The sequence below is a fragment of the Microcaecilia unicolor genome, unplaced genomic scaffold (assembly GCF_901765095.1).
Source record: "Microcaecilia unicolor unplaced genomic scaffold, aMicUni1.1, whole genome shotgun sequence".
In the NCBI taxonomy this organism is placed as follows: Eukaryota; Metazoa; Chordata; class Amphibia; order Gymnophiona; family Siphonopidae; genus Microcaecilia; species Microcaecilia unicolor.
Window position 1 is genome coordinate 395,408 of NW_021963882.1, and position 72,089 is coordinate 467,496.

Sequence of the window (72,089 nt, forward strand, 5' to 3'; positions counted from 1 at the left end):
CCACAGTCAGGCAGCCACAATACCAGCATTCGGGCTAGGCTGCTTGAAGCAAGATTGAACGTCAGTGGCCTTAAGTTGCAACATAGCCCACTAATGTTAGTTACTTTTTGTTCGAAATACATACCTAATTGATTAGCAGAGAGAATGGCTATAGTTACTGATGTTAAGTTTTCAATCGATACAAGCTTATTAATAAGGTTTAAAAAATTATAGGTGTTTAAGTGGTTGTGACCAATTTGCTTTTTATAGTAGAGGGTTTTAGCTTCTACAATCTTTTTCTTATAATCTCTGATAGCTTTCCTCCAAAGCATTTTATTCTCATCAGATTTGTGTCTGGACCACTTCCTCTCTAATTTTCTACACTACCTCTTCAGGAGGAGAATATTCTGATCGTAGCAGGGAGACAACCTATGGGTGAGTTTGGGCAAAACTTTGATGGGAGCTATACTATCCAGGGTAGAACTATATAACTCATCCCACTTACACAAGAAATCCTTGCTATCCGCTTCTGGAAGGTTTGAGCTATCAAAGATTCCAGACCAGAATTTTACAGGATCAATTCTGCATGTAACTAGACAATGGACCATACAAATTTGGTAAACAAGTACACAAAGCTTAAAGGTGATCCAAGAATTTATTGGAAGCCAATGCATTTTAACCAGGAGAGGAGTTGCCCTAGAATAGCGGGGAGCTCCATACACAAGACAGACAATGGTATTGTGTGTTTATTGTAATTTCCTGACTAAGGAGCATTTCAAATTTGAGTAAACAGCATTACAATAATCACATTTTGAAAGGACTAATGTTTGGACCAAAGAACAGAAGACAGAGTTTGAAAAGAAAGGGTGCAATCGCTTCAATCTCCACAATGTATTGAAGACACAAGAAACCACCTTAGACACTTGAGATTCAAAGGATAGATACTGGTCAACGGTTATACCCAGGATTCTCATAGTAGGAGCTAATGGTCAAGTTATATTATCTATCATGAAATTCTGAATAACCACAGGGTGATAAGGAATTGTCAGAATCAGGAATTTGGGGGACTCTTTTACAAAGCGACTGGTCTTTTGTCTCTCTGGGCTTACCACTCGTTAAAAAGGAAGTACCACAGGGCTTCCACAGATGCCAGCTATAGTTCCCACCCCCAGGATGCCGTCATATCTGGTGCTACAAAAATATCTGGCTGTAATTGGGTAGTCAAACAACCAAACAAAGCAAACACTGGGCCTTCAGGATTGAGAAAAATGTAGTTCTTTATTTATAATGGAGACCCGACACGGTCCGTGTTTCGGCGTACAAACACCTGCATCAGGGGTCTAACATAAAAATACATAAAAATATATCAATAAAAAATATACATATATGTGATGTATATAGAACACAATAGTACAGAACCAACATCAAAGTAATATCTAAAAGTTAAAATACATGTGCAATCCTACATGAACATACATTCACATGTACACTTAAAAATAAAAATAAAATAAAACTTAATGGTCATAATTTAAAAAGATATAAATCGATTATCATATATACAATCTTACATGAACATACATACACATATACGTATAAAAAGGTAATAAAATATAAAAATATAAAAAACATCATTATCATGGCCTGAGGAATATACATTCATACATATGTCTACATATATATATATATCCACATTTACACATGCCTATTCATAAACATCAGAGCATATCCACGTACATACACATATGCACACAATAATGTCATATTTCATATTCATGTGTACAGGTGTGTGAAAAGCTCGACATATAAAGTGAGCTTGTGGACTTATGGTGCACACCCACAGATGCTCATATCATATACACAACCTTATTACAGCATCACCAACTTAAAAATAGACATAAAGAAATCAAGCCTTACCAAGGGACTCCTATAGGTCAGCAAGATAATAAGTTGACAAAGATGTGGAATGAACAATCAGGTTATATTACCTAATGTAAAAAAGAATAGAATATTCAGACTCAACAGCTAATAAACAAAACCCAACCTTTCTTAACCGATGTTTATACTGATAATTACACACCTGTATGTATAATAAGCCAAAATACTATCCCCTCATATCCCAAAGCAGTCATGCTCATCGTTTCCACCTAACAAACTCATCACTGACGTCAAGGTATTCCTCAAAATTTCATAGTATGATGACAATGTGTCTCCATGCATCCACATGCAATAGACAGTGCCAGCACCCTTATTGTGTATTAGATTAAATAAACGTCTGCTTTGAAATGCTTTAGCAGACGGAGAGACCAACAATTATTCAACACCGCATAAAAGCACATTGAAGCAGATCCCGTTGTCTAAGAATATGTTCTTAAAACGGAGAACTTAAGATCTTACCCGCTATATCGACAGCTTGTTTGTAGGACGCCTTCAATCGCATAAACCGCCACAAGTGAGCACATGTGCAAAACAGTACTTAAAAGAAATATGTACAGAGACATCACGGGACACGTCCTAATGTTTAAAATAACTCCGCATTCGCACATCGTGGGCACACTAAAATTATATATATGTATATCTCCATGCACATAGATCCCTTCATCCACATCGGAACCTCAAAGTTACTAACCCAGCATCAGACAAAAGCGGAAAGTGCAAGCATACTTCTCAAATATATAAAAAAACATATAAAAAATATAAAAAACAATCCAGTCAAATATCTATGTGCACTATATGAAAATAGACCAAGAGGGTACAGATCGTCATAAAGTGTATTTTTAAGTTGGTGATGCTGTAATAAGGTTGTGTATATGATATGAGCATCTGTGGGTGTGCACTATAAGTCCACAAGCTCACTTTATATGTCGAGCTTTTCACACACCTGTACACATGAATATGAAATATGACATTATTGTGTGCATATGTACGTGGATATGCTCTGATGTTTATGAATAGGCATGTGTAAATGTGGATATATATATATATATATATATATATGTAGACATATGTATGAATGTATATTCCTCAGGCCATGATAATGATGTTTTTTATATTTTTATATTTTATTACCTTTTTATATGTATATGTGTATGTATGTTCATGTAGGATTGTATATATGATAATCGATTTATATCTTTTTAAATTATGACCATTAAGTTTTATTTTATTTTTATTTTTAAGTGTACATGTGAATGTATGTTCATGTAGGATTGCACATGTATTTTAACTTTTAGATATTCCTTTGATGTTGGTTCTGTACTATTGTGTTCTATATACATCACATATATGTATATTTTTTATTGATATATTTTTATGTTAGACCCCTGATGCAGGCGTTTGTACGCCGAAACACGGACCGTGTCGGGTCTCCATTATAAATAAAGAACTACATTTTTCTCAATCCTGAGGGCCCAGTGTTTGATTTGTTTGGTTGTTTTTGTATACTGTATTCCCTCTCTTTTGTGACTATAATTGGGCAGTGCCACGTGCTGCCTGGTTACTGATGGGTTAGTGTGAGAACCGTTACCACCACCTCAGTGGGTGGCGGTAAGGTTTGCCCCGAAATGGCCGTGTGGCAAGTGCTCACTTGCCACATGGCCATTAGCTGAAGAAAAGAAAGACCTACCTTTTACCTGCTGCAGTAAAAGGGGGCATTAGCACGTGTCAAAAAACATGTGCCGATGCCAGCACAGGCCCTTTTTTGCCACAGCTTGGTAAAAGGAGCCCTTGGTTTTGTCTTTGTTAAGTTTAAGTTTGAACTCAGCAGCCCAGGGTTCCATCAGATTCAAGCCAGATTTGATGGTAGGCAAGATCTCTGATAAATTCTCCAAAAATGGAATATAAATGGTGACATCATCAGTATATATGAAGGCCTTAAACCCTCTGGATTCCAGTAACCTACCTAGTGAAGCCATCATCAAATTGACCAGGATAAGGGAAAGGGGGGACCCCTGAGGAACACTACAAACTGAGGACCAGTTCAGAGACAAAAGACCAGCCTGCTTTATTTGATAGTGTCTAGATTTTAGAAATCCACTGAACCACTCCAAGATTGTACTGCAATACAAAAATGATCCATCAAGCTTAGTAAAAAGCACCAGACATGTCAAACTGCAAAATTATAGTTTTTCTACCTAGGCTCAATTCCTTCCTGAAACTGGCTAGCAGGGTGGTTAATACAGTTTCTGTACTATATGCAGGCCTGAACCCAGATTGAGAGCTAGGTAGAATTAAATGTAAGTGAAGGAATTCCATGAGTTGTGAGGACACCAAACCTTCCATCACCTTTACTAACAATGGGATGCAGGCCACTGGTCTGTAATTAGAGATTTCATTCCTACTAGCCGAGGGGTTCTTTGGGATAGGAGTAAAAATTATACAGCCCTTACCTATAGGGGAAAAAACTTGAGATAGCATAAAGGGCAGATTTGACATGAAACGACGAAGAAAATAAATCCAGACCAGTCTTCAGTAAATAGCTAGGGCAAGGAACCAATAAACAATATGGAAATGAATATTTAGAAAGAAAAAAATTAACAGAATCGAATGCTCGCAATGAAAAGGAGGACAATGCCCTATCTGCTGGGGAGCACTCTATAGGGCTGATAGGTAAATTAAAATGATCAATCAAGACAGAGCTAGGGTGATTTAGTTCAGCATGAATTTTATCAATTTTCTGTGCAAAGTAATTTTCAAGTTGAACAGCAGACAGGATGGGTTCTTTAATGACTGATACAGTTTGAATATCTAACAATGAATTGATCAAGGAATATAGCTTCATAATACTTAACGAGGGTCCACCTATCTGCTTGGCAAAGTAAGATGCTTTGGCTATCTTGACTTTACGTTTTTAGTCCTTGGACAAAGTTTTCCAAATAGACCAATTTTCAGCAGGATCTATTTTATAGATTCTTGAAAGACATATTACATTTTTCTGATGCTGCATTGCCTCCCCTTCAAAAGATTTATTATATCCCTATTATTCCTGCTAAGTTAGATTTGCCTGGTGAGGCCTCTGCTGTTGATACGTCTCCTGATTCCTTAAATGTAACTGAAATAATTGAAAGCTCAGTAGATGAAATCATTTCCAGAACTATATTCTTAGTAACTTTTGCCATTCTCCAAGCTAGATGATCTTTACTACCTCCCCCCCCCCCCCACCCCATTTACAAAACTGCACTAGTGGCTGCTGGTGTGGTAATGCCGGCACCATACACTTGAATGGGCTGTGTCATTATTGTTGTGTGGCTTTGTAAACAGGGGGGTACATTTGTTTTTCTGCATGAAGCAGTGAAGCTTTCTTGGGGGGAAGATATCTATCTTTCCTGATATTTCAAAATAGACGTAAACTAGATGGAAGAAATTCCTTTCCCTACGACAGTGGGTTCTTGCTCTCAGAGCTAAGATTCAGCTCTGTTATCCTGGTAAATATGGAGTTTCCCTGGAGGATAATTCCTATATATTTTATGATCTGTCTCAGTTGCAGCATTTTGTTAAGAGTAAGGAATCTTCAGTACTAACATCTGAGCAATGAGTTTTGTTACTGCTCAGACATTTTATAGTTTAATATCTTTTATTGGATTTCAATACAATACAATAGAAGCAGGTGCTCACCACAGTACAACAAGCAACATTTACAAATCATGGCAAAACTGGAGCTCACATTCAAGAAGCAACTATTGACAACTAGAATCACATTAAGAAAAAGGGGAAGAAAGAGGAGGTGGAGAAGAAGAAAGGAAAAAAAGGGAAGGGGAGGGCTGGAGGATACAAATCCAGACATAGAGCATGCATAGGCCACAAAATACATCAAACTCAGTGCTTATCTCTATACCGAAGCAAAATAAGATACCAGTGGCAGCCATTTTTCCCTGTAGGAAGCGAAGCGAGAAGATTTCTTCGCCAGATGTAATTTGAATTTATACATTTGGAGCAATAACTTCCACCATTCCTGATAAGTGCCTGATGTAAGGCCTTCCAGTGGAAGAAGATCACCTTCAATACCAAAGAGACCATGGCACTAACAAGAGCCCCTTCACTAGGAGTCAGCCGACCCCCAAGGAACTGCTCCCGAAGGATCACAAATGGATAAGAAATGGAGCCATGGAGGGGAAAAATGGCTACCAGCTGTGACCAGACTTCTGACCAGAACTTGTGAAGGCACACACAATCAAATATAAGATGCCTGAGAGTACCCGTTTGGGAGTGGCAAGACCAACAGACATCTGGACTAGAGGAATCAATAACATGCACCTTATACGGCGTCCAAAGGGATCTATGCATAAAGAAATACATAGATTGCATAGTGGTAGAAGAGTTAGAGCACCTGAAAAGGGACTTCCAAAGCAATTCCCACAGCTTGCCAGAAATAGGTCGCTGCAAGTCTTCCTCCCGGCACCGTCGCAATCCAGTACATTTAGTGCTAGTTTTACGAAGAAGATATTTGTAAATGTGGGAAGCAGCATGACCAGTGCACTGAAGCTTCAGACCAAAATCCAGAAGCCCTGGGGTTTGAGAGAGGAACTGGGCTTGTAATCCACCCTTGTACTGCTTTTTTACCATGGAGCCAAGTTGAAGCCACTTGTAAAATTGGGTGTCAGAAAGGTCAAAGTCTAGTTTCATTTCTGCAAAGGTTTTCCAAGTCTGCCTATTTGCATGTATCAAGTCCTCTAAAGTCCAAATGCCGATACGTTGCCACTGAGACCATGAAACCTGCTTATTGCCAATTTTAAAGTTAGGGTTATTCCAAATAGGGGTGAGAGGCGTAGCAGACCAAGGGATATCCATTAATTTATCAAGGGACACCAGTAATTTAAAGGTTGCATGAATGAGCGGATTAGACACGAGGCCCCTGGGAAGACGCATGCCCAGGAGATGGGAGAGCTGCAACAGGCCAAGAAGGGCTTGCTCAAAGACCAACCACCTGGGCGGGGAAAAACACTTACAGAAGCGAGCCATTCCATGCCCTGCCACATAATAAAGCCTTTATGATAAAGCAGGAGATCAGGAAATTTCACACCTCCATGCCTTTTCGTAAGCTTAAGTTTGTTCAGTGAAATTCTGGGCAATCTAGGATTCCACAAGAAGTTGGAGAGCATCCTTTCCAGACGCCTATAAAAGGCACGAGGAAATAAAAGAGAGATCATACTCAACGTATATGTGACCTTAGGGACTACCATCATTTTAATGGTATCCAACCGCCCCCACCAAGTGAGGTGCAAAGGGGACCAAGTCGCCAGTGCAGCCTTGACCTGGGAGATTACCTTATCAGAGTTAAGTTTAATGGTGTTGGTGAGGTCTCTATCAAAGAAGACACCCAGGTACTTCATAGATGAGGTGATCCATTTACAGGGCAATTCAGGTGCAATAAACTACTACTACTACTATTTAGCATTTCTATAGCGCTACAAGGCGTACACAGCGCTGCACAAACATAGAAGAAAGACAGTCCCTGCTCAAAGAGCTTACAATCTAATAGACAAAAAAAAAAGTAAGCAAATCAAATCAATTAATGTGTACAGGAAGGAGGAGAGGAGGGTAGGTGGAGGCGAGTGGTTACAAGTGGTTACGAGTCAAAAGCAATGTTAAAGAGGTGGGCTTTCAGTCTAGATTTAAAGGTGGCCAAGGATAGGGCAAGACGTAGGGGCTCAGGAAGTTTATTCCAGGCATAGGGTGCAGTGAGACAGAAGGCGCAAAGTCTGGAGTTGGCAGTAGTGGAGAAAGGAACAGATAAGAAGGATTTATCCATGGAGCGGAGTGCACGGGAAGGGGTGAAGGGAAGGACGAGTGTGGAGAGATACTGGGGAGCAGCAGAGTGAGTACATTTATAGTTTAGTAGAAGAAGTTTGAACAGGATGCGAAAACGGATAGGGAGCCAGTGAAGCAACTTGAGGAGAGGGGTAGTATGAGTAAAGCGACCCTGGTGGAAGACGAGACGGGCAGCAGAGTTTTGAACTGATTGGAGAGGGGAGAGGTGACTAAGTGGGAGGCCAGCAAGAAGCAGATTGCAGTAGTCTAAATGAGAGGTGACAAGGGTGTGGATGAGGGTTTTGGTAGAGTAAAATGTGTACAGTTGTCGTTTAGAGTCATCAGTTCTGTTTTCTCCCAATTAACTTTATAACCTGAAACCTCTGAGAAGCTAGATATGAGAGCAAAAAGAGCTTTCAGGGATGACTGAGGGTTGATGAGATATAACAGGATGTCATCCACATAGGCTGAGAGCTTGAACTCCTCCGAGCTGAGATGGATACCAGCAACATCAACTGCTCAGACATTTTGAGAAATTAAGGACCCCTTTTATGAAGTGATTCCTGGGGTGGCAAATGCAATGCAGCCCATTCAGTTCAAATGGACTTTGTCACATTTGCCATGCGAGAATCGCTAGCGCGGTTTAGTACAAGAGGCCCAAAGCCTGTTAACCAGCTGTTTCCTTTTTCTTCTGGTCTTCATTTATTTCATGTTCATTTGGAAATTTGCCTTGCCCTCTTCTATTAATGTGGACTATACAAGTAGTATTTTCTTTTTGATGTTCTAATGTTATGTGTTCAAGTTCCATTTGATTTCTGTTCAAAGTGTATTCTTTGATTGTAAGTTTGAAGTTTTCATAAATAAAAAGTTTTTAAAAAATTAGTAAGCACAAAATCAATTTAATGCATGCTTTCTACAAACTAACATGAATTATATTGATCTCTTTGTTTAAAAAGTTCTAAAGAGCATTAAAAATATTTTAGTAAACCAAATATGTCTACAAACCTGAAAAATTGCACCTGAAAATCCAGAAAATTCCCCAAAAGTTCACAAATGCTCTGGAAATTTTGCCTGTGCACATCACTATCAGAGAGATATATGAACATACATTAGAAACATTGTCCCATACAGAAAGGGGATGCATTAGCACAGAGTTGAAATTTGCGAATAGTAGCCTCAGGATTGATGTCTTGGTGATTGCTGCTCCTGCTCACATCTTTTCAAACGTGCTACTTCATTTTTCTGTTTTTATATTCACTGATAATATGTAGGGATGAACATCATGACTTCTGTTCTCTTTCACACACTTTTTGTCATTCTTTCTCCTCTTGTTTTCTTGGTCTACTTGGCTCAGTTTTTATGTTTTTTGCTTTACACTATTTTGCTCTTTTCTTATTGGCTCCTGCTTAACACTATTCACCTAGGCTACAATTTCCTGCCTCCCTTTTGATCTCTCCTCCACCAAGTCTCTTTTAATTTGCCTCTGTAAAAATGTATTTTACAAATTTACAGGATATGAATTAAAACAAAAAAAAAACAAAAAGGCACACAACTGCTTACAAAACAGTAGATAAACAACAAAGCAGTGGAATCAAAATGCATTTATTGGAACAATACCCGACGTGGCCACGTTTCGCCCTCAGGCTGCGTCAGGGGTATAAACTATCAAAAGTGTATGTAAATATATCATACACACTAGTAGTTCCAAAAATCTAGTTCCATTTATCTGCTACTTCCAACTGAACTGATATGCATATCAGTTCAGCAGATAAATGGAACTAGATTTTTGGAACTACTAGTGTGTATGATATATTTACATACACTTTTGATAGTTTATACCCCTGACGCAGCCTGAGGGCGAAACGTGGCCACGTCGGGTATTGTTCCAATAAATGCATTTTGATACCAGGATATGAATTAAGCAGCTCTGGCTCCTTGTAGGTAGTACACTCTCAAAATAAACTGTGGAAAATACTTTTGTTGCATTCAAAATTAATAATAATTTCACATATATGTAATGTTGGAGCAGTGGTGTGCTGGTAAATTTTTAACAACAGGCTCTCTCCCCGGTCCACCTCGGCATCCCCCATCCACCACTGCACCCCCCCCATCCACCTCTGTGCCCCCCCCCCCAAAAAAAAAATTGCAGAGCTGGCTATAGCCGGGGGAGGCAATGCATTACTCCTTCCAGGAAAAAAAACATTAAATGATCCCAGGTTCCAATCTAATTCATGTTTAATATGGGATAAAATGCCATAAATAAGTAAATAAATATAAACTTTTAACGTTCAGCACCTGATTCTCAAAGTGGACATATTCCAAACACTATAATGAAAATAAAATTATTTTTTTTCTACCTTTGTTGTCTGGTGACTTTGTTTCTCTGATCATGCTGGCCCAGTATCTGATTCTGCTGCTCTCTATCTGTTCCCTTGACTCCGTTTCCAGGGCTTCCTTTCCATTTATTTCTTTTCTTTCCTCCTTTCTTCTTCATTTCTGGTCCTCTGCAGACTTACATAGTAACATAGTAACATAGTAGATGACGGCAGAAAATGACCTGCATGGTCCATCCAGTCTGCCCAAGAAGATAAATTCATATGTGCTACTTTTTTATTTGTACTGTCCTCTTCAGGGCACAGACCATACTATGTCTGGCCAGCCCTATCCCCGCCTCCCAACCACCAACCCCGCCTCCCACCACCAGCTCTGGCACAGACTGTATAAGTCTGCCCAGCACTATCCTCGCCTCTCAACTGCCAGTCCCGCCTCCCACCACCAGCTCTGGCACAGACCGTATAAGTCTGCCCAGCACTATCCCTGCCTCCCACCACCGGCTCTGGCACAGACCGTATAAGTCTGCCCAGCACTATCCCCGCCGCCCAACCACCAGCCCCGGCACAGACCGTATAATTCTGCCCAGCACTAGTCCCGCCTCCCAACCACCAGCCCCAGCAGAGACCGTATAAGTCTGCCCAGCACTAGCCCTGCCTCCCAACCACCAGCTCTGCCACCCATTCTAGGCTAAGCTCCTGAGGATCCCTTCCTTGACTGTACAGTGGATCCAGCTTCTGCCTATTTTCTCCATCCATGTGCAGTTTCTCTCCTCACTTCCTTTTTCCCTCATCTAATCTCCTTCCTCTATCTTCCCTCCATGTCCAGCATTTCTTCTCTCTCCCTTCCCTTCCCTCCATCCATGTCCAGAATTTCTCTTGCCCTCCCCTCTATCCATGTCCTGAAACTCTCCTCTCTCCCCTGTCCCCCTCTATCCATCCATACTCAGCAATTCTCTTCTCTCCCCTGCCCCCTACCCATCCATGCCCAGCAATTGTCTTCTCTCCTCTGCCCCCCTCTATCTATCCATGCCCAGCAATTGTTTTCTCTCCCCTGCCCCCCTCTACCCATCCATGCCCAGCAATTCTCATCCCTCCCCTGCCTTCCCCTCCCAATCACATCCCACTCCCATCCATGTCCAATGATTTTCCTCCCTCCCCTGCCCTCCCCTCCTGCTCCCATCCATGCCCAGCGACATTTTGGACAAAAGAAAATGTCCATCTGCTGCTTTGTGCCACTTTTTGGACATGAGGTCACAGCAGCCATTTTAGAGAGGCGTCATAATGGGAAGGAGTGAGGGGGCTGCAATCCTGCCCCCAATGACCCCACTGGACCACCAGGGATATAGGTAGGCCCGGGGACAGGGTCGGTTCTTAAAACGGGAGGGGGGATGGAAAGATGGGACATTGTCAGGGGCGAGAGGGGGCTCGGGGGCTTTTTTTTTTTAATTATGTGGGTGCCAGCCCAATATTCATAGCCAGCACATGCATTGCCGGCACTCGCATAACCTGGGGCTCCTCCCCAGTGCCGCTCCCAGCACTGCCCCTGACCTGCCTACTTTTTAATTTAGCGGTCTGAGAGGATATTCAGCAGCATCCTCTGGTTAAGTGTTGCTGAATATCCCCACTTAGACAGCGGAGAATGGTCTGTTTGTTGAAGCAGAACATCCCTCCTCCACCACCAAAAAAGAAAAATCTAAGTGTCATTATAGACAATGGGCCCTATTTACTAAGGCACATTAGCATTTTTAACACAATTAGCCTACAATTAGCACGCACGTTAATTGTGTAAGCACCTATAGGGATATTGTAGGCGCGTACACAGTTTATTTATTTATTTATTACATTTTTATCCCACATTTTCCCACCTTTATGCAGGCACAATGTGGCTTACATAGTACCGTAAGCGGTGTTAGCCAATTCCGGTATGAACAAATACAAGGTATGAACAGTTGCAAGGTGATATTGTGGTAGAATGAAGTACATGTATGGTAAAGACCATTGGGGAGAACTTAGAGAGAGAGAGAGAGGAAGGGTTAGTTACCGCGTGTACATGGTTAATGCGCGTTAAAAATGTTAACGCTCCTATACCACGGCTTAGTAAACAGGGTCCAATATGTTGACATCTTCTGCTCAGTGTGCACAGAATGGCCAAGAAAAGCAAACAGAATGTTAGGAATTATTAGGAAAGGAACAGAGAATAAAACAAAAGAGTATCATAATGCCTCTGTATCGTTCCATGGTATGACTGTACCTTGAATAGTGCTTGCAGTTCTAGTTGTCACATCTCAAAAAGGATGTGGAGGCAGATTTTAGATAAGACATGGAAAGGGGAATTCATGCTTCCAAGGCATGATGTGTGGAATTTTCACTTCGTTTTACAAGAGGCTTTGTCAAATGTGGAGTCTCTTGTAAAATAGGAACAGGCCATATATCTAAGCCCTTTCACATCTAGAGGAATCAGCAATTTTAGAAAGCTGTATGGAAGGAAAAACATATCATTATGCCCCCCTTCCACCCAGGGCCGTGCCTAGGGTCTCTGGTGCTCCCCTGCAGATTATCAGTTGGCGCCCCCCTGGTGTGGCACAAGATGGCAAGGCTTACAAGCCTTCCTTGCGAAATACTTGATCGAAAATAATTTTTTTATGATTTTTAACCGTGAAAATGATTGCTCACCATTGCCACACTGACAGTAATTGTCAGCAATATTCTTAGAAAACAAATTGCTATACATTGCAAAATAAGATAGCAGATATACATTCTCAAAGTGGACATATTCCAAACACTAAATGAAAATAAAATGATTTTTTTCTACCTTTGTTTGGTGACATTGTTTTTCTATCCATATTGGTCCGAGTCTCTGATTCTGCTGCTCTCTATCTGTTCTCTTAACTCTGTTTCCAGGGCTTCCTTTCCATTTATTTCTTTACTTTCCTTCTTTCTTCTTCAGTTCTTGCCCTACATCCATAAGTAAAAGCTGTGTCCTCCTCTGTGGAATTGACTGGAGGAGGTATAACGTGGATCCAGCTTTTGCCTATTTTCTCCATCCATGTGCAGTTTTTCTCCTCTCTTCCCTTTCCCTCTTCTCCATCCATGTGCATCTTCTTTTTTATTCCTCACCTCCATCCTTGTCCAGCACTTCTCCTCTCTCATCCCCTCCATCCATGTTCAGCATATCTCCTCTCTTGTCCCTCCCCTGTATCCATATAAAGCAATAATCCTCTCTCCCCTCTCCTCCATTCAAGACCACCATTCCTCCTCTCTCCTCGCCAACTCCTCCATCCATCCATGTCCAGAGAATCTCTCTTCCCTGCCCTCCCCTCTCATCCATGTCCAGTGATTCTCCTCTCTCCCCTGCCCTCCCCTCTCATCCATTTCCAGCAATTCTTCTCTCTCCCCTGCCCTCTCCTCTCATTTTCCCACCTCTTTGCAGGCTCAATGTGGCTTACAATACATCATGAATGGTGGAGATATATAAGAAATAAACATTTAGTAATTACACACAAAAAAAGCAATCAGATTTTCACTTACCAGCTCTTCAACACAGCTAAACTTCCTCTTTGAACCTACTGTTTGAACCATCAGCAAATGAAATGGCTTTTAGCTGTAGTTATCTCAGGTTACCTGATAATTATGCACACATCATTGCAGTCATGCCCTCCACTTACAGATTTTAACAAACAATTACACTATTTTTTTATTTCTCCCCAGTCTCACTTGCACACCTCCCTCCAAACTTGTTCTCTTTAATTTGAATGTTGTTCAAGCTCAACCTGAATGAGGAGTTCTTCCCACACCAAAGACATATATAGCACTGGTTGTACTCTTTGAAGCAACTTTAGTAGAGCGTGTCTGCCTCAGTTAGCACTGCTGGGCTGCCTTCACTTCCTGACAGAGGGAAGGGCAGGGGAGAGAGGAGAATCACAACTTCAGGTAAAAGATTTTGCAAGTGAGCAGACCTGGGCGGCACCCTCCAGAGGTCAGCGCCCCCCTGTGGTGCTTACCCTGCTTACTGTGTTGGCACGGCCCTGCTCCCACCCCCACTCACACATACATATAAATATTTATTTATTTATTTATTTATTCATTCATTCATTCATTAGGATTTATTTACTACCTTTTTGAAGGAATTCACTCAAGGCGGTTTACTATAAGAATAAATCAAACATGAGCAATAGACAAATTACAACATTAAAATATTCAAATAACAATACAAAATATGGCATAGTATACTACTTTAACTGCTATAGGAGAATACAAACTCTATAGAAAATATGCCAACTTAACAAAAGGAGTTTGATAAATATGTATGTAAAGATAGTTTGGAGGTGTCCCTTTAAATTGGTGGAAAACAAATGCTTTCACCCCGTATATAATTTAAATCTTAACAAATGGAACCTCAAACCTCCTATCAGGGAACAATACCAAAGTACTACCAATCCCTTGTATAAACAGGAGTAGGTTAATATCATAGGTACCTATGATATTAACCTACTCCTGTTTATACAAGGGATTAGTAGTACTTTGTATTGTTCCCTGTTAGGAGGTTTGAGGTTCCATTTGTTAAGATTTAAATTATATACGGGGTGAAAGCATTTGTTTTCCACCAATTTAAAGGGACACCTCCAAACTATCTTTACATACATATTTATCAAACTCCTTTTGTTAAGTTGGCATAGTATACTACTTACAATATCAACACAATATGTAATAGAACATTTTAATTGACAGTGCAGGTTATAAGCAAAGATGGAACATATAAATAGGCAACAGAGTAAGAGGAGTTGGAAAATAAGGTGACTAATTTAAAGAAAGTTGCACATGAGGTCAGAGAGATGGTTAAATATTAACTTAACTAGGGTAGGAGTGGATAAACATGTCCTGCTGCAGTATGTGCAGCCTGTGTCACTCGTGTGTGTGAGTAAGACTAACAAGTTAGCTTCTTCCATTAAAGGCCTGGTTGAAGAGCCAAGCTTTCACCTGCTTCCTGAAGCAGAGATAGTCTTGTTTTAAGCAGAGCCTTTCAGGGAGAGCAGCTTTCTAAAATTGTTGCTCCCTCATGTTAAAGAGATTAGGGCTCTTCAGCTTGGAGAAGAGATGAGTAAGGGGAGGGGATTATAAAATCCTGAGTGAAGTTGAATAGGTAAACTCATTTTATTTGTTTACTCTTTCATAACCTACAAAGATTAAGGACCACTCCATGAAGTTACATAGTAAAGCATTTAAAATAAATAGGAGAAAATATTTTTCTTGTGAATGTATAATTAAGCTCTGGAGCTTGTTGCCAGAGGATGTGATCAAAGCCGACTTTAAAATAAAGATTGAGCAACACAAACAGCAAAGGTTATCCACGGAATGAAGAACAGATGGCAGTTCACTAAAACAAACTATATTGAAGAGGGATCCAACTTGGCCAAGTTTCGGCTTTGCCTTCATCAGGGGTCACCAAATCCTTCAAATCAAGGATTTGGTGCACAAAACATTCCAGGAAGAGAAACACAGATAAATGAGACCAGGGATCATCCTGAGGAGGAAGAGAGATGGATCTTAAGGATGAAGGAGTTTTTCTGCACAAGTGAATCATTTAGACCAGTGTTTCCCAAGTCCTATCCTGGAGTACCCCTTGCCAGTCAAGTTTTCATGATATCCACAATGAATATGCATGAATAAAATTTGCATATAATGGATGCAGTGTATGAAAATCAAGTTCATGCATATTTATTGTGGATATCCTAAAATCCTGACTGGCAAGGGGTACTCCAGGACTGAACTTGGGAAACATTGATTTTGACCTTAATTTGAAGGGTTTGGTGACCCCCAATGAAGGCAAAGCCAAAATTTGGCCAAGTTGGGTCCCTTTTGTTTTGGTGAACTCCCATCTGTTCTTCATCCCTTGGATCACTTTTGCTGTTTGTGTTGTTTGTGTTGTTCTGTGGGCTTTTACAGGGAATTTAATCTTGTTTTGAGCTTAAAATAAAAAGATTGGATAAATTCCTAGAGGTGAATTCCATAAACTTTAAATAAGGTAGATCAAGGAAAGCATTACTGATTCCTGAGGGCAAGTAGCATGGAATCTTGCAACCTTTTTGGGATTCTGCCAGGTATGTATGGCCTGAATTGGCCACTGTTAGAAACAGGATACTGGGTAGATGGCCCTTTTGTCTGATATTTGTATGGCATTTCTTAGTTATCTTAGAAAGAAAACTGAAGTAAAGAGAATATAAAAGGTAGTTACAAATGAAATGAATTATTCTGATAAAATAATATAACAATGCATGTGCATTGATCTTTATTTCTACTTGTCTACATAAACTAGACATAGCAACCACATTATTTTATTCAAAGGTTATTAGGTCAATTTTTGATTAGCTATCTCTAAAGCAAATAGATTTATTCAGAAATTCACATATAAATCTTACCATGGGAATAAATATATTTTCTCCAAGGACAACTGTTCAGCATACAAATATGTCACTGCTTTCAGCCAGCAGCTCAGGAGAGGACTGTTTTGAAATAAATACAGGGCTTTTTTCAGGAGGTACCCAGGGATACTAAGTACTGGCACCTTTTCCATTGCCTGCTAAAATTGACTCATTGTCCCCAAGTATTAATGAAACAGCCGAGGTTCTGCACACCAATTCTGTCTTTTTATAGATTCTGTGGCTGGTTGCAAGGTGCCTGGCTATTATGGGGTGGGTCTCTCAGTGATCACCCCACCCCTGAAGGATGGCCTGGTAATTGAGTACCGGCACCTTTGTTTGCTAGAAAAAAACTTGCTGATCAAATAACTCCCCCAATTGCACTGAAATTGGTTTTGCACCTCCTAATTCTCCTCTCTCTTACTCTAGCTTTAATTCCATTGTTCCTAAATATTTCCTATCCTGTTCCCCTATTGTTTCTTATTTCTGCTTCCCATTGCTGTTTTCTTCCATTTCTATACATATGCATCATCCTGATGTCAAGCGAGCCAAAATTCCTATCTATCTATCTTTCATCTTCTCCCCTCTGTCTTCTCTTTTCTCCCCCTTATGTCTTTTTTATGTCCTTCTTTTTCTAGCTGCTAAACTTTTATTAAAGAAAAAAATCATATGGTTGTATTATTCCAATGTTAGCTGAACTCTATTGGTTGCCTGTCGAACAGCACAATTCCTTTAAACCTTTGTGTTTAATGCATTAAATAGAGAAGGTCCTATTTAGGAAAGAAACTTGTTGAAAATATATGAACCATTAAGGGACTTGTGCTCTTCCAGAAAGGTCTTTTGCAAGTGCCAGAGGACATTAAACTCCAGATAATGAATTCAATAATTTTTAGAATGATGGGCCCAAGGCAGCATGCAGCACTTGCTCTCTGAGCCATTGAACAGGATACAGGGTACTCATAATTATCTGCCCCTATTTTCTCATGTCCTCCTTTCCTTACCCTACCCTTTGCCTCCTTTCATTTACATATCCCTTTTATACTTTTTCTACCACTGTTGTGTCCTGCTCTTTTCCAGACATTCCACCCTCATTTCAGTCTTCTTCTTCAATTATTCCCACTAGACCTCCTGTATACTTTGTATTCTATAAGCAGTGCCTAGAGTAGGCATGGTATATAGATTATGCTTAGTTGACATATCAGTGCTTAAATCTACATACTTCCATTTACACCAGTGAAAATGTGGCATGAATCCTGTCACGCAGATATAGGTATATTAGGCCATATTCTATGACTGCATATGTAAATTTCAGAATGACCACGAGATGCCCATTTCCCCACCTATAACCATGCCCCTTTTTGCCTGCACACATTAGAACTTAGGCGCACTGCATTATAGAATGTGCTTAATGAGTTGTGCATATAAATTCTAATTATTGCCAATTAGTGCTCATAATTGCTTGTTAAGAGCTGTTATCAATGCTGATTAGCTTGTTAAGCCAATTAAGCCATGCACATTGTTATAGAATATGCTTGGATTTTGACGCAGATCTTTAGACGCAATATATAGAATCTGGAGGATTATGCTTACACTCTTATTTTCAGGGTCTGTGTTTTAAAATACATCTGTAACACTTTCATCTCAGCAGTAACAAATTGGCAATTAATTCACTTATACTGCAAATATGCCAGCATTTGAACTACGTGTACCAAGAAATGCATTAAAAAACTTTTATTTTAATAATATCAGTTGTTACTATTAGTTTGCATACTGAGATATGATGTGTGATTCACTTGCTAGCTTCCTACCTCTGCAAGATATTTCAGAAATACTTTCATGGTGTCACATTTTGATCTAAACTTTCTTTAATGAAAGCTGCGGCAAACTTCCAGTGGAACTAAGCAGAAAAAAATGTCAGCTCTTAAAACTTTATACATATGTGAGCTTTTACCCAGAAAATCTCAGATAAGCATGAATCACCAGAATGCCATATGTTTCTCCACATTGTACAAGACATGTGACAGTGAACAACCCAGAAAAGAAAACATGAAAACCATGCCAGTTCCAAATTAGGCTTATGTTCTGCTGGGGATATTTTGTTCAGAAGGGGGAGGAGGGAGTAGAATGTGGACTGGAATTTAACAATTATTACGCAGCTCTGAAATGAAAATAAGTTGGTGGTACTCTACATATCCTCAAGGTTGGTTTAATTGGTATAGTTATAAAAAAGTTAGTATTTATGAATTCTTGAGTTTGTGGCAAGCTTTATTTCACGGACTCAATCAGCGTTGTATTACTTAATATATGAAATGAATACTACCTACTAGGAGCCAGACCTGCTTAATTCATATCCTGTAATTTTGTAAAATACATTTTTACAGAGGCAAATTGAAAGAGACTTAGTGGAGGAGAGATCAAAAGGGAGGCAGCAAATTGTAGCCTTGGTGAATAGTGTTAAGCAGGAGCCAAATAAGGAAAGGGCAAAAATAGTGTAAAGCAAAACATAAAAACTGAGCCAAGTAGACCAAGAAAACAAGAGGAGAAAGAATGACAAAAAGTGTGTGAAAGAGAACAGAAGTCATGATGTTCACCCCTACATATTATCAGTGAATATAAAAACAGAAAAATGAAGTAGCATGTTTGAAAAGATGTGAGCAGGAGCAGCAATCACCAAGACATCAATCCTGAGGCTACTATTCACAAATTTCATCTCCTTTCTGTATGGTACAATGCTTCTAATGTATGTGCATATCTCTCTCTGGTAGTGTTGTCCATAGGCAAGATTTACTACTACTGATCCTTTCTATAGTGCTACTAGACTTACACAGTGCTGTATACTGAACATGTAAGAGACAGTCCCTGCTCAACAGAGCTTACAAGATGTCCAGTGCATTTTTGGAGTTTTGAGGAATTTTCTGGATTTTCAAATGTATTTTTTTTTAGTTTCTTAGATATATTAAGAGGACCTGTTACAAAGGCGTGTAAGAGCCTATGCGTGTGCAGCGCACGTCAAATCGACATTACCGCTCAGCTAGTGCATGTGCCTAGTAGTAATTCCAAGTTTAGCATGCACTGATAATCTGCAGTAGAAAATAATTTTATATTTTCTACCTTGGGGGCATTCCCAGTGGTAATCAGCATTTGGCACACTGCACGGTAACTGCGCAGGTAACGTGTGAGCCCTTACTGCAAAGTCAATGGGTGGCGTTAAGGGCTCAGACTGTAAATAGATGCATGCTGATTTTAATTTTTTCACACACCCATTTCCTGGCCCTCAAAATCCTCTTTTTTCTGGATGCAGTGGAGAAATGGTACAGCACACGTCCAGTACATGCACCCATACTACCGCAGGCCACTTTTTGGCATGCCGTTGTAAAAGGGTCCCCTGGAGGGGCATAATTGAACACGGCCCCGTAAAGCTGCATACCCGACTGCATTATCGAAACAAGATGGCCAGCCATCTTTTGTTTCAATAATACAGTTGGAGCCGGCCAAATCTCAGCATTTGGGCAAGCTTTAGAGATGGCCAGCATTGGTTTCCGGTGATAATGGAAACTAATGCCGGCGATCTCAAACCCGGCCAAATCCAAGGCATTTGGTCGTGGGAGGAGCCAGCATTTGTAGTGCACTGGTCCCCCTGACATGCCAGGACACCAACCGGGTACCCTAGGGGGCACTGCAGTGGACTTCAAAAATTGCTCCCAGGTGCATAGCTCCCTTAACTTGGGTGCTAAGCCCCCCAACCCCCCCCCAAACCCACTCTCCACAAATCTACACCACTACCATAGCCCTTAGGGATGAAGGAGGGCACCTACATTTGGGTACAGTCAGGGCCATGCCTAGGGTCTCTGGTTCCCCCCTGCAGACTATCAGTTGGCGCCCCCCCCCCCCCCCCCCGTGTGGCACAAGATGGCAAGGCTTACAAGCCTTCCTTGCGAAATACTTGATCGCAAACAATTTTTTATGATTTTTAACCGTGAAAATGATCGCTCACCATTGCCACACTGACAGGAATTGTCAGCAATATTCTTAGAAAACAAATTGCTATACATTGCAAAATAAGATAGCAGATGTACATTCTCAAAGTGGACATATTCCAAACACTAAAATGAAAATAAAATGATTTTTTTCTACCTTTGTTTGGTGACATTGTTTTTCTATCCATATTGGTCCGAGTCTCTGATTCTGCTGCTCTCTATCTGTTCTCTTAACTCTGTTTCCAGGGCTTCCTTTCCATTTATTTCTTTACTTTCCTTCTTTCTTCTTCATTTCTTGCCCTACATCCATAAGTAAAAGCTGTGTCCTCCTCTGTGGAATTGACTGGAGGAGGTATAACGTGGATCCAGCTTTTGCCTATTTTCTCCATCCATGTGCAGTTTTTCTCCTCTCTTCCCTTTCCCTCATCTCCATCCATGTGCATCTTCTTTTTTCTTTCCTCACCTCCATCCTTGTCCAGCACTTCTCCTCTCTCATCCCCTCCATCCATGTTCAGCATATCTCCTCTCTTGTCCCTCCCCTGTATCCATATAAAGCAATAATCCTCTCTCCCCTCTCCTCCATTCAAGACCACCATTCCTCCTCTCTCCTCGCCAACTCCTCCATCCATCCATGTCCAGAGAATCTCTCTTCCCTGCCCTCCCCTCTCATCCATGTCCAGTGATTCTCCTCTCTCCCCTGCCCTCCCCTCTCATCCATTTCCAGCAATTCTTCTCTCTCCCCTGCCCTCTCCTCTCATTTTCCCACCTCTTTGCAGGCTCAATGTGGCTTACAATACATCATGAATGGTGGAGATATATAAGAAATAAACATTTAGTAATTACACACAAAAAAAACCATCAGATTTTCACTTACCAGCTCTTCAACACAGCTAAACTTCCTCTTTGAACCTACTGTTTGAACCATCAGCAAATGAAATGGCTTTTAGCTGTAGATATCTCAGGTTACCTGATAATTATGCACACATCATTGCAGTCATGCCCTCCACTTACAGATTTTAACAAACAATTACACTATTTTTTTATTTCTCCCCAGTCTCACTTGCACACCTCCCTCCAAACTTGTTCTCTTTAATTTGAATGTTGTTCAAGCTCAACCTGAATGAGGAGTTCTTCCCACACCAAAGACATATATAGCACTGGTTGTACTCTTTGAAGCAACTTTAGTAGAGCGTGTCTGCCTCAGTTAGCACTGCTGGGCTGCCTTCACTTCCTGACAGAGGGAAGGGCAGGGGAGAGAGGAGAATCACAACTTCAGGTAAAAGATTTTGCAAGTGAGCGGACCTGGGCGGCACCCTCCAGAGGTCAGCGCCCCCCTGCGGTGCTTACCCCGCTTACTGTGTTGGCACGGCCCTGGGTACAGTGGGTTTTGGAGGGGGTTGGAGGGCTCCCATTTACCACCACAAGTGTAACAGGTAGGGGGGATGGGCCTGGGTCCACCTGCCTGAAGTGCACTGCACCCACTAAAAACTGCTCCAGGGACCTGCATACTGCTGTCAGGGAGCTGGGTATGACATTTGAGGCTGGCAAAAAATGTTTTTTTTGGGGGGGGGGGGTGAGAGGGGGTTGGTGACCACTGGGGGAGTAAGGGGAGGTGATTCCCGATTCCCTCTGGTGGTCATCTGGTCAATTGGGGCACATTTTTGAGGCTTGGTCCTAAAAATAAATGGACCAAGTGAAGCCGGCTAAATGTTCGTCAGAGCCGGCCTTCTTTTTTCCATTATGGGCCGAAGCCGGCCATCTCGTAACCACGCCCCGTCCCGCCTTCCGTACCCTGCCGACACGCCCCCTTTAACTTTGGCTGGCTCTGCGATGGAAAGCAGTTGGAGCCGGCCAAAATCGGCTTTCGATTATAGCGATTTGGCCGGGTTTAGGAGATGGCTGGCCATCTCCTTCGAAAATAAGCAGGCTGGTTTACTGAAATATATTTAATGCTCATTAGAACCTTTTAAACCCACAGATCAATGTAATGAATGTTAGTTTGTAGACATCATACATTAAATTGATTTTTTGTTTACTAACCCCCCTGTATATTGATGTCACGTTAGCAGCTGGTGGTGCGCTAATGCAGACACAATCCGTTCACTTTGAATGGGCTGTGTCAGCATTGCCACGCAACATCCGCTAGAACAACTTAGTAAACAGGGGGTAAAAGTTTTAAGGTGTACTAGTGAACTGAATGCATGCTAGCAAATACATATCTCTGCTCTCTGAATTAAAAATACAAAAGCTATCGTTGCCTTTTCCTCTTCAAATCTATCTCCACAAAAACTCTATGAATAGCCACACAAACTATAGATGCCCTCTCCACATCACAAAGCACTATTGTAACATCACCAAAATGTAAATTGTAAGCCACTTAGAACCAAAACTTGTTATTGGAAAATGGTGGGATACAAGAATGCATAAATAAATAAATAAATAATTGAAAGGGGCATTAATCAGTGGAAAGCTGAGGTGTCAGAATACAAAAAAACTTTTGGAAATGTGTCAATACCTTTCCCTAGTGGAAGGAAGCATGTGACAATGTAAGAGGAAACAAGAGTGTGCCATAGATTTGGAAGCCTGCAAGAATTAGAGATTTAGAGGCAATGGCATATCAGAAAGTTTATTGTCTTCCCAAAAGGAAATGTGGAATATAAGTGCACAAGCTTGCCTGAGAAGACAGTAATAAAATATATGGTTCTCTGCTCAAGAACAATTCACAAAATTGAAAAGGTAACAGGACATTGAGGTTGCCTCGCTTACTGGATCCTACCATTGCTCTGATCTTCCTACCCTAACCTCTGTACATTCTGGGAACCTCTAGAGCATGTTCATGCTAAGATAAGTAGTGGGGAAAGGCTAAAGTGGTTAGGGCTCTTCAGCTTGGAAAAGAGATGAATGAGGGGAGGTATGATTGAGGACTACAAAATCCTGAGTGGCGTAGGACGAGTAGAAGTAAATCGATTTTTTACTCGTTCCAAAAGTACAAAGACTAGGGGACTCTCAAGGAAGTTACATGGAAATACTTTTAAAACAAGTAGGAGGAAATATTTTTTCACTAAACGAATAGTTAAGCTCTGGAACTCTATGCCGGAGGATGTGGTAACAGCAGTTAGCGTACTGGGTTTGAGAACGTTTTGGACAAGTTCCTGCAGGAAAACTCCATAGTCTGCTATTGAGACAGACATGGTGAAGCAACTTCTTGCCCTGGAATTTGTAGAATGGAATGTTGCTACTATTTGGGTTTCTGCCAGGTACTTGTGACCTGGCTTGGCCACTGTTGGAAACAAGATATTGGGCTAGATGGACCATTGGTCTGACCCAGTATGGCTACTCTTATGTTCCTGAATGGTTAATTCTTGATAGTGTCAGAAATCACTGTTTAGGTGCTAATGCTCCTGCCTTTACGTTAGATGCATTAATGGTTAAAGGGCAATTTCAGACATTGTTACTACTTATCTTTTGTATAGATTTATTACTTCCTACTTATTTATTATTTATTTATTTATTTTAGCGCATTTCTATCCCACATTTTCCCACAAGCGCAGGCACAATGTGGCTTACAGTAGTGCATGAAACAATACAACAGGAAAGGTAAAACATAGGAAGACAGAGTTGACAAAGAAAGCAGATGAATATTGACTGGGACCCACAAAAGGGGATATCCCACATTTCAACTCAGCAACCTCTGATTTGATCCTCACCCCAACTCAGCAACCTCCTCGATCAGACCCTTGCACGAACTCAGGTCCCCTCAATATGATCCTCCCCCCAACTATGCAAACCCCCAATGTGATCTTCCACTCAACTCGGCAACCCCCTGATGCTCCTTCCACCTACTTAAACTTCCTGATCACCCCAAGACTTACCAGGTGACAATTCCTGGTGGCCTAGCAGAAGAGTGCAAGAGCAGTATCTTTCAACTCTCATACCCATCTGTCTCTGGATGCAAAATGGCACCCATTGACCCCTGGCAGTAGTCTCATGGTTCTACCATCAGGGGTCAGTAGGCATCATTTTGCATCCAGGACAAGATGGAGCACATGCAGATGAGGACCACTCCTGAATCTTCTCACTAGACAATAACTGCTGGCTACCTGGAAAGTCTCAGGGGTTCACAGGGGATTGGGATGGATGGGATGAGTATCATGTGGGTAGCTGAGTTTGGGGAAGGATCATATAAGAGGTGGGGTGATTTGGGGCAAGGATCAGATCAGGAGGACTGAGTTGGAGGAAATCAGATTGAGGGGAGGGGGAGGCCTGAGTTAGGGTGAGGATCAAATGAGGGTGCTGTAGTTGGGGAGGATTAAAATTGGGGAATTGGAGGATTTGAGTGGGGAATCAGGAAAATTGGTTTAGCAATTCAGTGGCCACAACTTGAAAGTTATGCCGGAGCCAGCCAATATTCAGTGTTAAGCAACCAAAGATAGGACAACCTTTGTGTGGTCCTCTTTGGTCACTTAGCTATATGGGCAATGGCACTGAATATGACCTATACCCACATAAGTGCTGGTTCTTCCTCAACTCCGCCCCAGAACTGCTCTTCCACTGCCTATTTCTCAATGGGTGATTAAAGTCAATATTCAGTGGCAGTGCCCGATTAAGTGCCGCTAAACATTGACAGCTGGCCAGCTCAGTGTAGCTTAACCAGACAGGAGTCTCTCCTGCCTGAATAAACCCTTTTGACTATCAGGTCCTTTAATTTATGTGCTGTCAAACAAGCACCTTTCACAAGACCAAAAATAATTCAACATGTCTGCTGTTGTTGATGTACTTTTAATAAAGTTGAAAAGGTTTTAGTTTTTTTTAATAGCTTCAGTCAGTATTGAACTCTCCAGGGAATGTTGTTTCTTACTCACTAATAATTAATATTTTTAATATATGAAACTTATCCAGAAGTCCTAGAAACCAAAATAGAATGGGATGCCACAATGTGATTTTTCATAATTAATTATTTTCATATGGGTACTTTTCCAAATAATTCACCCACTCCAAGGAATGTTTCTGCAAAGATTCAATCTTCTCATGAGCTCACTACCTCCCACATACAATGGAAGACATTTTTCTGAACAGTGACTGTGGTGTTAAAGCAATATTGTCAAACTATACTCATAGAACCAAAATATCAAATATAGTAAACATTACATTGCAAGAGAATTATTTAAATCTAACTTGAATTTTCATGCATGTAAAATATGTAGATTTTATGCTAAAATCAAAATGTAAATCAGAGGATGGTGGAATAGGAACAAATACAGTGCACTATAATGTTGCCACATTGACTTACGTTGTTATCATTTCAGTTGTTATACTTTCAAAATAAAGAACTTGAAGCAAGGCTAAATGAATAATTCAAGACTGAAGTGAACCCAGCTTAATTAATTTCATCCTTGTTGAGTTTATGAATTTTTTAGATTTTCTCTAGGTTTGTTAGCAAATTTGCCTAATTTGTCAGGTTAAATTCTTGTATACATCCCCCAAGATCCAATAGAATCTGATACTTAGGTACCAAAGTTCAGCATGCAAGACATTCTTTATCACACAGGATATATCATTCGTTGCCAGTGAATGATAATTATGGCCAGTATGTATCTACCACACAGTTTCTGCTCACCTCTGAATGTATATAAAGAGGTGTGACCTAATCTGCGATATGTCACTATGTCCAGGGAAGGAAATAATTTTCTAGCCTCTGAATGACTAAGCACAGGTCCATCTTTCGTTTCGATAATACAGTCGGGGATGCCCAAATCTCAACATTTAGGTCGACCTTAGAGATGGTCGTTCCAAGAGATGGTCATCCCCGATTTTCAGCGATAATGAAACCCGAAGATGCCCATCTCAGAAACGACCAAATCCAAGCCATTTGGTCATGGGAGGAGCCAGCATTTGTAGTGCACTGGTCCCCCTGACATGCCAGGACACCAATTGGGCACACTAGGGGGCACTGCAGTGGACTTCAGAAATTGCTCCCAGGTTCATAGCTCCCTTTCCTTGGGTGCTGAGCCCCCTAAAAACCCCCTAAAAACCCCCAAACCCCCAAAACCCACTCCCCACAACTGTACAACACTACCCTCAGGGGTGAAGGGGGGCACCTACATGTGGGTACAGTGGGTTTCCTCCACAAACGTAACAGGTAGGGGGGTATGGGCCTGGGTTGCCTGTCTGAAGTGCACTGCAGTGCCCACTAAAACTGCTCCTGGGACCTGTATGACATTTGAGGCTGGCAAAAAATATTTTTAAAGTTTTTTTTTAGGGTGGGAGGGGGTTAGTGACCACTTGTTCAGTTCAGGCACCTTTTTGAGGCTTGGTCGCAAGAAAAAATGGACCAAGTAAAGTTGGCCAAGTGCTCTTCAGGGACGCCCTTCTTTTTTCCATTATCGGCTGAGGATGCCCATGTGTTAAGCATGCCCCAGTCCCGCTTTTGCTATGCTTCTGACACGCCCCTATGAACTTTGGTCGTCCCTGGGATGGAAAGCAGTTGAGGATGCCCAAAATCGGCTTTCGATTATGCGATTTGGGCAACTCTGGGAGAAGGACGGCCATCTCCCGATTTGTATCGAAAGATGGGCACCCTTCTCTTTCGAAAATAAGCCTGATTGTCATCTTCCCCGTCGCTATCCTCCCCATCCATAACAAGCTTAAACCTCCCCATCTTTCTAATTCCAGAAATAATTCTTTTAGTTTTGGGGGAAAATTCTCTCAAAATATGTCAATTATTTTTGGAGTTAATTAATTAACACCCAAGTATCTAATATAGCTCTGGGCCCATTGAAACGGAAAGTCCACCTTTAGGGACAGCTGCAACTCTGGGGATAGTTTAATACTATCTCCGATTTCTGTATATTGATTTTGAACCCTGATACCTTACTATACATTGTTAAGATATCCATTACTGTGGGAAGCGAGGCTTGTGACTCATCTAATGTAAGAAGCAAATCATCAGCAAACAACATGATTCTAGTATCTTGATTTCCCACCCGAATCCCTGTATTAGTGGGGATTCTCGGATTAGACTAGCAAAGGGATCCATTGAGAGGGCAAATAAGAGTGGAGAAAGAGCACAACCCTGTTGGATGCCCTGAAACAATTCAAAAGGTGAAGTATATATGTTATTGATTTTTAACTGGGCCAGTGGGTGCTTATATAGGACCTGCATGCACTGCAAAAAAAGACCCCGATAATCCCACCCTTTCCAGAAGTGAGAAAAGAAATGGCCATAAGACCCTATCCAGCAACAGGAACACCACTGGCTCAGCTTGAATTTGTACTCTGTCAATCAAATGAAGTGCTCTTCTAGTGTTGTCAAATGTTTTCCTATTCTGAATAAAACCTGCCTGGTCAGCATGAATTAAACGTGGTAAAAACTCTTGCAATCATTTTGCTAACACTTTAGTGAACATTGTGTAATCAGTCCCTAGACGTGAGATGGCCTGATAGGAGCCACAACTAAGGGGGTCCTTGTGAGGTTTAAGCAATAGGGTAATAATCACCAATCTCCACGATACTGGCAGAATTTTATCATTTGTTATAGAATTAAAGACTCTAACTAATATTGGAGCTAATAAATGCTTACAACATTTATAGAAGCAATTACTATATCCATTCAAGTCAGGTGTTTTCCCATTGGGCAAGCTTTTAATCGCCCAGAGGATTTCATCAACCCTAATAGGAACTGACAAGGTATCTTGTTCCGCAGTGGTTAAAGTGGGCATATCTACCTTATCTAGAAATGATTGGATATCTCCCAGGGAGGGCAATTTTTCCAGTGCATAAACTGCTTAGAATACTGTATAAATGCTCTCTGAAGTTCTGCTGTCTGATTACAAATCTGCCCCTTATCATCCCTCACCGAATGAATTGCATTGCAGTGGGATATCTGTTTCAACTTGCCTGCTTGTCTTGTTATTGAATTCATAATATTCCTGTTGTGTGCGCTGTAACTGTTCCTGTATAGTAGTAAGCTCCAGAGCAGAAAGTTGTATCCTAGCTTTGTGTAGTGCCTCTTGCTGTGTGGGGTGGCCTGTTGATGTTTAGTGAGAGTATCCAAGTAGTGAATAATTTGTCTAAGCTACTGCTCTTGTTGCATCGTAGATTTATGAATATATGCTTGTATAGAAATCAATTTCCCCCTCAGCACCACCTTCAGACTTTCCCAAAGAACATCAGGCGAGATCTCAGGGATATCATTAAAGTGTAGAAACTCTTGTATCTCACTTTCAATTCGTTTAACATATACAGGATCAACTAATAGAGTGTCTGGGAACCTCCATTTCCTGGAGTTTGGAGGTATCCCCTGTCCTCTAAATGTGATAGTAATCGGGGCATGATCAGACCATGTTTGTGTATGAATAGAAGTTGCCTGTATTCAGGAACAAATCCCCGGACTTCCCATTCAAAAATCTATATTTGAGTATATGGAGGGTCACGCATGGTCAGGAAAGAGATTACACTTCCATGCTGGAAAAGCTGTAATCCAGATTGTTGCCTGGTAAGTCGACATTTGCAACAAGCAATTCGAGCCCACCGCGAGCAGGACACTCGTTCTCCTCCGGGCTTAGTCATCGGAGGATTCTCCCCTGTTGTAATTGGCAGGGGATCTACCTCCAGTAATAATGTGTGGGCTTCCTCCAAGGTGTACACCCGCTGCAGTTTTTTCTCCATAGAAAAGGATAGGGTGAACAAACGTTGCCAGCAATATTTGATTTTCTTTTCTCAAAGATATTTGGTAAAATGCCTCATTTTGGATCGCCATTTTAATGTTATTGTAGCCAAGTCCTGGTATATCTCTTTTGGAAATGTTTCCCGTAGTATTGGAGCAGACGTACGGGCCTGTGTCAGTACCTGTTCTTTAATTTTGTGAGTCCATTCAATTTTAATCGATTCTGGAAGTATCTCTTAACCCTCCAACAATAGAAGCATGCTTGCAATTTGTTGAGTCACCAATTCACAATTGATATATTCAGCTTGTTCAGGTACTCCCCGGATACATATATTCGCTCTATGGCCTCGGTTCTCTAGGTCTTCTGCTTTGTCTAATAAGAGCGTGTAGAGGGTCTGATGTTCCGCTATAGGTGATTCAAGCACTAGGGTCTCTTGTTGATCTTTGACCCTATTATCCACGTCCTCAATGCAGTGGCCCAATTCCAAAATTTTACTGCGAAGATCAGTTGCTAATGCTGAAAGTTCCTCTCGCACACCTTTGATATCCATTCGGATCTCCTCCAATAATTCATGAAATCTGCAAATAGGAAGCTCTGTAGCCTCCTGCACTCCACACTGTGATTACTCATCAGCATGGTCTGCCCCGGTGCCTGAAGAGCCCACTGCAGTCACCATCTTGTTTGCAGGAGTCTGTGCTCAAAATGCGAACTCTTTCAAAGATTTTTGTGATGGCGGTTGCATTTTCCTGACCATAGAGCTTGCAAATAAGTCAATGAAGATAATAGTTTCACCTATGATATCGCTGTTTTGGCTGGGTTAAAGCTACTTTTTGCCATGGGACATGCGGAGCTACTCAATCATGCAGCCATTGCCAGACGTGACGTCCATGGTTGCCCTATTATAGAATTGTATCTAGTATCTCTACACTATGTTTTTGTCATTATATCCTTAGATCTATCTGCTGCCTTTGATCTGAAAGATCATTCAATTCTTCTTAATAAGCTTCAGGACATTGGGATTTCAGGAAAAATGTTGGACTGGTTCCATTCATATTTGACTGACAGATCATATAAGGTGACTTCAAAAGACAAATTCTCAAACTCCTACCCTTTCACCTGTGGGGTTCCTGTTAGCTCCTATCCTCTTTAATGTTTTCATGTCTCCTTTGGCACCTTATATTTAACTCCCTTTATTTTTGCTGATGATGTCCAGATCCTTACTCCATATGATCCATCTAACCCACAAGAATTTCTGCTTCTAAATAGTAAACTTGATTCTATCACCTCCTGATTGGAACTTAACAGACTAAAACTGAATTCTGGTAAATCAAGATCCATACTCTTTTCTAGTCACCATGCTGTTCCTTTATCTGGCAGCACTGTTATGACTAATTTGACTATTTATCTTTCTACCTCAATTAAATTATTGAGAGCCACTTTAGATTCCAGTCTTAATAATCATCTCCATATCTCCTCAATTATCAGTAAATGTATTTCAAATTGTAGATGATCCATTTGATTAGCAAATTGGATGCTAAGGCCTTAGGAATCTCAGTTCATGCCCTGGTTTTATCACATTTGGATTAATGTGATGACTTATTTCAAAGTATTTGAGTACTTGAAGTTAAAAGACTGCAACTAATTCAAAATGTTGCAGTCAAGTTGCTCAAAGGTGCAAACAGATTTGATCATGTGATTCCTGTACTGGAAGCTGAACACTGGCTACCCATAGCTTACATGATTCTTTTTAAACTACTGTTGATATTGTTTAAAGTACTGCATTCTATGAACTAGTACATAAGTAATGCCATACTGGGAAAAGACCAAAGGTCCATCGAGCCCAGCATCCTGTCCACGACAGCGGTCAATCCAGGCCAAGGGCACCTGGCAAGCTTCCCAAACATACAAACATTCTATACATGCTATTCCTGGAATTGTGGATTTTTCCTGTTCCATCATTTGATCTTTTATTCATCATCTTCTGTCTTGAGAACCTCTCAACAGAATTTGTTGGTTATTCCCTCCTTCAAAGTTATATGTCTTGAAACTATTCGCCACTCAATATTTAATGCTACTGCTCCATTACACTTAAGATTAGAACCTTCCATTCAAAAATTCAGGGTTGGTCTCAAATTTTTTTCTTTACATTAGCTTTACACTCTTAGGGGTCCTTTTATAAAACTGTGGTAGAAAACGGCCTTGGTGAGCCCTTATGTGGGTCCTTCCCACGTTTTCTACTGCAGCTGGAAAATGGCTGATTTTCGACCACACATGGAGGGGCATTTTCGATAGACGTTTATCTTTTGTGTTTGAAAATACTATGGACATCTTGTGATGTGGACATTTTGTGATTTGGACTTTTTTTTTGGACCATTTTCAAACTAAAAATGACCAAATGTAAAACATCCAAAACAGAGCAGGAGTGGCTTAATAGTTAGTGCAGCAGGCTTTGACTCTGGGAACATGGGTTCAATCCCCACTGCTGCTCCTTGTGACTTTGGTAAGTCAAATGCACAGGGGGCATTTTTGGATATGACATCTAAGTTTGAATTTGGACGTTTTTTGTAAAACGTCCAAAATCAGAACAGGAAAGATCATTTTCTACAAAAAAAGTCTCTCTTTTCCTTTTGAAAATGCAGTTTAGAAAAACATTTTGTGATTTTGACGTTTTATTGTTTGGTCCATTTTCAAACAAAAAAACGTCCAAATGCAAAATGTACAAAATACACAAGAAAATCTACAATAGAGTGAAACCATTCACATGTTCTAAGTGTGGAAAGATTTGATTGTAATGTAAATCTCAAAGCGCATCAGAAAATCCACACGGGAGAGAAACCATTTGCACATAGAGTCTGGTAAAAGCTTTGGTCAGAAGGTAAACCTCACAATGCACCAGCAAATACACACAGGAATAAAACCATTTACATATCCTGAGTGTGGTAAAAGCTTTGGTTGGAAAGAAAGCCTCACATGGCATCAGATAATCCATACAGGGATGAAACCATTTACATGCACTGAGGAGATAAAAGCTTCAGTTGTATTGGGATAGGTAATTAGGGAATGTACACTCTTGCTATGAAGTATGGAAAAATAGAACTCTGGTATTTAGATGTATATAATGAAACCTCCTTTTTATCTATAGATCTGAATTCAAAGCCCAAATCTACTGATAAATAATAGACACAAGGCTCAGATGTTATAAAAAAAAAAAAAAGAAAGCTTGGCATCAGGTAGAATAGTGGAAAAGGTGACATCCCAGGAAAGCAATAGGGCATCCTTGGGGCACTGCAGTGGACTTTATAAAATGCCCCCAGGTACACATATCACCATTGCTCCCTTACCTTGTCTGCTGAGCCCTCCAAAACCCACTACCCCCAACTGTACACCACTTACAGGTGAAGGGAGTGCCAATATGTGGGTACAGTGGGTTTCTGGTGGGTTTTTCAGGACTCACAGTTTCCTCCACAAGTATAACAGGTAGGGGGAGGTAGAAGCCTGGGTTCACTGCACCACTACTAGACTACTCCAGGGACCCGCATGCTATTCTAATGGACCTGAGTATAACATCAGAGTCTGGCAAGTAATATTTTTTGGGAGTGGGAGGGGGTTAGTGACCACTGGGGGACTAAGGGCATCTTTTTGTGTGAAGTGGAGGAACAGCCTAGTGGTTTGTGTAGTGAACTTTGATCCTGGAGTAGTGGATTTAATTCCCACTATAGCTATTTGTTTATAAAAACAGGTCTAGCTCAAAACGTCTTAAGTTTTAGTTCTGAACGTTTTTGTTTTGTTCCATTATGGCGAAAATATGTCTAAGGCTTAGGAACACCCAAGTCCCACCTTGAACATGCCTCTGGCACACCCCCTTGAGATTTAGATGTCCTTCTGACGGATGGATGGAGCATGGGAGGGGCATGGGTGGGGCTGTCACTTAAATGTGGAATTTATAAGTTACTTGCGCTCTTGCAGCCTTTACACAGCCACAGTTATACCAGGTCTATGGCCGGCGTAAGTGCAGGTGTGTAAATGTAATGCAGACTAGTACCAGGTTACGTTAGATAATGCCATTCGTACGCCCAGATTCCATTATAGAACAGCGAGTACCCAGTTATAGAATTTCCCCTTTTATGTCTATATCAATGTGAGGGCATCTTTATCTCTATCTCAACATCTTTATTATGACAATATCAAAGCCAACATTTGCAGACTTTCCCCTGCACTTTGAAAGAGTCAATGACAGTTATTGTGCTGGGGATTATGGTACTCCATTACCAAAAAATGCTTTTGACATACTCTAACAGATTGAATCTTAATCAGATCATGCATGACATCTCTGTTTGTAATCTAAAACATCTTTTTCCTATATTCTCATCTTTACTCTCTCTCTCACTTACCCACTTACTGAATCTCTTCATAAAGGTGGTTAATAACCCCAATAAATAAAATCCTACCTTCAATCTGGAATGGATGGAAATTGACCATAATGACTGCAGCAATTTCAGATGAGAGTGAGGAGGGAGGGAGATGCTGTGATGAAATCAAATTTATCTTCTTTCTCCCTATACCCCATCTTTGTTCCTTTGCCCTATCCATTATCTTCCTTCTCAACTGACATGCTTTGCCCTATTCTTCCTATTCTTATTTCTGCTTCTTTGCCGCCTTCCTTTCTTTTCTCCCTCCTTACCCACACTCTTTCTCTCTCCCTACCCCTTTCTTTACCACCTCTGCTCCTTTGCCCTAGTTCACCCATCCTTATCTCTGCTTCTTTGCTCCATCCCTCTCTACCCCTTGTAAGTTGCCTCCTTCCTCTCTCCATTTGCCTTCCTTCACCACCTCTGTTCCTTTTTATTCCATTGCTGACACGATTTTCATATTGGTTCGACATTGGACTTCATTCCACTTCAAGCTTTGCTTGTACCTTTAGCCATGCAATGTGTATGCTTACCACTCATCAGCCTTTTTAAAGGCTTTATTTGGTTTGCTCACCTTTACTGCATCTACAAGTGATCTCCATATACAGACTCCTCAGGCAGGTGCTGTTTGCCGAAATGGTGCAATGTCGAGTCTTATCTACTGTATTTTATTTACTATTAAAGGATATTCCCTCCATCTCTTGTCTCCTTGGTCGTACTTGGAAGTGCCCTGTTGATCATGCTACTCCTTTGTCCCTGTATTCCCCCCTTTTTATTCCCTCTCATCACCTACTATTACTATTCCTAGTACTAATTATTTCTATAGCACTACCAGACATACGCAGCACTGTATATATTATAAGCAGATGCTTTCTCTGTCCCTATTGCACTCACAATCAAAGAGTTTTGGTTTGGTTTAGTTTGGCTCGTTTTTTTGCTTGCACATCAATTCACATCTGGAGCAGAATGTCTCTATTTCTTCAAGTATTCCACCTTACCTCCCTCCATCCCACCTTAACTCCATCCATCCATCTTTCTTTTCCTCTTCTCTTTTGCTTTTTGCCTTTTCTGGCATTTCCAGATTTGTTCCTGGCATTCAATTGCATCCCCCCCCCCCACCCCATCTCCCCTCTCTCTCTCACACACACTGTTTGTGCTTCCTCTCCTCTTCCCATTACCTTCTGGATATGTACATTAAGTTGTCACCCTCAGAGGGAGAGTGCCATAACTTTGCTGAGCTGATCTTTGCCCATTAGATCACATATTTAATAGATTAATAAATAATTATTAATTTTAGGAAGCTGCTCATTGGATGAGGGGAGAAGTAGGTGCCAGGAAACATGAAGCAGAGTGTTGGGAATTGAGGGAAAGCAGCTGTGATTGGTCCGCTGTAAAGGCAGTGCACCAATCAATGCTGAAACAGCAGGAGTAAAGAAATAAGTTTTTGGCAGGAGAAAGGGTTAGATTTGGGAGTCTGAGTATGGGGATGTTACAACTTGCCCTCCTTCCCTGTGGTTGTATGGTGGTCGGTAGGTTTTGGGTTTGGGGGTTGTAGTTATCACAGTGGTGAATTAGTGGTCATTCCTCACTAAATGGAATCTCTGGGGGGGGGGGGGGCATTGGTAATGTTATTTCAATTTTAAGGTTTAAGGGAAGTGGGATGGAGTCATGTGCGGTACCATTATGAGCCCTCAGGGACCTGGATAAAGTTTTGTGTTACCGTGAAACTTATAATTGAAGTTACAGCAAGCACTTGTTTAATTGACAGCCAGTTAGTTTGGTGCCGACTAACTGAGAATACCTCAGGGTTATGATACAATGTTAAAAATGAATGTTTCTATGATTTTGCAGTTATGGTAATTGGTGGAGAATTCATGGTTATGTTTGAAAAGTTAATAAATCTGCAGCTGATTAATTTTGCCACCAGCAAGTTGTCCCAGTATTATTGACAGTTTGGGTTTTGATTTGATGAATGGAGGAAGGAGTGAGAATGCCTATGCTATGAATTTTCCTACATGCTACTGCAAATATAAGTGGTCAGATATGAATTGTGTATCATGAGCACAAATTACATTTTAGTGGAGGCTTTTATGCAACTTGAAACTTTTGAGCTCATTTTCGAAAGAGAAGGACTTCCATCTTTCAACAGAAATCGAAAGATGGACGTCCTTCTCACAGGGACATCCAAATCGGTATAATCGAAACCATTATGACCTCCCCTTACTCCCCCAGTGGTCACTAACCCCCTCCCACCCTCAAAAAACATCTTAAAAAATATGTTGTGCCAGCCTCAGATGTTATACTCTGGTCCATGACCACGTATGCAGGTCCCTGGAGCAGTTTTAGTGGGTACTGCACTGCACTTCAGACAGGCAGACCCAGCCCCATCCCCTCCCCCACTACCTGTTACGTTTGTGGAGGAAACAGCGAGCTCTCCAAAACCCACCACAAACCCACTGTACCACATTTAGGTGCCCCCCTTCACCCCTAAGGGCTATGGTAGTGGTGTACAGTTGTGGGTAGTGGGCTTTGGGGGGATTTTGGGGGGGCTCAGCACACAAGGTAAGGGAGCTATGTACCTGGGAGCAATTTATGAAGTCCACTGCAGTGTCCCTAGGGTGCCTGGTTGATGTCCTGGCATGTCAGGGGGACCAGTGCACTGCAAATGCTGGCTCCTCCCACGACCAAATGACTTGCATTTGGTTGTTTTTGACATGGACGTCTTTGGTTTCAAAAATCGCCGAAAGTCAGAAACGTCCATGTCTAGGGACGTCCAAATCTAGGGATGGTGAAATTTAAAGATTTGGACGTCCCTGACGGTATTTTCGAAATGAAAGATGGGCGTTCATCTTGTTTCAAAAATATGGATTTCCCTCCCCTGGATTTTGCCGTTTTGCAAGGACGTCCAAATCGCAACTTGGACATCCCTTTCGAAAATGCCCCTCTTTGTCTCCTTTCTCCCATTATATGTTTAATTTTATAATGAAGTTAAATGTGTTGAATAGCATTTTATGCCCTAGGTATACACAGGTAAAAAAGTAGATCAGAAAAGTAGCCTAATGGTTAGTGCAGTGACCTGCAAACCAGAGGAACTGCATTCAATTCCCACTGCAGCTCTTTGTGACTCTTGGAAGTCACTTAACCTCCATTGCCCCATATACAAAATAAGTACCTGTATATAAGATGTAAACTGCTTTGATTGCAACCACAGAAAGGCGGTGTATCGAATCCCATCCCCTAGGTACACAAAACCAGAGTGCTTACTATTCTGTGATTTATTAATAGGATCCCCCAGGCAAAGCCTAAGTAGGATTTGCCTGGGGGATCCTAGGCAAAGCCTAAGTAGGATTGACATTTATGCGTGCATTTTATAAAATATACACATATATGCCATACTGGCCTCAACAGAACTGGTTTCCTCTTCTCGAGAACCTGACAGTTCTACCTTCTTGCACATATGCCCACACCTCAAAGCAGGTATACATGTGTCTAGATATTTTCCCTTGTGAGCCTTGAAGTGAGTTTTTCCTGAAGCAGTGGCTAAGGAACCGTGAAACACTGGATGCGTCAGAGTTTGTCTGAAACTGCAGGAAATCCAAGAGAAGCATTCAACAGGTGTAGCCATAAGGATCTTCAAGATAAGTGCTTGTTTATGAAAGTTGTGTTTGAATATAATAAGAAGCAATATGTAAGAAAAAAATCTCTTTAAAAAAAAAGTTATGCTGAAAATATATGTCCCTGTTTTTTTTGTTATGTTACATTAAAAAAAAGAGGGTGAGGTTTTTTTGAGCCAGTGATTGAAAAGAAGGGAGCAGAAATGGTATGTTTGAAGCTATCCGAACATTCTGAGGCTTCTTCCTAACCCATATTTCAGGATTTGAAAAACTAGCTTTGAGAAGAGTATTAAGATTAAGACATTGACAGGAGCAGTGTATTAGATGGTAACAATTTTACAGTGGTGTTTGATTATTTACCCCCATGTTTACTAAGCCGCACTAGTGCAGTGGCGTAGCGAGAGTGTAGCGAGGACGGCTGCCACCTGGGGCGGTTCGCCTCTGCGCACCCCAACCTGGGAGCAGCATGACACCCCCCCTCGGCGCATCAACCCCCCCTTTGGCGCATCACCCAAGCCCCCCCCCCTCCGCTGAGTGCATTCTTGCCTGTCATATGCATGCCGCTGGGGGTGGGGGGGTGGTTTCGCTGATTCCCTGCTCCCTCTGCCCCGGAACAGAAAGTAACCTGTTCCGGGGCAGAGGGAGCAGGGAACCAGTGGAGCCGACACCCCCCCCCCCTCCCCAGTGACGTGCACCCAGGGCGGACCGCCCCCACCGCCCCGCCCTTGCTACGCCACTGCGCTAGTGGCTGTTCAGCACTAATGCCAACACAACCCATTCATTCAGCTTAGTAAATGGGTGGGGGAGGTTAGTTATTTGAGATGTATACCATTGTCCTCAATATGGTCAAGAGTGAATGAACTCAAATTTGGGCACCAAAGAAAATAAGAACTGAGCACTATTCTATAAATGACACTCTGAGGGGGGCCTTTTACAAAGCCTCACTAGAGTTTTTAGCTCATGGTAAAAATCAGCTGGTGGTTCCTGCCAGTTTAGCGCGGGAGTCCTTACTGCCATCTCAATGGCTGCAGGTTGTAAAAGAGGCCCTATGTGTGCTTTTATAGAATAAAGGGGATCCGCACCTAATTTACCCTCCCTGTTTACTAAGCATGCACTAATGGGATTAACACACACTAAGGGGCCCTTTTACTAAGCTGTGTAGGCACCTATGCCCACACAACGTGCATCAATTTTGAGTTATCGGCCGGCTACCGTGTAGCCTTAGCGGTAATTTCATTTTTGATGCGTGTCCACTACGCGTGCTGGAAAATATTTTTATTTTCTGGGGCATGGGTGGTAATCGGCATTTTATGTGCATAGACCATTACTGCCTGGTTACCGCATGAGACCTTACCGCTAGGTCAATGACTGGCAGTAAGGGCTCAGACCCAAAATGGACGTGCGGCAATTTTCATTTTGCCGCACATCCATTTTCGTCAAAAATTTTTAAAAGTCATTTTTTTACAGGTGTGCTGAAAAATGATTCTGCGAGCACCCAAAACACACATGTACACTATCACAGGCCATTTTTCAGTACGCCTTTGTAAAAGAGCCCCTATGGACTAAATTCTATAAATAATACTGAAAAAAATGTGCCAAATACTAAGTGGAGGAATAGCCTAGTGATTAGTGCAGCAGGCTTTGATCCTGGGGAAGTGGGTTCAATTCCCACTATAGCTCCTTGTGACTGTGGGCAAATCACTTAACCTTCCATTGTCCCGCATACAAAATAAGTACCTGCATATACGTTAACCACCTTGAATGTAGTTGCAAAAACCTCAGAAAGGCAGTATATCGTTTCCTTTCTATAAAAGGTGCTGTTTATTTGAAAGGTATAAATCTGCAGACTAACATTTTTGAATTCCGTTACCGTTTGCATCTCCACCACCTCTCCCGGAAGAGCATTCCAGGTACCTACCTACCTACCACCCTTTCAGTGAAAAAATACTTCCTGGGACCGATTCTGTTCAATATATTTGTGAGTGACATTGCCGAAGGGTTAGAAGGTAAAGTTTGCCTATTTGCGGATGACACTAAGATCTGTAACAGAGTGGACACCCGGGAGGGAGTGGAAAACATGAAAAAGGATCTGAGGAAGCTAGAAGAATGGTCTAAGGTTTGACAATTAAAATTCAATGCGAAGAAATGCAAAGTGATGCACTTAGGGAATAGAAATCCTCAGGAGACGTATGTGTTAGGTGGGGAGAATCTGATAGGTACGGACGGGGAGAGGGATCTTGGGGTGATAGTATCTGAGGATCTGAAGGCGACGAAACAGTGTGACAAGGCGGTGGCCGTAGCTAGAAGGTTGTTAGGCTGTATAGAGAGAGGTGTGACCAGCAGAAGAAAGGGGTTGTTGATGCCCCTGTATAAGTCGTTGGTGAGGCCCCACCTAGAGTATTGTGTTCAGTATTGGAGGCCGTACCTTGCGAAGGATGTAAAAAGAATTGAAGCGGTGCAAAGAAAAGCTACGAGAATGGTAAGGGATTTGCGTTACAAGACGTATGAGGAGAGACTTGATGACCTGAACATGTATACTCTGGAAGAAAGGAAAAACAGGGGTGATATGATACAGAAGTTCAAATATTTGAAAAGTATTAATCCGCAAACGAACCTATTCCAGAGATGCGAAGGAGGTAGAACGAGAGGACATGAAATGAGATTGAAGGGGGGCAGACTCAAGAAAAATGTCAGGAAGTATTTTTTCACGGAGAGAGTAGTGGTTGCTTGGAATGCCCTCCCGCGGGAGGTGGTGGAAATGAAAACGGTAACAGAATTCAAACACGCGTGGGACAAACATAAAGGAATCCTGTTCAGAAGGAATGGATCCTAAGGAGCTTAGCCGAGATTGGGTGGCAGAGCCTGTGGCGAGAGGCGGGGATAGTGCTGGGCAGACTTATACGGTCTGTGCCAGAGCCGGTGGTGGGAGGAGGGGCTGGTGGTTGGGAGGCGGGGATAGTGCTGGGCAGACTTACACGGTCTGTGCCCTGAAAAGGACAGGTACAAATCAAGGTAAGGTATACACAAAAAGTAGCACATATGAGTTTATCTTGTTGGGCAGACTGGATGGACCATGCAGGTCTTCTTCTGCCGTCATCTACTATGTTACTATGACATTATTCCTGAGTCGGCCCCCTTTCAACCTCAATTCATATTCTCTAGTTCTACCACCTTCTCGTCTCTGGAAAATATTTGTCTGCGGATTTCTACCCTTCAAATAAACAACACCTAACTTTGGAGCCCTTTTACTATGACGTGTAGGCGCCTACGTGTGTACAACATGCGTCAAATTAGAACTACTGCCCAGCTACCACGTGCCCCAGGCGGTAATTCTAATTTCTACGTTTGTCCAAAATATGCAACAGAAAATAATCTCTATTTTGTACCGCGTGGCGCTAACCGGGCAGTAATTGGCAGTGTACGAGCGCTGACGATTACCGCCCGGTTAACATGTGAGACCTTACCGCTGAGTCAATGGGTGGTGGTAAGTTCTCAGGTCCAAAATGGACGCGTGCTGATTTTTATTTTACCGCATGTCCATTTTTGGCAAAAAATGCCCTTTTTTTGCAGGCGAGCTGAGAAATGGACCTGCACGCGTCCAATACACGTGTCTACACCAGCGCAGGCCATTTTTCAGCACCCCTTAGTAAAAGGGCCCCTTTCAGCACTGTTTATAGAATAATACTTAGCACATTTTTTTCAGCATTATTTATAGAATTTGGTACTTAGTGTGCGTTAATCCCATTACTGCATATTAAGCTTTACTAAAAGAGTCTCTTTGTTTTGCATCCATACAAATGAGCAGATGATAATAGTGCCTATCTTTGGGTGCCGTTTACTGAATCTGGCCCTTAATGTATCTATGTGCCTTTCTTGCTTAGGCATATGAATGTGAATAGTCATGTTTTTCCTATCCCTCTAACCTTCCTGTGCAATATTATTCAGTATTGTGTTGTATAATGGTTTCAATTAATGCTGTCCTTGGATGAATGTAGCAGAAAATGATGTTTCATTGTTGTGGAATCGAGGGATATGCTGTTTGAGTACTGTTCTTTTTATGGGAAATGAGGCCAAGGTGAAGTGTGCAAAAAGCAGATGAGAGGCTTTTGTTCTCTCATTTTTTTCTTATCATGTTTCTATCTTCCTACCAATGTGTGTATATAAGCCTTATAATTATCCCATTAGATCAGATGTAATATAAAAATAGCACAAAATTTAAAAAAAACCCCAGCAATAATCTAATGTATTTTTCAATGCTGTTTTATTACATGACGCTGATGGTAATAAATCTGATCATGTATTATTCAAGTCTGCATGCGAGGCTAAGAATCCTGTGCAAAGGGAGTTATTCAGATTTTCCTAAAAAAATGTAAGGTCTTCAGTAATGTTTTTATAAATAGAATGTAATTATTATAGTCACAAAACTTCTTGCTATGTTTGTGTTAAGTCCAAAATTTGTGGAATTGAGCCCTAGATCAGAGGTTCTGAGCTTCAATCTTTGAGGGATGTGCCAGATAATGTTTTTTTTTTTTTTAGGGTAATCAAGTTATATATAGGCATGTATTTTATATATATAAAGATCTGGTACTTCATAAACTTGAAGATCAGGAAAATATTCAAAAATATCCAAGAAATAAACTATAAAATGACATCCTTATTTAGTCCACAATATTTGAGGGGGTCAAACAGAAATCAATAGGAAAATTCAATATAGCCAAAGAGCAGAATAACAATCAAGTTATATAAATCAGTCTTGTATATGCTAACTTAGCTGATAAATATTCTTTCTGGTTATCCCTTCCCCCCCCCCCCCCCCCCCCACCACCACCACAAAAGAACAGTTGTCTTCAGTCCTCACTGAGAATCCATGGCCTAGATACTCAAATCATAAGCATAAAAAGATTGAATGGCCCATTTATAGGACAGTGAAAGACATTCTGACAGTCGGTCCAGCAGTAACTTATCTATTTCAACTTTTCTTGTTTCAATCAGCCCATTCATTGATAGTTTATATTCTTACAAGCTGCATTCTCATGCATTATTCTCATATTTTATGGTCAATGCACTTTCAAAGTTGTGCGTTACAGGCATACTGTCAGTCATGCATGTTTTGTAGTGAATCACATTAATTCTATTACATAGAAAGTTTCACAGTCTTATTTAACTGCATCATCATAATTTCAGGCTTTTTGTCCAAGTTACATGCACAAAGTATATCGGGCAGCCAAATGCAGTATTATACAGTATCACATTACAGTAGTTAACTACTTTTAACCCAGTAATTAAATAATCTAGCTACTAATTAACTATAGTAACAGTGCTGCTATAGTTAATTACTTTGGGTTTGGTAACGCTAACAGTATGGGGATTACATTTAACATTAATTTCACTCACTCACTCTCTCACTCACCTCCTCTGTGCCATGTGCTGCACCAGCAGCCCATTGTTATAGGGCACCCAAATCTTCTTGAATGGGTTCTGGGTGAGCTCTCGGGGTAGGTGACCATTCTTGCCAGCTGTGTACATGTGAATGAGCTGAGCAGCACTTGTTGTGTTATTAGAAAGTAATTATGAAGCTATAATTATATGCATGTCCATGAGAAACTTGAAAAGGATATAGGCAGGTGGGGGAAGAGTCAATGATTGAAACATATACACAAGCAGAGATTCACCATGGAGTGAAATGAAAGTAGCTGTGTCAGCCATATGAGACTCTACCTCATGTAGTTAATTTTTTTTTGTTATATTTGTACCTTACGCTTTTCCCACTCATGGCAGGCTCAATGTGGCTTACATGGGACAATGGAGGGTTAAGTGACTTGCCCAGAGTCACAAGGAGCTGCCTGTGCCTGAAGTGTGAATCAAACTCAATTCCTCAGGACCAAAGTCTGCCACCCTAACCACTAGGCCACTATCCCATTTAATATTCTATGCTATTTTGTATTTGTTTTGACTATCCTTGGGGGTAAGCAGTATAGAATCTAGCTACTTTTGAGAGTTCTGTCAGGTACTTGTGAAATGGATTGGCCACTGTTGAAAACAGGATACTGGGCTAAATGGACTTTTGATCGTCGGAACCAGTATGGCAATTATGTTCTTTTCTAATCTAATCTTTGAAACTTTTAAGATGAAGATTCCATGAGTTCCTTAGGTAACTTGTTCCAGTGCTTTACCACTCCTAAAATTAGAACTTTCATCTTAATGTCTAAAATTACTCTTCCATGCTGTAGTTTTACCCATTTATTTCTGTCTCCAAGACATATGCAAAAGAAATGCTCTCTATATTGAGCCCAATATTCAAAGTGGTCTAATCGGGCAGGAGAGGCTTCTGCCCAATTAAACCCCATTGAGATTGCTGGCTGGCTGCCAATATTAAACAGCACATAACCAAGAAGTACCACTGAATATTCCTCTAATCAATTATTCCTTAACCGGTTAGGTTAGAGGAAGTTCAGGGGTGGAGTTTGGGTGGAGCCACAATTTAGCTGCTTAGCAGAGATATCCGGTCCAGTAACCAGCTAAGTAAGCACAAAAATTAGGACAGCAAAAAGGCTGTCCTAACTTTATGTGCTGAGTTAACCAGGCACCAGTCTGAATATCAGCCAGTGCCCAGTTAACCTTCAGGTCAGTGTATATAACAGGATATTCAATACTAAAAACCATGTGTGCACCAGCATTGATCAGCCTAAGACTGTGAGCGGTTTACAAGTCACTTACTCTCATATGAGGAAAGGCTAAAGAGATTAGGGCTTTTCAGCTTGGAAAAGAGACGGATGAGGGGAGATATGATTGAGGTCTACAAAATCCTGAGTGGTGTAGAATGAGTAGAAGTAAATCAATTTTTTAATCGTTCCAAAAGTACAAAAAATAGGGGACACTCGAGGAAGTTACATGCCGGAGGATGTGGTAACAGTGGTTAATGTATCTGGGTTTAAAAAATGTTTGGACAAATTCCTGGAGGAAAAGTCCACAGCCTGTTATTGAGACAGACATGGGAAGCAACTGCTTGCCCTGGGATTTGTAGTATGTACTGTTGATTTGGGTTTCTGCCAGGTACTTGTGACCTGGCTTGGCCACTGTTTGGAAAACAGGATACTGGGCTAGATGGACCATTGGTCTAACCCAATATTGCTACTCTTATGCTCTTATGTACTGCAGGCTGAATATTATCCTCTTTATATAACCTTAGTGCCACCACTCAGAGTTTTGGTTACCCACTAGCTCTTTGGGTCAGTACCTGAAACCAGGGTCACAGCAAAATTTATTACTGAGCTGGGCGTAGACCGGGGCCAGACTCACTCTGGTAGGCCATCGGGTCTTACACCATGTTTTTAATCTTTACTTTTCTTTGTTAATCCAAGAATAAATAAACTTCACTTTCACCCAAGGACATACTCCAGTTCAGGTTTTATAAACCGAATCCAAATTTTACTTGACCTCTGCAACAAGCAGTTTATCCAAACTTCATATATTCTGGTGTCAAACAGCAGAAGCGTAGCCTGGTTAAGGCTTCAGAAGGAGTGGAGAGTGGACTTCTGATGGCACTGGTGCCTTTTTTCATGTGACAGATTGCGTGAAAAATAGGCACCAGCTCCAACAGAAGTCCGTTTGGGGAAGCGGTTGCTCCCCTGGCAACCCACCTAACTACGCCTTTATCAAACAGTTCTTTCAGTATCAAACAGGTCAGTTTATATCCAAATAGGTATCTTGCTCAAAAGAAGGTTAAATGCCAGTTCAACTTTGGTGCAATTTAGTAGTCTATTTAAAAATCCTAAGTGTATATTTATTTACAGTTCTTCTAGTCCAATACACATCCTTTTGGGCAAAATAATCCAAGGCTGTGCCTGCAATACTTTTGCAGTAAGCTATCTCCTCTTACTACTACTACTACTACTACTACTACTTAACATTTCTTAAGCACTACTAGGGTTACGCAGCGCTGTACAATTTAACATAGAGGGACGGTCCCTGCTCAAGGAGCTTACAATCTAAGAGGACCAGACCTCCATGTCTCTCTTCTCTCTCCCAAAGACGCACCTGTCAGGGCTACTCAGTGCTTTTTTTTGTGCCGGTACACACTGGTACAGTGTACGGCAACTTTTTTTCCCCCAGCAAGTCCTGCAGCTGGCCTGCACCCTTCCTCTCACTCCCCTCTTCCCTGTGACCCTCCTTACTTTTCTTTAGCGACTATGCAGCATAGTGCAGCGATTAAGAGAGGCTGCTGGCATCAGAGCCTTCCCTCTGCGAGTCCCGCCTATGTGGAAACAGGAAGTTGAAACAAAGTAGGCGGGACTCACAAAGGGAAGGCCCCAATACCGGCAGCCTCTCTTAATCGCTGCACTGGCTGATGCTGAGGGCCCGAACTCTCAAGCAGGCAGGCAGCGGGAGAAAGAGGATGGGCGGGGGGAGGGAGAATAGCTGGACATGGATAGCAGGGGAGGACAGGGGAGAGAGAAGAATCGCTGGGCATGGATGACAGGGGAGGACAGGGGAGAGAGGAAAAATGCTGGAAATGGATGGAGAGGAGAGCGGGAAAGAGAGGAGAATTGCTGGACATGGATGGATGGAGGGGAGGGCAGGGAAGAGAGGAGAATTGCTGAACATGGATGGATAGAAGGGTGGACAGGGGACAGAGAAGAAATGCTGGACTTGGATGGAGGAGAGGGGAGAGAAAATTATTGCTGGATATGGATACAGGGGAGGGAAGAGAGAGGAGAAATGCTGGACATAGATGGAGGGGAGGAAAGAGACATGAAGAAGAAGCACATGGATGGAGATGAGGGAAAGGGAAGAGAGGAGAAAAACTGCACATGGATGGAGAAAATAGGCAAAAGCTGGATCCACGTTGTACCTCCTCCAGTCAATTCTATGGAGGAGGACCCAGCTTTTACTTATGGATGTTGGGCAAGAAATTAAGAAGAAAGGAGGAAAGAAAAGAAATAAATGGAAAGGAAGCCCTGGAAACAGAGTTAAGAGAACAGATAGAGAGCAACAGAATCAGAGACTGGGACCAACATGATCAGAAAAACAAAGTCATGAGACAACAAAGGTATACTGGAGCTGTAACAGCTTACAGAAATTATTTATAATGAAAAAAAAATCACGTTATTTTTTTCTCCTATACTGGTATAATATTTTCAATTTTGCCTGTTTATATGCACCATGGCTGGTATAAGGGGTGTGGCTAATGTGGGTGTGGCTATAATAGGGGTGCAGCCATAGGTGGTGACCCTGTCCAAAATGAGTACCGGTACCTTTTTTCCTACAAAAAAAGCACTGGGGCTACTGCCTTTGGTACCAAACTTGCTCCTTCCCTGTTCTTCCTCCTGGACTGGGTCACCACTGCTTTCCGGAGCACTCCTCCACTCCATGGTTAATGCTCTTACTAGCAGAAATCTCCACTTAGTTCAGCCTTAGGTTATTTGGGCCTATCCAGGATACCCCCTCTCCTTACGGGTCATGGCGGAGGTGAAAGCAATCAAAGACCACATGTTCTGCACAACAACTTTTATTAACTCTAAACACCACTCCTACTGTCATTCAATAACTAGAAGGATTTCCTTCTGCACTCTCTGGGCCTCTCACTCTCTTAGCTCCCTCCCTCCCCCCCAGTGACTCTGAAGGAAGGTTTTCTCATAACAGAGGCAGCGGATTGCCTTTTTGTTTGGGGGGCCAAGCTCTGCCCCAACCCTGTCTATGCATTGCCCTCAGCTCCACCTATGCTCCACCCCCAGCTCCATCATCTCCCCTTACCTAATATCCCATAGTCACCCCCCTCCCATGGCATCCAGCATCTTTCCCTGCCTTTGAATCCCTCCCCCCCCCCCCACCATAGTATAAAAATATGTAGGCAAATATTAAACTGAACTCCCAACAAGCCACAGTGCAACTCCAGAGAAAACATGATGCAGTCCCCCTGTACTGTGCAAATATAAAGACAGCAGATGCAAATTTCAAAAACTGACATATTTCAATCACTCTACCATAGGTTAACAAAAGAAAAAATAGAAAATACGATGATACCATTTTTTGGATTAAATACATTTTTTCAATTAGCTTTCAGAGGCCAAAACCTCTTTCTTCAGATCAGGATAATGTACTGCTGTTATGATATTCTGTTATGACATGAGAAATGAGGGTTTGGTCTCCAAACATTAGTCAAAAATGTATTAAAATTAGTTCAATAAAGATATCAACTTATGTCCATTTTCTGTAGTTATTAACACAGCTACCACATTACTGTATCCTAAACTAAAAATAAACTTCATTTGTTGTCTGTCCGTTTACTGTTTCTAATTGTGTTGGTCCCAGTCTCTTGTTTCTTCTTTCCTTGATCTCTTCTTAACTCTTACCAGCGTCTGCCCCTCTCTCTTCCCCCCTTTCCATCCAGCCAGAAGCAGAGCCAGGATAAGCGAGGTTGATGGCGCAGGAGGAGCGAGAGCGAACTTCCATGGCGCCAGTGCACATTTCCAGTGCAACAGGTTGAAAAAAAATAGGCGCCAGCAGAACTCCGTTTGGGGGAGCAGCCGCTCCCCTGGTGCCCCACCTAGCTATGCCACTGCATCCAGCATTTGCCCCAGGGGCGTAGCTACGGGTGGGCCTGGGTGGGCCCAGGCCCACCCAATTTCAGTCCAGGCCCGCCCAGCGCCAGCGCCAGCTCCCATTGCCGGCCACTGCTGCTTTTCCTGATGAGCAGCAGTGGCCGGCGCTACAAAAAGAAGAAGCGCTCAGCTGACTGAGCTGAGCGCCAACGCATCGCTAAGGAAGAGGAAAAAATGTTTTTAAAAAAATGCGGCACCGCAGGCAGCCTCAAAGCATTGGCTGCTGGCTCTGTGCAGGCTCCTCCCGTCTCTTACATCACTGCCCCTGTAGCGAAGCAGGGGCAGTGACGTAAGAGACGGAAGGAGCCTGCAGAGCCAGCAGCCAATGCTTCGAGGCTGCCTGCAGTGCCGCGTTTTTTTTAAAACATTTTTTTTCTCTTCCTTAGCGACCCGTTGGCGCTCATCTCAGTCAGCTGAGCGCTTCTTCTTTTTGTAGCGCCGGCCACTGCTGCTCATCAGGAAAAGCAGCAGTGGCCGGCAATGGGAGCTGGGGCTGGTGGGCCTGAATGGGAGAGGGAAAATGGATGGCAGGATGGGGAGAAAGAGGGAAAATGGAAGGATGGGGAGAGAAAGAGGGAAAACAGATGGGAGGATGGCAGAGAAAGAGGGAAAACGGAGGATGGGGAGAGAAAGAGGGAAAACAGATGGGAGGATGGCAGAGAAAGAGGGAAAACAGATGGGAGGATGGCAGAGAAAGAGGGAAAATGGAAGGATGGGAAGAGAAAGAGGGAAAACAGATGGCAGGATGGGGAGAGAAAGAGGGAAAACGGAGGATGGGGAGAGAAAGAGGGAAAACAGATGGGAGGATGGCAGAGAAAGAGGGAAAACAGAAGGATGGGGAGAAAAAGAGGGAAAACAGATGGGAGGATGGCAGAGAAAGAGGGGAAATGGAAGGATGGGGAGAGAAAGAGGGAAAACAGATGGGAGGATGGCAGAGAGAGGGAAACGGATGGATGGGGAGAGAAAGAGGGAAAACAGATGGCAGGATGGGGAGAAAGAGGGAAAATGGAAGGATGGCGAGAGAAAGAGGGAAAACAGATGGGAGGATGGCAGAGAAAGAGGGAAAACGGAAGGATGGGGAGAGAAAGAGGGAAATGGAAGGATGGCGAGAGAAAGAGGGAAAACAGATGGGAGGATGGCAGAGAAAGAGGGAAAACGGAAGGATGGGAGACAAAGAGGGAAAACAGATGGGAGGATGGCAGAGAAAGAGGGAAAACGGAAGGATGGGGAGAGAAAGAGGGAAGACGCTGGATGGAAGGGTAGGGAGAAAGAGGTGACACTGGATGGAAGGATGCAGAAAGAAAGAGGAGACTATTGGAAGGATGGGGAGAGAGAGGGGAGACACTGGAAGGATGGGGAGAGAAAGAGGAGAGCTGCTGCATGGAAAGGGGGAGTAGTGAAAGATTGGAGAATAAGAGGAAGGGGCATGGGGAGAACAAGGGTGAGAAAAAGATGAAAAGCCATAAGTAGATGAAGGAAATTAAAGAATGGATAGTAAGAATGAATTAAATCTGGACACAGAGAGAGGCAGAAAAATATTGAAGAAAGCAAAGAAAAAGGAGAGAAAAATGACAAATGGCCAGGAAACCCTGGCAGAAGAGTTAAACGAAAGAAAGCAGAATCTAGAGACACAATGAGACAAAGTAAATGGCCATACAACAAAGGTAAAGAAAATAATTTTATTTTTAATTTAGGATAAAGTAATATGGTGTTAATAAAGTTTCAGAGACCAATACTTCCTTCCTTAGGTCAGGCGAGGATACCGTAACAGCATTATACTGACCTGAGGCAGGAGGTTTTGGCCTCTGAAAGCTCACTGAAAAGGATTAGGCTATTAAATAAATTGTCTGAAATCGGATGCACTGAAAAGCAGCACTTTACCCTGTGTGACAAATGCATCTGAGTGTGACTACATTTTGCTGGGGGGGGGGGGGGGGGGTAGAGAGAAAATTTTGTGCCCACCCACTTTGTGTTCAGGCCCACCCAAAATTGGCAGTCTGGCTACGCCACTGATTTGCCCCCCTCCTGTTTCCATTTTGCGTCTGCCCCTCTCTCCCCCTTTCCATTCAGCATCTGACCCTTTTCTCTTTTCATTCCATCCAGTGTCTCTCCTCTTTTTCTCATTCCTCCATCCAGCATCTAGCCACTTTCTCTCCTCACTTCCATCCACTCAGAACCCTCTCTCTCCCTAGTTCCATCTAGCATCTGCATTCTCTCTCCCCCTTCCATCCAGCATCTATCCCCTCTCTTCCCCTCATCCAGTGTCTATCCCTCCTCTTCCCCTTTCCATCTGGCTTGTGTCCTTTCTCTCCCCCTCATCCAGTGTCTGTCCCTCCTCTCCCTCTTCCCATTTGACAACTGTATACACTCTCCCTCTCATCCAGTGTCTGTCCCTCCTCTCCCTACTACATCCAGTGTCTGCCCCCTTCCCCCTCCATCATGTCTGTCCTTTTTTCAGCCGCCCCCTCCCCCACCATTCAGTTATGTGTTTTAGGGGGTCTTTTACTAAGGTGCACTAGTGTTTTTGGCTCAAGCTAGAAATCAGCTGGCGCTAAATGCTCAGATGCCCTTAGCTATATAAAGGGCGTCTCCGTGTTTAGCGCTAGCTGATTTTTTTGTGTGAGCTAAAAACGCTTGTGCACCTTAGTAAAGGACCTCCTTACTTTTTTTCCCCTTCCATTGCTTAAAAAAAAAAAAACAGAACAAGCCTGCAAAGAACAGCACACATTCTATATGAAATGGCTCAGATTTGTGTATAGTTTTGTGTACCCGACTCCGTTCCTTTTATCTTTGTGCACCATATGCCTGGAATAGACTTCTTACCATCTTCAAATTTAGGTCCACCTTTTTGAGGCTGCTTTTAACTCTTAACTCCTATTCACTTGTTCAACACCTATGTCTGTTTTATCATTCCCACCTTCGGTATTTTTCTTACTTGTCCTGTTTGTCTGTCCTGATTAGATTGTAAGCTCTGTTCAGCAGGGACGGTCTCTTCATGTTCAAGTGCACTGCTCTAGTAGCACTATAGAAATGATAAGTAGTAGTAGTTGTGAAATTTCATCAACAGTGTTTGAGAGATCTGTTTCTATTCAGGTCACTGTTTTTGTATTGACAGAACATGCAGGTGCACGATGATTTCTTCACGGAACTTGCAACAGAGGTACAATTGACTCACTCAGAGCTTGCTGCAATAAGTCGCACCGGGCCCTTCAAAATGGCAGCAGTTTTGTGCTGTACTGTAAATATACAATGTTGGTGACATTCTATAATACAACAAGACAATATCTTTCATAAACTACAAAGAACAGGTGTGGATGTGAGTTAAATTATCTGTATTGTTCTATAAAAAAAAAAAAAAGCCTTTCTCATTTTCTGTACAGCAGCCCCATGTCCATTAAAAGCAATTCAGGAGGATCATCAGAGCTTGAAAGGGCACATCAAACAGTACTTCCTTTGCCAGCTGTGCAGACCCAGTTGAGAATGAGCATTAACCACAGCACTCGCTGCTAATTTATTTCATCTGAAATATGAAGGCATTCTGTTGTGTTCCTGTGTTTCTTTGTCATGTACTGGCCTCGCTGTTCGCCTGTTTTCTAACAACTGTTGAAATTTTGTTTGTTTGTTTGGATAATCCAAAATATAATCATATCAGTTCTAAAGAATGAAAAACCTTGAACTGCAATTCTTAATTTAATTTAGCATTTCTATTCCATTTGGCCAAGAGGAGTTCAAAGCAGATTCCACAATATAATAAATACAAAATCTTATATAAAAATAATATTACACAATGAAAATATGTACTTTTTAATTTTAGCTTAATTTTCTTTATAAAATACTATATACTGCCATATCTGACAAATGTCATTCAAGGCTGTTTACAATAAAAGATCCTATCATAAAATAATACAGTCCTAACAAATACTGGGGTCCTTTTACTAAGCCAAGTAAGTGCCTATCCAGCTTATTTTCGAAGGAGAAGGGCTGCCATCTTCTGACACAAATCGGGAGATGGGCATCCTTCTCCTAAGGGCGCCCAAATCGGCATATCGAAAGCCAATTTGGGGTGGCTTCAACTGCTTTCCGTCGCAGGGACGGCCAAAGTTCAAGGGGGCGTGTCAGCAGTGTACCGAAGGCGGGACGGGGCATGGTTAACAGATGGCCATCCTTGGCCGATAATGGAAAAAAGAAGGGCATCCCTGACGAGCATTTGGCCGACTTTACTTGGTCTCTTTTTGTTCACGTCCAAGCCTAGAAAAGGTGCCTGAACTGACCAGATGACCACCAGTAGGAATCAGGGATCACCTCCCCTTACTCCCCCAGTGGTCACCAACCCCCTCCTACCCCAAAAAAATTAAAAAACATTTTTTGTCAGCCTCTATGCCAGCCTCAAATGTTATACCCAGCTCCATGACAGCACTATGCAGGTCCCTGGAGCAGTTTTTAATGGGTACTGTAGGCCCATCCCCTCCCTACCTGTTCCACTTGTGGTGGTAAATGGGAGCCCTCCAAAACCCACTCGAAACCCACTGTACCCACATCTAGGTGCCCCCCATTACCCTTTAAGGGCTATGGTAGTGTTGTATAGTTGTGAGGAGTGGGTTTTGGGGGAGTTTGGGGGGCTGAGCACAGAAGGTAAGGAAGCTATGCACCTGGGAGCAATTTGTGAAGTCCACTGCAGTGCCCCCCAGGCTGCCCAGTTGGTGTCCTGGCATGTGAGGGGGACCAGTGCACTACAAATGCTGGTTCCTCCCATGACCAAATAGCTTGGATTTGGCCGGTTTTGAGATGAGCGCCCTTAGTTTCCATTATCAGCGAAAACCAATGTTGGCCATCTTTAAGGGCGGCCATCTCTAAGGTCGAACCAAATGTTGAGATTTGGCCAACCCCGACCATATTATCGAAACGAAAGATGGCTGCCCATCTTGTTTCGATAATATGGTCGGGTACGCTTCTTTACAGGGCCGTCCTTAGAGATGAGCGCCCTTATAGATGGGTGCCCCCATTCGATTATGCCCCTCCATGTGCACCCAATGTGTGCCAATTCTGAGTTACCGCCCAGCTACCCTGTGACCTGGGTGGTAATTTCATTTTTGACGTGCGTCCGATACACATGTCAGAAAATATCTTTATTTTCTGGTGTGCGGGCAGTACTCGGCATTTGGACACACGTTGACCATTACTGCCCGGTCAAAGCATGAGACTTTACCACTAAGTCAATGGCTGGCAGTAAGGTCTCAGACCCAAAATAGACGAGCACCAATTTTCATTTTTGCCGCAAGTCCATTTTCAGCGCCCCCCCCCCCCCCCCCCTGCAAAAAAGACATTTTTTACAGGTGCACTGAAAAATGATCCCACGTGCAGCCAAAACACACACCTACACTACCGCAGGCCATTTTTCAGTGCACCTTAGTAAAAGGACCCCACTAAAACCTAATGCCAAGAATGAACTAAGGGGTCCTTTTACTAAGGTGCACTGAAAAATGGCCTGCAGTAGTGTAGATGCGTGTTTTGGGTGTGCACAGAAATATTTTTCAGTGCACCTACAAAAAAATGGCTTTCTAAAATTTCTGCCGAAAATGAACAAGCGGCAAAATGAAAATTGCCGCGTCCATTTTGGATCTGAGACCTTACCGCCAGCTATTGACCTAGCGGTAAACTCTCACACGGTAACCGGGTAGTAATGACCTATGTACTCCAGTTGCCACTTGGCGTGCATCCGATACACAAAGCAGAAAATACAAAATATTTTTCAGCCGTGCGTATCGGACGCATGGCAAAAAGGAAATTACCACAAGAGCCACACGGTAGCCATGCGGTAATTCCATTTTGGTGCTCATTGAGCACGTACACGCTTATGCAGCATAGTAAAAGGGCCCCTTTAATTGTAACCACTTTAATTGTAACCACAGAAAGGCAATATATGAAACCCCATCCACCTTCCCTTTTCCAAGTGTTTTCTCAAAAGATACTGTAACACAAGTTGAAGTTCAGTATACAATCCCTACATACTGTGGATTTATTTGAGGACTGGAGAGAGAGAAAAGAGAAGAACTAACTTGCTTGAACAAAGACTTAAACCGTGAATGGGTAGTGGTGTAGGAACTGGAGAATCCTTGCTGCCCCTGCCCCCCCCCCCCCCCCCCCAGGCACCCTCAGGACACAGAAAATTTATTTTTTATGGATTCACTGGGTGCCATTTACATATTCATTAAAAGGTCATAAAAGTTTACCCTAGAAAAATATTCAGCAATGATCTTGAAAGGGAAACTGACCCAAACAAGCCACTGCTGTTTTAGCTTAGTAGTTAAAAATCAAAAATAACAATGGAGACTAAACGGACATGGAATGGCTCTTTGAAATTTTCCTAATTTAAAAATAAATCTAACAGAGGTATTCTGTAAAAGTTGGGTTTGTTTGGTTTTTTTTTGCAACTTAACTGAAACATTGTTATATGGAAAGTTGCAATAATTGAGCTGGGGGAGTAGAATAGACTGAACAATTATCCTAAAACCTTGTGCATTTAATAAAGATTGAATAAGTCTTAGTTGATGCAATTTGAAAAAATAATTTTCTAGTTAATTCATTTATCTGGAATTCAAAGGTCAATCTAAAGTCTAGGATAATTCCCTAAATCTTAGATTTCTTTTCTGTTTTTTAAATTTCACCTGAGTGACTTCCTTAGTTGATATTGAAGCAAAATCCCCAAACCATGACATACCATATCATAGCATGTATGCAGATGTGTATTTAAATATCAAACATATACACCACCATTCTCAAAGCAGGGGCGTAGCCAGACCTCAGCAGGAGGGGGGGGGGGTCCAAAGGTGGGGGGCACATTTTAGCCCACCTCTCTGAGCTGCCAACCCCCCACTACCGACCCTCCCTCACCACTTTCGATCCCCCGCCGCTGACCCTCCCCACCACTTTTGACACCCACCGCTGCCGCAAGGGACCTTTGTTGGCGGGGGTCCCCAACCCCCGCCAGCCTTAGTCTTCTTCAGTGCCAGTCTCCGACGCGTTTGCTCACTTCGCTGATCTGTGCTGTGAGTCTGATGTGATATACGGCCTGGGCTAAAACTTCGCAGTGGTTTACAGTATGTTAGGGATCACATGAATCCAGCACCATTGAATCTGCACTGGTTAGCATTAGCCTACCATGGGCAATTTAAGGGTCTTACTCTGTATATTTTTTAAGAGTTTTGTAAGGTTAGAAACCTGATTATCTGAGCTTTAATTTATTTATTTTCCAAATTCATATACTGCCTACAACTTGTTGTAAATTCATACTCCAAAGTGGATCCTGGGATCATCTCTAGAACGTCTTTTTTTTTCTGAAAGTAGACTTAAAGGAATAAGAAGGAAACTGATGCTGGATGAAATTATGAAATCTTTTATCTAAAGCTCTAGTTCTTGGGACACACCAAGCCACTCTGTTTTTCAGGATATCCACAATGAATATGCATGAGAAACATTTGCATACAGTGGAGGCAGTGCATGCATTTTTATCTGATGCATATTCATTGTGGGTATCCTGAAAACCTGACTGACTTGGTGTGTCCTGAGAACTGGGTTGAGGACTCCTGATCTAAAGAGTTATGGATACTAGGTGAATTTGCAGCTTTTAGAGGAAGGATTAAAACTTTCCCCCCACTCCCCGATATTCAAAAAGCATTTAACCGGCCAAGATTGGCACCTGGCTGTTTAAATGCCCCATAACTGGCTATTCGGCGATATTCAGCTGGCTATCTCCCATCATTGGTTAGTGGCTAGCAGACAGCCGGTTATATCGGCCGACATAACCGACTTTCTGCTGATTTTCAGCCCCACTTTAGCAGTTATATTTGGCCACAGATCAGCGAAGTGAGCAAATGCGCTAGAGACCAGCGCTGAAGAAGACTAAGGCTGGCGGGGGTTGGGGACCCCCGCCAATAAAGGTACCTTGCGGCGGCAGGGGGTTGAAAGTGGCAAGGGAGGGTTGAAAGTGGAGAGGGGCAGAACTAAATCTGTGGGGGCCCATGCCCCCATGGCCCCACCTAGCTACTCCCCTGTCTCAAAGACTATGAAGTGGTTCAAGAATACAATTTAGAGAGTACAGATAAACATACCAACCACATAGGCAGAACTGGTATCAATATTTATAAACTAACCAAAGCCTTCCTCAAAAAAAAAAAAAAGAAGGAAAATCAAAAGGTTGCCAATCATTTTGAAATGAAATAGTAGGTCATTCATAAAGTAGCACCCTGAAAAGATCATCAGGAATCTCGTTCACTCCATATACTACCTTACACAGTTCCTTATCTGAAGAACAAAACTCCATCTTACGGTCATTCTTATCACAAATATGACAATAGGAAATATCACCCATAACCTTGTTACATCTCTACCCACTGATGTGCTGTAGGATTCCTTTCTCCATAGCAAAACATCTACTGTACCTAAAAGTAACTTGCTTTGAACTACCACTGGAGTGGTTGGAGCTAAATACTAAATGCTCCTGCATGCCTGTTCCAATAGGTCCTCAAACTCATAATACTGTCCAAATACTTCCTTACTTACACCCCCTACCAGCCAAATGAGCAGAACTCTCCATTGCAATAGATAATCAGTGAAGCTTTGTCTTTATTCTTCCTAGAATATTGTCCCATATTTTCCTTTATTAAAACAACCAGAGCATTCGGAGTTCAGTCTATGACCCTTAAGTCCCCTAGCTACCTCCTGTGTCCATACCCACTCACCTTGCTTTTTTGAGATTCATCTTGAAAACCCTTTCCATACTCCCATTATTTACTTTGCTCCCTGACATGAATTCTGCCACCCCAGGCTGTTTCCCAGCTGAGAGACAACACTGTCTCTAAAACTGGCTGTACCACCTCCTATTGCATAGATGATCATACTGGAAGATCCTCCTTATGTTGTGACCCAATTAATTTCTTATCTTTCCTGCATCGACAGCACAAACTCAGGTCACCATTTGGATCTCTGCCTACCAGTTGATCAACTGTAGCCTTTGCTCTATGTTAACCATTTTTATACTTTCTTCTTTCAGGACATAATCCTGGAAGAGACAGAAAACTGCATCCAAGTGCAGACTGTTGCTTTTTTGTTAGACTATATATTCAACATTTATCATTTGACTAGCCTTTGACTTTCTGGTAGCTTATTGCCTCTTTGGCAGGCCCCCTTATCTCTGGCAGTTTTCTGTCTCAAGAGAGACTCTGTTCCTTCCTAAATAAAACCTTAATTAACCTTGCATATATTCCTCAATTACTATCACATTCTTCTCTGGCCACCACCTTTCTCTTCATTGGCTTTATGTTAGTGTAACCCATATAGGGTTAAATTATTTTACCTGGGATGCCTCTGAGGGTGAGCTCCGGGGTGGGGAACCCAGCATGGAACAGAGTAAGAAGGGGGAAGTGCTCCGGTGCACTTCTCCGGTGTTTTTTATTTTCTAAATGTGTTGGCGGGCGTGCTGTTGGGTGGCACGCGCTGAGGGGAAGCCACGAGGAGGGAGAGAAGCAGCTGATGGCACGAGCCAGATGCTGGCTTGTGCCAGGCAGTGCAGCAGGCGCGTGCAGAAGAAAACTTAAAAATAAACACAGTTAAATGCTAAATGAGGTAAGGAAAATGTATTCAAATATGTGTAAAGTGCTGTATATTGCTGAAAATGTCATAATTTAATGTAAAGTGTATGTTTATAGGGGATTGCAAAGTGTTAGGTTAGTGCAGGGGCTCATGCTGGGCTTGTGCCATATATGACATACTTAAGTTCTAAACGGCTTGTGTGGCAGTTGGGAGGTAAGCTAAAGGCTGTGCAGACCTGTAAAAGTGGTCTCTGCGCAGTTCAGCCAAGAAATACATTTAAATTGAGTTTTGAGAGGTTTGGGTAATCAATTAAAAATATTGGTGTGTGTCTGCAGTGGGAAAACTTAATTTTAAAAGCCACTCGCGTGTTGTCAGGAGGCTTTAGGCAAGTGATTTTGGTTTGGATGGGAAAGCTGTTGCCTGAATCTTAATTTAACTTCATATGTTAGAAGTGTCTTTGATAAATAAAATATTTGGGCGCAGTACCAGTCTGGCTCACTAATAGAAGTGAACTTGTAAGGAACTGGTGTGAGTTTCAAAATACTTCTGTGAGGGGTTATCTGCCTTGTGACAAGGTTTAACTAAATAATCACCCCAGTAATTGTGAGCTTCATCAATTTAAGGAAGAGGGGAAAAAAAGTCTCATGATTATAATACCCCTGTCTCTGAAAGAGCGGTGGGTGACCTGCTGCAGAGAAAGAAAAAAAAAAAAATCAACACATAGGATTTAATAATCCTAGTGCTTATATTAAATTGTGATACATTTTGGGGGATTTATTGGTTTGGGAGGGTTTAGATAGGGATGTTCAATCATATTTTATTTTACCTGGGAACAGCTAGATAGGGAAAGGAATAATTATAATGAGCCACTGCATATTAATATGAGTGGACTGGATAGAAAAGGTTTAAGGTTTTTCTTATTAAGTTGGTTACAGCTTAGAGTAGTAGGTCCTTCGGAGGAGTTCCAGTTCCTGCCTGCAGTATACCCGCTATCATCTTGAAAAGAAAAACAGCACGGTACCGGTACCCAACAATAAAAGAGAGAGAGATTCATACAAAAGTGCTGGAGAGGAGTATCCTTTAATATATCAGCCAGAATCAACCAGGCCCTGTTTAAAAACATTTACTTATAATACTTACCTTATTTTTCCTTGAAGAAGTTCCTGCAAAAGAAAACACAAAACAAAGAATCAGCTCTTACAGTTGTTGAGAATTTAAGAAATACTGTACTGTTGTGTTATATATATTAGAGAAGAAAATTTTGTTAGATTAGTAAAATATACTTATCTAATTTGTCTTTGCGATTTGGTGATGTGAGCCATGATATACCTATAAGAAGAAAAGGGAGAAAAAACACAAACTATACTTACCTGCTTGATGGATGAGGGACCTGAAAAAGAAATAATAATAAAGAATCAATTCTTATAGAAGAGGGGAATGTTTAGACAAAACTTTAAGATTAAATGAATATTTAGTTAATGAATTTTGCTAAGATCAAATTATACTTATCTGATAAAACGTAGGAGAAGTTGATCTGTTGGATTGTTGATGTACTAAAAAAAAAAATATTGAATTTGTTAAACGGATCTGAACTTTACACATACCCATCATATAAATAAAAACAATAAGTTTTTGAATTATCAATGTAAATGTCATTTGTTTTCCTGAGTTACATTAAAATATATAACCAATTTAGTTTCATTCCTCTCCCCGTTTTAGAAACAGGGAGACGTGGCTAGTGTTAATGTCTGTACCTTAACCCTGTCCGATACACGGTATTTTGCCCGAGGTATTCTAAGGGTATTGTAGGGTAAAGTATCGTGCCCAGGGTGAGGTCTCAGGTACATTTATGGCGTCACGGTGACAGGATTTATTGTTTATTAAAGAACTTTGGTGTGGGGAATAGAATTGTTTAAGTGAGGGATAAGAATTTGAATACAATTTTTGAGGTGACTACTGTTTTGAAATTTTATTTGCAAAAATTTGAAGCCTTGTTTTTTAGCCACGACCCAGTCTCCGGTGAATATGGAGGATTTGAGAAGTGAGTTGGAGGAACTGAAACAGACGGTAAAAGCTCTGAGAGATGCACGCCAGGCGCCTGTAGTGACGAACACCATTGTTCTGAGAAAGGACAAAGAGATCCCGGATTTTTTTGGATTTCCTAGGAATGCTGGGGACCTGTCTGTGGAGGAATGGGTAGAAAGTACTAAGTCGGCGGTGAAGATTTTGAGAATTCCTCCAGAGGATCAATTGGAGACCATTAAGGATCACATCAAGGGTCAAGCAAGGGAGACGGTTAAATATTCCGCTCCAAGAAGACACTGCACAGTAGATATGATTTTTGAACTACTTCTGCATGTCTACGGAGATAAAGTTCCATTAGGTATCCGTGTAAAAGAATTCTACGACCAAAGACAGAAGGTGGGAGAGACCATAAGGGAGTTTTCTTATAAACTGCAGGAGAAGTTGGAGGCAATCCGAATAAGAGATGCCTATCGAGTGGGAAACCCAGACGTCGTCCTTAAGGAACAGCTGATTCTGGGATTGCGTGATGATGTGCTCAGGAGAGAGATGAGCCGAAGACTGGAATTGAATCCGGAGCTGACTTTCGAGGATTTGATGCAGGCAGCCATAAATTGGGCAGAAGAAGAACGTAGACCCATTCGGTATTCTGACATGCCGGTTAAAATACTGCAGCGAGAACCAGTGGAACTGCCTAGGGGTGGATCAGGAGCAGCAGTGTTAGGGTCTGGCCTGGAAAGGGATCCTATGTCGGATGTCATCAGGAGGCTTGAGAGAATGGAGAAGAGGCAAGAAGAGTTCATGTATCAACAAAGAAGGAAAGAATTATCTCTAGCCGCGCGAGGGGAGTCGGCATCCCGCCCAAGAGATTTCTCCAACATTACTTGCTACAACTGTGGAGAACCAGGACATCTGGCTAGGTATTGTCACAGTGAGAAAATAGTCAAGAGACTGCAGAGATGTGAGGAAGAACAACCGAGTACTAGCATGCAAGGAAAAGTAGCAGAAAAAGGTCAAGGTGATGTTACTGTACCCAGAGCAAAATTACAAAGTCTAGAGTCTGAAATACTTCAGCAAGATTGGGGTGTGCTTCAAGAAAAGGCTATGGGAACGAGCCCGGTCCTTGTTTTGCGGATTGGAGATGTGGAGACCAAGTGCACAGTGGACACAGGATCCAATGTATCCATCATCCTCGCTAGTTATTTCTACAAACATTTTAATCATTGTGAGGATCTCCAGGATGCAAGCTGGATAAATGTGTCCATGGCTAATGGGACGGCTCTCCCGGTTATTGGCTGTATTGCGGCGGAGGTGCAATGCTTGGGTCAAAAGATCCCGGAACGGTGCATTTTCGTGGTACGGGACACCAAAGCGATGGCAGAGGATGAAGAGCAAATTCCAGGTATAGTGGGAATGAACGTCCTAAAATATCTGGATGGCTTATTTAAGGATCTGACTATTTTGACTAAAGATCTGAATAACAAAGAATTGAGAATGATTTCGGCAGCCATAGAAAGGAAGAAAACGTTTGACAGGACGGATGTGGAACACCTGGGTTTTGTGAAAACGGTAGGGAGAGACCCGTTAGTGATTCCACCCAGATCGGAGAAGATTCTGCAGGGAAAGTGTCAAAAAGTTCAAGGGATGAGGGCATGTTCAATGATGGTGACTGCCACCAAGAATGGACACTCTCCGGGTAATCTTCTAGTAGCAAATACCTTAGTAACACCTGAGCAAGGTAATATTTTTGTGAGAGTTATGAACGTGGGCGGTAAAGAACTGATGATTCCTCCAAGAGCCCGAGTTGCGGAAGTGGTGAAACCAGATGCCATCTTGTGTCCAGAAGAGGTTGCAAATTTTAACCAACGTGCCGAGGGAGGTCAAGATAATAGTATGGAGGAGATTCCAAGGATAAAAGTTGATTGTGAGTCTCTTACGGCCGGTCAGGCAGATCTTAAAGCAGAGAATTTAACCAAGGCAGAAGTGGTGAAGTCGATGAATGATCTTAAAGCAAATTTCCATGCCGTGCAGAAAAAGTTGTCCCAGTCTCTTGAACTGTTAAAACAGAAGGAAGAGGAAATAGATAGGTTGCTTAAAGAAGGTGCTTCAAAACAAGAAGAGATAAAAGGTCAGCAGCAGACTATTATTCAACTGCAAGAAAATATGGCAACCATAGAAGGGCTTAAGGAACAAATAACTAAACAGAATAATGAAATACAATGTTATACTGGAACAATAACTGTAGGAAAAACCAAGATAAGTGAGTTGAAGTCTGAGCTGCTGGTCAAGGAGAAAGAAATTAAGCATCTGGAGCAGAAGATTCAACTTGGAGGACAGGAGACAGTATCTGTGCGAGACCTTTATCAGGAAAAAGTCCAAGAAAACAATGCTCTTCATTCCAAAATGGAAGAATTGGAGCAGAAGTGCAAAGAGCAGCACAAGGTTATTACTAGTTTGCAAAAGGAAGCAGAGGTAGTTAAACTGGTTGCCTCAGGGAAGATCTTGGTTTCAGATCATCTCCAAGACAGTCTTCACACTCTTGAAACAGAAGTCCTTCAGCACAAGGAGAAGACCTCAGAATTACAAAAGATACTTGAGAGTTGCAGGTTAACCCAATCTGCGCAAAAGTATATCATAGAAACTCTGAGGAGAGAGCTGCTGGAGAAAGGGAAAGAATTAGAGTTCAGTAAAAGGACTGTTGCTACCATAGGCTATACGCCAGCGCCAGCCTATCTTTTTCTGGGTAGACACTCTCTCCTGCCAGGACCTTGTGAGACACACGAATTATATGAGGAAAATGATGTTACGTTGAATGAATGGTTTGACAAAAGAAGACAATGTTTTAGAGAAGCACAGGAAATAGCAAACCTGGTCTCAGAGGTCGGAGATGAAGAACAAAAAGCAATTTGACCATAGGAACAGAGGAGAGACGCTAATACCTGGAGACTGGGTGGTGGTAAGAAATCAGGGATTCAAAAGAAGGCATAAATTGGAGAACATTTGGAACTCCACACCATTTCAAGTAGTCACTGTTTTGGGGCCTAATGTGTACAAAGTACAGAATAGGGGGGGTATCGAGAGTCCTACATAGAGATCAACTTCGGAAAATTACAGAGTCGCAAGTTAAAAATATTGATGAGTTTCAAGAACCAGAGGTAATTCAGGAAACAAATGATCATTCGGAAGTTACACTAAGTAATGTACCAGTCAAAAAGAACGAATGGTACATTATCCAAACCGTTACGAATGTACAATCAGATATTGATTTATCAAATGATATGGTAATTGATTCAGGTGAAGATGTAACTGTTCCCCTTAGTTGCTTGGAAGGAGTCAGAACTTCCACTAGAGTAACTAAGGGAAAGAGACCTCCGTTCCTTACGGAACATTACTGTATTTGATGACATGGTTTCAGTACAGATGAAAGTAAGATGTTAGTGTGTAAAAAAAAAAAAAAGTGGGAATGAAGTGATGTTAAGATAGTAAATGGAAAATTTAAGTAGTAAATTTTACAGAAAAATTGTTACAGGTAACAATTTTATTTTTTTAGCCCGCACGAATGTAACCCATATAGGGTTAAATTATTTTACCTGGGATGCCTCTGAGGGTGAGCTCCGGGGTGGGGAACCCAGCATGGAACAGAGTAAGAAGGGGGAAGTGCTCCGGTGCACTTCTCCGGTGTTTTTTATTTTCTAAATGTGTTGGCGGGCGTGCTGTTGGGTGGCACGCGCTGAGGGGAAGCCACGAGGAGGGAGAGAAGCAGCTGATGGCACGAGCCAGATGCTGGCTTGTGCCAGGCAGTGCAGCAGGCGCGTGCAGAAGAAAACTTAAAAATAAACACAGTTAAATGCTAAATGAGGTAAGGAAAATGTATTCAAATATGTGTAAAGTGCTGTATATTGCTGAAAATGTCATAATTTAATGTAAAGTGTATGTTTATAGGGGATTGCAAAGTGTTAGGTTAGTGCAGGGGCTCATGCTGGGCTTGTGCCATATATGACATACTTAAGTTCTAAATGGCTTGTGTGGCAGTTGGGAGGTAAGCTAAAGGCTGTGCAGACCTGTAAAAGTGGTCTCTGCGCAGTTCAGCCAAGAAATACATTTAAATTGAGTTTTGAGAGGTTTGGGTAATCAATTAAAAATATTGGTGTGTGTCTGCAGTGGGAAAACTTAATTTTAAAAGCCACTCGCGTGTTGTCAGGAGGCTTTAGGCAAGTGATTTTGGTTTGGATGGGAAAGCTGTTGCCTGAATCTTAATTTAACTTCATATGTTAGAAGTGTCTTTGATAAATAAAATATTTGGGCGCAGTACCAGTCTGGCTCACTAATAGAAGTGAACTTGTAAGGAACTGGTGTGAGTTTCAAAATACTTCTGTGAGGGGTTATCTGCCTTGTGACAAGGTTTAACTAAATAATCACCCCAGTAATTGTGAGCTTCATCAATTTAAGGAAGAGGGGAAAAAAAGTCTCATGATTATAATACCCCTGTCTCTGAAAGAGCGGTGACCTGCTGCAGAGAAAGAAAAAAAAAAAAATCAACACATAGGATTTAATAATCCTAGTGCTTATATTAAATTGTGATACATTTTGGGGGATTTATTGGTTTGGGAGGGTTTAGATAGGGATGTTCAATCATATTTTATTTTACCTGGGAACAGCTAGATAGGGAAAGGAATAATTATAATGAGCCACTGCATATTAATATGAGTGGACTGGATAGAAAAGGTTTAAGGTTTTTCTTATTAAGTTGGTTACAGCTTAGAGTAGTAGGTCCTTCGGAGGAGTTCCAGTTCCTGCCTGCAGTATACCCGCTATCATCTTGAAAAGAAAAACAGCACGGTACCGGTACCCAACAATAAAAGAGAGAGAGATTCATACAAAAGTGCTGGAGAGGAGTATCCTTTAATATATCAGCCAGAATCAACCAGGCCCTGTTTAAAAACATTTACTTATAATACTTACCTTATTTTTCCTTGAAGAAGTTCCTGCAAAAGAAAACACAAAACAAAGAATCAGCTCTTACAGTTGTTGAGAATTTAAGAAATACTGTACTGTTGTGTTATATATATTAGAGAAGAAAATTTTGTTAGATTAGTAAAATATACTTATCTAATTTGTCTTTGCGATTTGGTGATGTGAGCCATGATATACCTATAAGAAGAAAAGGGAGAAAAAACACAAACTATACTTACCTGCTTGATGGATGAGGGACCTGAAAAAGAAATAATAATAAAGAATCAATTCTTATAGAAGAGGGGAATGTTTAGACAAAACTTTAAGATTAAATGAATATTTAGTTAATGAATTTTGCTAAGATCAAATTATACTTATCTGATAAAACGTAGGAGAAGTTGATCTGTTGGATTGTTGATGTACTAAAAAAAAAATATTGAATTTGTTAAACGGATCTGAACTTTACACATACCCATCATATAAATAAAAACAATAAGTTTTTGAATTATCAATGTAAATGTCATTTGTTTTCCTGAGTTACATTAAAATATATAACCAATTTAGTTTCATTCCTCTCCCCGTTTTAGAAACAGGGAGACGTGGCTAGTGTTAATGTCTGTACCTTAACCCTGTCCGATACACGGTATTTTGCCCGAGGTATTCTAAGGGTATTGTAGGGTAAAGTATCGTGCCCAGGGTGAGGTCACAGTTACATTAGGATTTTTTAGGGCCTACACCTCTAGTTTTCTACTCCTCTCTTTCTTAAAGCAACATAGCCACTGGGAATCTATTTACAATATCCTCTATGTCCCTAAATTGGGGGTCCTTTTATGAAGGTGCGCTGAAAATAGCTTGCAGTAGTGTAGGCACGGGTTATGGGCGCGTGCCAATCCATTTTTCAGCGCACCTATAAAAAAGTCCTTTTCAAAATGTTTGCCGAAAACGGGCATGCGGCAAAATCAAAATTGCCGCGCATCCATTTTGGGTCTGCGACCTTACCACCAACCACTGACCTAGCAGTAAAGTCTCACGCGGTAACCGGGTGGTAATGACCTATGTGCGCCAAATGCCACTTGGCGCGTGTCCGAAAATAAACATTATTTTCGGCTACGCGTATCGGTCGCGTGCCAAAAATGAAATTACCACAAGAGCCACGTGGTAGCTGGGCGGTAATTCCATTTTGGCACATGTTGGGCGCATGCCTTACGAGGCTTAGTAAAAGGACTCCTTGGTATTTTCTAACCATCTCTAGACTGTCCATTCACCATTTCGTATGAAATATTTTCTTTCAATTGCTGTCGGATGAATTTGTTTTTTATTTTTTAATTGCTCAAGTGTAATATAATGCTGCATAAAAAGGCATTTGTAGTTCATTTAGTAGATCTAGAGGAGTGTTCATAAAGTTTTGCTACATCGATAGCACTGTAAAAAAAATGCTATAGGAATGTAATATATGCTTCAAATCTTTCATTCAGTGTATACCAGCAACTTATCAGGGCTTTATGTACAAGAAAAACCTGGCTTCTTCAATCAGAAACCTGAAGCAGAGTAGCACAAATCAAAATAAAAGATTGGAATAAGGCTCTCGGAGGTCAATTTTAAGTGGCACAGCCATCACATAACTTAATACAGATAAGCTATCCAATTTAAATGACATGGATTTTTAGCAGTGATAAACATATAAATACCGCTGTTGGAAATCCACATTTAAATTTTGAAGAGATTTCTTATCCATTTTAAATTATACCCACTATTCAAGCACTCAGAGTCAAATGCTTCAGTTCTACATTCAGTGGTTGAATTTCACCATTGAAAATGATACAGGTGATTTTATAAGGAGCTCCCTAGTTTTAGGAGTCTAGAACATGCATATATGCCAGTATTTTAGCCACTTGCATGCATAAATAACCTCTTTGGAATGTACACGCATAATTTTCACAATGCATACTTTTACTGTGGAGCCATTATCTTATCGCAATAGGCATTTTCTTTCATTTCTTTCTGATCTTAATTTTACCCAGGGGCTCTTTTACTAAGGGGTGGGAGGGATAATGTGTGGGTAGCATGCGCCAAATTGGCACTACCGCCGGGCTAGCTCATGTGCCTGGTATTTATTTATTTTATTTATTTATTTGTTACATTTGTATCCCACATTTTCCCACCTATTTGTAGGCTCAATGTAGCTTACATAGTACCGGAGAGGCGTTACAGACTCCGGTGTAAACAAATACAAAGTGATGTTATAGTAAGATAAAGTTCATGTGGCACAGCCACACTAGGGACTCATACAACGGAAGAGTTGTGTTATGTCCATTACGTTCTTTAGTTTTGTTGTGTTGCAGAGATCAGGCATTTATGTTGGATTGGTAGAGTATGCCTTTTTAAACAGGTTAGTTTTTAGTGTTTTCTGAAAGTTTAGGTGGCTGTTCGTAGTTTTCAAGGCTTTTGGTAATGCGTTCCACAGTTGTGTGCTTATGTAGGAAAAACTGGACACGTAAGTTGATTTGTATTTGAGTCCTTCGCAGCTTGGGTAGTGCAGGTTTAGGTACGTTCGTGTTGAATTTGGTGATAGTAATTCTGAGTTTGGCACATGCTGAATCCCGTGATAGAAAATCATTTTCTACCATGGGGGTGTTTCCAGCGGTAATCAGCAGATGGCGTGTGCTGCACAGTTACTACATGAGTAGCACATGAGCCCTTACCACTAGCTCAATGGGTGGCTTTAAGGGCTCAGGCTGTAAATAGATACACACTAGTTTTCATTTCGGTGCACTTTCATTTCCTGGCCTATTAAAAAAAGGCCCTTTTTCCCAGCCGGGGTAAAAAAGGCCCAGCGCACATCCAAAACACGCATCCACACTATTGCAGGCCACTTTTTACTGCATCTTAGTAAAAGGACCCCCCTATGAGTTTCCTTCCCTACTCATTAAGACGGCCATACCCTTGATTTGGTTCTTTCCCATTGGATACTTGTTTCAAACCAGTCTCTTTTTCTTCTGTGCAGGTCCCATGTTCGTATGACTCACTGGTTCTGTTCTCTATTACCTTCCCTTTGTCACCTCTCCTGTTCTCCCCTCCCCCTCTTCAGATGATTAGAAATTTCTCTCAGGTATATCCGTTTGCTTTATCACCTGATCATTTTTCTTTTCCTGTTAATTTTGAAATGCTGCCTTTAGAAGACTAAGAGGGGCATAATCGAACGTCGCCGGCGAAATAGGTCGCCGGCGATCTATTTTGGCGGCGGTGCAACAGCTGGCCGGAACCGTATTTTCGAAAAAGATGGCCGGCCATCTTTTTTTCGATAATACGGTTTAGGCCGACCAAATGCCAGAGTTCGCCGGGCTTGAGATCGCCGGTTTTGTTTTTCAGCAATAATGGAAAAAAATGCCGGCCATCTCAAACCCGGCAAAATCCAAGGCATTTGGTCATGGGAGGAGCCAGCATTTGTAATGCACTGGTCCCCCTGACATGCCAGGACACCAACCGGGCACCCTAGGGGGCACTTCTAAAAATTTAAAAAATATATACAAATAGCTCCCAGGTCCATAGCTCCCTTACCTTGGGTGCTGAGCCCCCCAAATCTACCCAAAACCCACTCCCCACAACTCTACACCATTACTATAGCCCTTATGGCTGAAGGGAGGCACCTACATGTGGGTAGAGTGAGTTTTGGGAGGGGGTTTGTAGGGCTCAACACTTAGCACCACAAGTGTAACAGGTAGGGGGGGGATGGACCTGGGTCTGCCTGCCTGAAGTACACTGCACCCATTAAAAACTGCTCCAGGGAGCTGGGTATGACATTTGAGGCTGGCATACAGGCTGGCAAAAAAGTGTTTTATTTTTATTTAGTGTGGGAGGGGGTTGGTGACCACTGGGGGAGTATGGGGAGGTCATCCCCCATTCCTTCCGGTGGTCATCTGGTCAATTGGGGCACTTTTTTGAGGCTTGGTCATGAAAATTAAAGGACCAAGTAAACCCGGCGAAATACTGCTTAATACTGCTTTTTTTTCCATTATCCGTGAAAGCTGGCCATCTGGTAGCCACGCCCATGCCCGCCCATGTCCTGCCTTCGCTTCGCCACCGACACACCCCCTTGCACTTTCGCCGGCGTGGCGATGGTGTAAAAAACACGGCTTACAATTATACCGATTTCGCCGCTTTTGGGAAATTGCCGGCCATCTCCTGATTTATGTCGGAAAATGGTCGGCGATCACTTTCAAAAAAAAGCCTGTAAGCGAGCTGTTTGTATTCCACCTTTGTGGAGACGCTAGATTCTATCCCTCCACTCCAAGTTCATAATCCTACTCTCCCTCAACCTGTTAAGCAGCCTTGGTTTAACACTGGGCTTAGGCTTAGAAAACAACAAATCCATAAATCTGAGAGTAAATGGAAGAAAACCAAGATACAATCTGACTTTGTATCCTTTAGAGTTAGACATAGGGGCTTTAATTACCACCTAATAAAAGCCTGATCTCACCATTTCTAAACATGTATCGTTGCTACCACAACCCCTACTAAGGAAATTTATGCAGTCTTTCAAAGTCTAGCATTCCCTATTCAGACCACATATCTTGGGCCCTCTGCTGAGATTCTTGCTCACTTTTTCCATACGAAGGTGTGAAATCTTGTCAGCTCATTCCCGGACCCAGAACCCACTTTATCTAATGTCTTCCTTGATGTGCTTCATCAAAAATCATGTCCTAACCTTCCTTTATCCCTACTCATACTTTGATCACCCCTCCCTACTACTGGGACTTCATCCTGGACTGCTTTCCATCCCCAGACTGTAGCACCGCTCTCAAACATTCTCACAGGTATGAGACCAATTTCCTGGTCGCTTCATCCCCTCCCTTTCACTTGGTTAAGATTTCTGAACTCCAGTTCCTTCCTAAGATTGTCTTGGTAATCAACAGTACCCTCTTGTCTGGGACAGCACCTTCCTCTTGGAATCATGCAGTTGTTTGTCCTTCATTAGATCCACATATTCCATCCCATCATCATCCTGAGATCATTGGAAAAACTGTTTTCTCCCAGTTTGCCTCTTTCCTGGAAAATTCACTAACTTTGAATCTTAGACATTCAGGATTTCACTCTTTTCATAGCACAGAGATTGTCCTAATTGCACATCTTACCTAGATTTACTCCCATCTGGATAAGCACCTCATCATCCTTGCCGTTTCTCTTGACTTCTCAGTGGCCTTTGATCTTGTTAATCACTCTTTACTTTTGTCTGTCTTTCCTTACTTGGTGTATGTGACACAGTTCTGGCTTGGTTTGCTTTCTATCTCTCATATCAGGTGGATACTTCAGTATCAGTTTCTTCTCTACAGGCTCTCACTTGCGGGGTTCCTCAGGGATCTGTCCTGTCACCCCTGCTGTCCAATCTATTTCTGACCCCATTAGCTATGCTTATTCAGTCCACTGGGATTTCTTTTCACTTTTATGCTGACAACATCCTTCTAATTTTTCCCACAAATCCTTCTTCTCCCAACATTGGCCTTATGTAATATTGTTCGGACAAAGTCTCTACTTGGCTGTTTGCACAGACTAGTTCTTACCCCTCAAAAAACTGTTGCTTGCTAGTTTGCAGGTGGCCTTTCTGCTTCATCTTTCCTTTTAAATCTTTTCGGCACCCCCATTTCCCCAGTAGAGTCGCTACATTATTTAGGTATCATACTTGACTCAAGTCTTTCTTTTACCCCTCAGATCTCTGTTTTTTGTAAAACAGGTTTCTTTGCTTTGCATCCGTAAGGAAATATTTTGATCATACCTCTTTTTATTCACTTATTCTATCCCTTCTGGTCTCAAGATTGGACTACTGTAATGTTGTTTATCTGGGAATTAGTCATTTTAACCTTAAGCGTCTCCAGTTACTCCAAAACACTGCTATCCGTCTTCTTTGTCACACCCATAGGTTCGATCACATAACCCCTCCCCCCCCCCCCCCCCCCCCACACACACACACCTACTGCAAAAGTATCACTCGCTTCTGGTTGAACAACATGTTATTTTCAAACTCCTCAATTTGACTTTCAAGGCTTTTAAGATGGGTGTCCCTCCTTACTTATTGAATCTCACAATTCCCCATTTCCCAGCTCATTTACTCCGCTCTCTTAACAACTTCTGTCTTGTTCTCCCCAGTCCTAGAAATGTACAACTTAAATCAACCAGACACCGTGCTTTATATTTTGTGTCCCCTGTGTTGTGGAATTCCCTTCCCCTTCACTCTGAGCAATCTTTTAAAATGTTTAAACTTTTATTGAAGGCTTGGCTCTTTAAAAAGGCATTTTCTTTAAATTAGTTTGGAGTGGCTGTTCCCTGTTACCTTTATGGTTTGTTCCATTTTCCTTTTCTTACCCTGGCTTGACCTTCCTTGCTCTTAATTTATTATTTATTTATATGTGACATTTATATCCCACATTACCCCAAACAAGCTTGAGTTCAATGTGGTTTATAATATACAATAAATGATAAATAACAAGAAATTATACATGAAGAGAGAGTATTCTGGTTGGAAATTCAAGAATACAATATGGTAAGCATATATGAAATGAGTATATTTAGTGCAGTTAGGGACCAGTTTACTAAAGTGCGGTAAGATATTGTATTTACTGCACATTACGTGCAAAATCTAGTACACAGTAATTTCAAAGTCTATGCAATAACTGTTTGGGGGGGGGTGTCCAGCATTCCCCCTGCACTTACCGCAGAGACAAGTTCCCTACAGCACTTTAAGGTCAAGCCTAACTTAGACCCAATATTTACATAAAGTTTTACTGGTCATAAATGGATACGACTAAGGCTACGCACGGTTTACTGAATAAGCCTAGGCATAAATATTTTCAGCACTGATTTTTCAGGTGCCATATATAGAATCTAATCCTAATTGCTTAATACACTTTTGCAATAGGACTCCCTTAATTATTAAAATATGTTACTGTGCAAAAATCCAGTCCTGATATTAATTATGTGTTTCTTATGCAAAAGCATCCATCTTCTTCTCAGGGTATGAACTATTCTTTAGCTTAGCTACTCTCAGCGATTACTGTATAATTGAGACAGGTAAAAGATTACTGTATTATCCTCACATGACATCAGCAGCATTCTCCACTTAAACATTCTAGATATGGAATCTTGTTTTTCTTCTGTTTAATGATGTGTGAAGGAGAAAGAATGCAGTTAATTTTCCACAAGTAGGTTACCTTGGGAAATAAAAAATTGTAATTATTGAATTGAGCAAACATGACAGGGAAGTCGGTAGGGGAATGCACTCTTGAAATACAACAGAGTAAGCTATTCCTCTAGAGGAACAGGTTAAGTTTATGCACAGAATCTAAAAGGCTCACATCATTCTTGAAAACTGATGCATAGAAAGTTCTTTCAGTTCATGTCATTTTCAGATAAACATATCTTGGACCAACATGCAAATTCCAGAATTTAATTAGATAAGAAAAAATTCCCATAAATTGCCAAATGTTGTTGATGTTAAAATAAGATCTTCATGCTATGAAAACGGCTATAAAGGTTAGTATTCAGCTGTGCCAATCAGTGGGTTTTATAAATGTTGGCGGCAGTGTTGAAAAAAATACATATATTTAGTGCCGTAGTCCGGATAATCAACAGCACTCCATATATGTATAGACCACTGACTGCTGGCAGCTATACATATAGGCAGGATTCAGCCTCAAAACATATAGCTGAGTGGTTTAATTTAGAATGACTTTTTTTCTGTCCTGAATTAAATTGCTTAGCTGTATGCAGTGGTGTGCTGGAGCAGGCTCTCACAGG